The sequence below is a fragment of the Orcinus orca genome, chromosome 5 (genome assembly GCF_937001465.1).
Source record: "Orcinus orca chromosome 5, mOrcOrc1.1, whole genome shotgun sequence".
Lineage (NCBI taxonomy): Eukaryota > Metazoa > Chordata > Mammalia > Artiodactyla > Delphinidae > Orcinus > Orcinus orca.
The window spans coordinates 69,386,061-69,456,573 of record NC_064563.1 but is presented as its reverse complement, the minus strand read 5'-3'; the positions used below and the strand labels follow the sequence as shown (position 1 = coordinate 69,456,573).

General features: G+C 46.6%; 2 protein-coding genes and 1 long non-coding RNA gene across 5 annotated transcripts; 2 read left to right on the top strand and 1 right to left on the bottom strand.

Annotated features, from left to right (window-relative positions):
- Positions 1-10,304: 10,304 nt before the first annotated feature.
- On the bottom strand, positions 10,305-18,100 carry LOC117196066 (uncharacterized). 2 transcript variants are annotated; one of them, XR_004476067.2, is made up of 4 exons: positions 17,840-18,100; positions 14,493-14,710; positions 13,542-13,720; positions 10,305-11,819 (listed from the first exon to the last, which is right to left on the bottom strand). It is a non-coding gene; the product is annotated as an uncharacterized LOC117196066 (long non-coding RNA). The 2 variants fall into 2 exon arrangements; XR_004476066.2 differs by lacking the exon at positions 13,542-13,720 and having other exon boundaries at positions 10,639-11,819; positions 17,840-18,096.
- A 320-nt stretch (positions 18,101-18,420) lies between these two features.
- BCL6 (BCL6 transcription repressor) lies at positions 18,421-42,494 on the top strand. Of its 2 annotated transcripts, none has more exons than XM_012536267.3 (10): positions 18,421-18,505; positions 28,888-28,926; positions 29,746-29,918; positions 31,710-31,931; positions 33,562-34,533; positions 35,080-35,264; positions 36,683-36,850; positions 37,948-38,078; positions 38,193-38,330; positions 41,283-42,494. In XM_012536267.3, exons 3-10 carry the CDS (start codon positions 29,758-29,760, stop codon positions 41,424-41,426), a joined length of 2,121 nt encoding a protein of 706 aa, XP_012391721.1. In that variant the 5' UTR covers positions 18,421-18,505; positions 28,888-28,926; positions 29,746-29,757; the 3' UTR covers positions 41,427-42,494. The 2 variants fall into 2 exon arrangements, with proteins under 2 accessions (XP_012391721.1, XP_004278530.1); XM_004278482.4 differs by lacking the exon at positions 18,421-18,505 and adding an exon at positions 18,537-27,731.
- Positions 42,495-52,122: 9,628 nt separating this feature from the next.
- Positions 52,123-65,092, top strand: LOC101272125 (receptor-transporting protein 2). Its single transcript, XM_004278497.1, has 3 exons — positions 52,123-52,164; positions 52,599-52,714; positions 64,585-65,092. The coding sequence occupies exons 1-3, from the start codon at positions 52,123-52,125 to the stop codon at positions 65,090-65,092; spliced, it is 666 nt and encodes a 221-aa protein (XP_004278545.1).
- The last annotated feature ends 5,421 nt before the right edge of the window (positions 65,093-70,513 follow it).

The window sequence follows — 70,513 nt, the reverse complement described above, 5'->3', positions numbered from 1 at the left end:
ATATATACTAATATGTATAAAATAGATAACTAATAAGAACCTGCTGTATAGCACAGGGAACTCCACTTCGCTGTACAGTAGAAACTAGCACAACATTATAAAACAACTATACCCCAATTAAAAAAAAAATTTATGCACCTGAAATTGTATTAAGCACCTACTGGGTGCTAGTGGTAGGGAAAAGGAGATAATCTCTTTGCACTGGCCTCAGATAATCATAAGAAACATATACACACAATTTTAAAGAAGTGATTTTTATAGGTAAGAACTACTTGGATTTGGAGGCAAAGGAGAACCATTTTCTCTTTGGTGTGAAGCACCAATTAGAGTGTTAGGGGTGAAAGAGGCCTGGGGCATCTGGTGCATTTAGACATTTTAGACTATAAAACTGAGCTGCATAAAGCAGGGTTACACAGGGACTCATAGACAGACTTTTAAATAAATCAATCAATAAATAAAAACAACCTTCTCCCTAGCCGCCACTGCTTTCTGAAGGTGCTACGGAAACCTTGAAAAATTGGTCTTTGCAAGGAAGCAGAAAACCCGGCGAGACAGTGTACGGTCAAGAGCATGGGCTTTGGATTGAACTCAACCAGGCTTCAAACCCCCCTCATTGGCTCAGGAGCTCTTTGATCTCAGGGATGCTATTTCCATTTGGAACCTCTGGGTCTTGGCTTATGAAATGAAGACCCCTGCCTATGTCTCCTGTCAGTATGAAATTAGATTATGTCACAAGGGGCTCAGCAAAGCTCTCAGGATCTCACTCCTCCCCACATCCACAACCCCGCTCAGCCTCTCACTTCCTCGGCACCCTTGGGTGCCTTCTCCATTCTCATCTACCACACTCAGGTGTTGGATCAGATGATTTCTAAGTTTCTGTTAAATGAGTCTAACTGTCTAGTCCCATTGTTCACCGGATGGCTGGGATAGCTGGACAGGATATCAAACAGTCTATTTTCTACCCATTTATGTTAATGAGCCATTTACTGTGCTCTACCACATTTAATCCTCAAAAGAAGACCTGTGAGCTAGCGGTTGCTTTCCCCTTTTATAAATCAGCATACCAAGGCAAGAGGCAGAGAGAGAAATCATCTTAGACCTCTGGCTTGGCATCCGGCTTGCAAGGAGGCTCTTGAAAGGCTTGACAACAGCTTTCAAAACCAGGCCCTTCACTATATTGGTGGCCGTGAAAATCAAATGGAAACTTCCCAGTTTTCATTCCATGCATCCTTCCTCCTCTTTGCACTAAAAGCTTTAGTCATCTTATCTCTCGTTTTTGTTGTCTTTTTCCAATGCTGCCCTTCGGAGGCTGAGGTCGTGACCCTCCTAAGAGCCTTAATCAAATCCGGAAGGCAACAGGACTACCGAGTCTTCTCTACCTGATTCCCAGACTGAACATGCGCAAACAAAGCTGACGCTTGGGAATCCAGCCCTTGCTGCCTCAGGCCGTGTGGCTGGCTGCGAATTTGTACCAGCTCTTGCCTGATGGGCTTGCTTTGGCATTTGACATACATGTCACTGGATCCACGGTACAGCCAAGCTTTTCCTCTAGCCACTAATTTATATTTCTCCTGGAGGGCCTAGAACTCTGCCCTACACAGCGGGTACTCACTGAGTTGCAGATGGTACCGCCAACCAGTGCGGACCCAGGTTACATCAAGTGTTTCAGCAATTGCACCAAATTGCTGGCCAGCCTTGAGGGGTTTGGTCAGCCTCGTTCCCAGCCTTTCCCCTCAGAGAATCACAAAGCCCAGTTGCAACTAATTCTTAATAATGCAATTAAATTTTTGGAAACCAAGCCGGGTTTCATATTTAAATGTTGACTTTCACCACACTGCAGAGGTTGGCCAAATGCAGGAGTGACTGGAAGGATTTGGCCAAGAGATGAATCGGGATTTTCCATTTTTAGAGAAGCTGCCTGTGCTCAAGCACAGGTAATACTCCAGCCTCAGGGGTTCCCAGGAACCAAAGAGTGGACAAAGCATGAACCCGAAAATCAGCGTGCCTCGTAGGGAATCATTAGTATTCTCAAAAAAAGAGTAGAGGCAGAATTGAACTGTTTCCTCTTTGGAAATGCAACAACACCTACCTCTCAGGGCCATTGTGGAGATGAAATCAGAACATATATGAAAAGGCTAGCTTGGAGCCTTGCTCAGAACCGGGAGCAATGAATATATTTAGTTGCTAGCACTGCAACATGGGAAAAGGCACTGGTCTGAAGTGAAATGACTGGGTTTTGAATTTCACACTGCATCTCACTAGCCCAGGTGTGCCTTCCCAGCCTGGCTCCCAATTTCCTCATCTTTCTAATTGGAATAATAATCATGGCATACTTCACAGGGTCACAAGGAGGAGCACATTAAAGAATGACTGAGAAAGTTCTTTGCAAACTATACAGCTTTCTAGGCAAAATAAAGCATTATTAGGTGTATCCCTAACCTCTGTGCTTTTGTTTCAGCTCTTCGTTCTGTCTGAAATGCCCTCCTCCCCACACTCCCTCTTCTGAACCTGGCTGTTGAAGTTCTAACCTTCATTCATAAGGCAGGAGACATTAATGACAAAGAGCAAAGTATTACATCACTAGGGTTCAAATCCCCATCTCTGCTGTTTGCTAGCTGTTTGACCTTAATTACTTTCTGTGCTCCAGTTTCCCATCTGTAAAGTGAGGATAACAGGACCACCCATTCTATAAGATTGTTGTGAGGATAAAATAAGCTCACAAGTGTAAAGTACTTTAGAACAGTATGTACTAAGTCCCATATATGTGTTAGCTCTTATTATTTCAGAGATTTATTACTTTGATGTTTATTTCAAGGATACTTTCATTATTTTACATTATTTTATTATTATGTTCAAACTCCACCCCTCCAAGAAACGTTTTTAGATCTCTTAGTTTGAAGCAATCATGTTCCCATATTTAACCAAGTATATTGTTTGTAGCTCAGTGATGGCCCTTGTCATTGCTAGTATCCAGTATATCTCTCTCCTGCACTGACCTTATAGCCCTGAGTGACAGAGGCTTCCCTTCTTACCTCTATACACATGGCTGATGCACAATATTTGTTGAATTGGATGGAAGGTATGCAAAGTATACAGATGAATAAGCCTAAATATACTGGACGAGAGCTGATCGCAACTGTTATATGATACCTGTATTTTAAAGACTGAACATAACTGCAACTTTTAGCACCATACCTGACATATAGCATGTGCTCTGTAAACGTATTTACTTGGAAGGATGGAAAGATAACTAAAGGTACATTAAATCCAATGGAAAGTTTCAGTTTATTGGGTCCCCCTAATTCAAAACATGTATTAGATGACTAAGTTACTTATCACAGGTGCCAGGGCGAGATTAAGATACATACCAAGGAAAGTAAAAGTAGCTCCTGACTTTCCGGCACTCACATTCGGGAGGAGAGATGGTCCGGTTACTAAATAATTGCAGGGGCCACAGGTGCTAAACTGAGTAGGATGGAGCTGCACAGGAAAGTGCCTTCGGCAGCTCAGTCCCCACTGTAAGGCATGGACTCCCTCAATAGCAAATTGCCCAGGTATGTTCATGTGAGATGACTGCATCATCTTTTCAATAAGTAGGGAACCAGCAGTAAAGGTTCCAAGTTTCTGAAAGGAAGAGGGGAGCAAATTAGTTATGAGGACGTGGTGGTTTACATATAGCATATATAAAATAAGAGACATGACAACATGAGCCATACCTGTATAATTATGTCTCATATAGGCGATGTCTCAGTCTCCCCCATTTTGATGTCAAATGTTGACAAGACATTGCAAAACAAGAAAAGTGCTTTTCCAAAAGGGAGACCTAGTCTCCTATCAACTCCATTTCCACCAATGGCTTCACTTTAGCTCCCAATTTTGCTATCAGTTGAGAAACGAGTTTAGACTGGAGTATTTCTAAGATCCAGTCCACCTTTACCATTTTCTATTCTATTTTTCAATGCCTGGTCTGATATGGAAACCAATATTTTCTCCTAGCTTCAAATACTACCTCTATTCTGACGAATCCCAAATTGGTATCTCCAAACCAGACATCTCTTTTGAGAGCAGATCTTAAATATCTAACTGCCTACTTGGACACCTACTTCAGAGACATCTCAAACATACCATGTTCAAAACTGAGTTCTTGATTGCCAGTAATTACCCCCCTGCAAGTTCTTCCTTTGCAGTGTTTCTAACTCAGTAAATAGAAACACATCCACCCAATTGCATAAACTGGAAACTTGGGATTCATTCTTGATACCCTTCTCTCCTTTACCACCCACTCCTACTCAACCCAATCTCTTTTTCAATCTTGTCAATTCTACTACCAAAGTAGGTCTCAGACCTTCCATACCTCACCACCTGCACTGCTACCTCACCACCTGCACTGCTACCTCCCCAGGCCCAGCTACCTTCATCTCTCCCTGGGACTCCTACCACAGCCTCTTCAAGAATCTCCTCGTGCTTCTTTTTAATTCATCTTCCACACAATAGCTGGGGTGCTTTTCTTAAAATATAAATCAAATCATGGCATCACCCTGCCTAAAAACCTTAAATAACTTCTCAACACGCTTAGAATGATCTCTAAATTTCTGACCATGGTCTACAAAGACCTACACGGTCTAGCTCCTGATTGTCCCTCCAAATCCATCTTTACCACTCTCTCTGTGCCATGCTGGCCTCTTTCAGGTCTCTGAACATGCCATGGTTCTACCCCCTTTAGGATTGTTGACCCCTGTTCCCTCCACTCAGCAAACTTTCCTCCGCACTCTTGGCCTGGCTAACCCATCCTCCTTTTTCAGATCTCAGCTTAAAGTTTACTTTAATAGAGAGGCCATTAGGTAAATTCTGTCCTTCCCCTATCTCACAGCACCTTACTTATTTCCTGATTCTCAGTTATCATAATTATAATGCATACTCATCTGTGGATTTACTTGTGTAACGCTTGTCTCTTCCACTAGACTACAAGCTCCTCTGTATGTGCAAAGTCTAGCCTGGTACTTAGCAGAGGTGCTCAATTCATAACTTTTGTGCCTGCATATTGATAAGACCTGAAAATATCAACATATGTTTATTCCATGCTGAAAAAGTCCAACCAAACAGGTGATAAAATAAGGGAATAGAGTTGAATATTTTCTGTTTCTCCAACCTTTTCAGTTCCAAATCCCTAGAATCTTATAGCACTCCTCCATTTTCTTACTGAAACTTCCCAGCTTTCAGGGTTGAGAAGGGAAGTATCTTTATGTTCTTTTGCTTTGCTCCGCCATCCCCCTGCCTTCACTGACAGATTTAGCTTTGCGCAGGAATGTGGCTTCCACAGGTATGGTTGGATGAGACGTGTTGGGAACAGGAAGGGTAGAAAGGGGAAAAAAAAAAAAGGAACCATATAGGGGAGGCGGTTGCCCTTGTACATCATCCCAGCCCTCCCACGTTGGAGGGGTTTTTGTATTTTTTTTTAAATGCCATATACATCCAGTATTCTCTTCTTCCCACCTCTAGGAATCTAAAAATAAATAAGCCATTGATCATGGGTTTGGTGCTGGCAAAACTGGTAAGTATGGGCAGATATGGTCTCAATTGAAGGAACTTTTTCTTGACACATGCCCTGGCCCCTTTAGCTTCATCTTAACCATTGCCTTGTTCTGTTACTAGAGTGAAGCCCTTACCTTCTCTCCAGCACCCATGCTCATGTTTTCTTTCCTCCTCCCTATCAAGACCAACTTGCTCCTAATCCATTTTTATATTCACCGCAACATTCGTGAGATCTGTTGCGCATTTGTTGCAGAGGTAGGAAGGATAGAGAGCTGGAGGTAGGAAGGATAGAGAGCTGCACAGATTCTCGTAGGGGGCAGAGCTGGCCCAATGTTCTCCCTGTCATTTGGGTCAGGCCTTTGGTAGAAAGTTATCCTACCTCCGTATTTTAGTAACTCACCCATCAACTCAGGACTTAAAAAAGTTATAGAAATCCACCTTGTTGCTCCTAGAAAACAGCCCTGATAAATTTGTGCTTTGTTTATACCTTTTTCTAAGACTAAAGTTGGCTCAAAACAAATGATTTTTTCCAGCTGGGTGAAGGGGATGGGTAGGGAGGGGCTAAGGTAGAAAGAGGAGGAAGAGGAAGAAGGTACAAAAAAGGAGGATCTAATACTGGATTTCAGTTCCCACTACTGGGAGATGGTTCATTTCCAATTCTGCATTTCGAGGACATAAAGACTTTCTGATCTTTTTTATTCTCTTTGGATGAGTATGAATCCTCCCCAGTAATTTATGTCTTCCTGTACTGAAAGGGTTAAAATATTTCGGGAAGTGAAATAACCATTTTTAAGGATGGTTACAGAGTCAAGGCAGGACACTTCAAATACATTGTTCCTCAGATAAAACCTGAGTCACAAAATCAGTTATGGAATAACCTGATGGCTTTGCTTCTCTGTGATGATTCACTCATGAGTTTGTCCATTCGCTCCGCATTCAACGACCACTCTGAACTGTGCATTATAATTTCCAAAGTACTTTCCCCTCTATGGTACTTGATTCTCATGGGAATCCTGTGATGTAGTCCCTGTACAGAAATGACCATTTTAGAGAACAAGAAACTGAGACTCACAGAAGTTAGTCAGTTGTGCAGCTTTAACTGGAACCCAGATCATCAGATTGCACCCTGAATTCTCTTTCAGTTCTACCTACTTGAATTCAGTCGACATTTCCTAAGTGAGCACCATGTTTTGGATGCAAGTCCAATACAACAAAAATGAAGTTCTCTTGTCTTTGAGGAGCTTCTAGCCTACCAAAGGCAGCGACCAACACCTGGGTGTGGAGTGGAGGTAAGTGCCTGGGTTCTTGGAGAATGCTAAGAGTCTAGGATAGAAAACTTACAGGAGACGGGATTGGAAAGAAGTTTGAGGGTCTAAGGTGCTTGATTTATTGATTCACCATCACCATCGTCAAGTCTTTTCCATATACCTTCCCAAATTATGGCCTTTATGAATGATATTATTAATCTTTTTCTGTCCCATTTTCTTTTGAGCATTCTGCTGGCATTTCACCCTCCAAAGGGTGGGTGTTTCTTAGCAACCTTGATGTTGAGACATTGAAAGCTGCTAGACTTCCAGCTAATTGTAAGATTGCTGAAATTGTATCTGGTGGTTTTATGCACGTGTCATAGGAAGGAGATGGTTACAGCTCTTGGCACATGGGCCCAGCCCTCAGGCAGTCTGGGCCTTGGCAATAAGGTGCTGTGAAAAGTGGCAAGGGTGCGGGGCTAGCACCTGTTTATATCACCTGTTAGTTTATTATCCAAAGGTCTGGGATGCCCAGAGGGTTGGGGTAAACTTGGGTTTAGCTGAGTAAGCTTCAGGATCTATTAGGTGTCTAGATCCTGTTAGAGGTGGTGTTGGGAGCTAGAGTCCCAGCTGCGGATGCTACTTGAGGCTGTGTTCTTTGGAATAGCATGATGCTGGGTGATCTCTCTGTTCATGGTAGAACCTGTCAGGCCCTCAAAGTTGTAAAAATCACAGTCCAGCTCTGGCCTGCAGGCTGAGCCAACCTGGTGATGGTGGTGGTGAGGCTGTGTATGCTCCAGGCTCTTGTGGATTTTCTTTGCATTGGGTATTGGGTATTACTGGATGGTGCATGGAGGCAGCTGGGTTATATCCTGTTCTAATCAACACTGGATGAAAAACCCAGAGGCTGAACCTGCCCAGGGAGGGAGTCGGTGCCTCACACTGGTGCTGGAGCAGGAGGTAGGACACAGCCTCTGGGAGGAGGCCAGAGAGTTTGGCTCAGAATCAGGATGTTTGGCCTGGCAAGGGGGCTATCGTTCGCATGACTTAAAGCAAGCTTTTGCACCATTCTCCGCCTTTTTTTTTCTCAGTAGACTGTGTGTCCCCTGGGGTCAGAATCCCCTGTTGTATTTATATTCATTTCCCCAGTATTCAGGGAAAATAGTGTCTAACCCACAAAAGACTGCCAATGAACTGTGTATTGTGCGAACGAGTGAATGAATGAGCTGAGTATGAGGAATTAGATCAGTGGTTTAAGGGAAGAGGGCTTAACAGAACCATGGTCCTTACCTCAACTCACCTCCTAGATCCTGACGTCTATCCCCATGCCCTTTTCTAAGAACCAGAGATTCAAAGAATGGTAACCACCTACTCCCAGTTCCTAACAAGCTTGTGATTCTCTAAAGGAAACAACATTGATAGGGCTTATTTTTAAATTGTTTTCCTCAGAATTCACTAGTCAAACATGTTATAAGAATGAAAACCAGGCTTCCCTGGTGGCGCAGTGGTTGAGAGTCCGCCTGCCGATGCAGGGGACACGGGTTCGTGCCCCGGTCCGGGAAGATCCCACATGCTGCGGAGCAGCTGGGCCCGTGAGCCATGGCCGCTGAGCCTGCGCGTGCGGAGCCTGTGCTCCGCAACGGGAGACGCCGCAACAGTGAGAGGCCTGCGTACCGCAAAAACAAAAAAAAAAATAATGAAAACCAAATCTCCTGTAGCCCCAGAAGCATCTCAAAGACTGTCTTTTTACCAGGAGATCTCCTGGGTGGCCTCATGGAGACAGTAAAGTAACCAAGAAACCCTTTTTTTTTTAAATTAATTTAAAAAATTTTTGGCTGTGTTGGGTCTTTGTTGCTGTGCGCGGGCTTTCTCTAGTTGCGGCGAGCGGGGGCTACTCTTCGTTGTGGTGCGCGGGCTTCTCATTGCGGTGGCTTCTCTTGCTGTGGAGCATGGGCTCTAGGCGCATGGGCTTCAGTAGTTGTGGCACACGGCCTTCAGCAGTTGTGGCACATGGGCCTAGTTGCTCCGTGGCATGTGGGATTTTCCGGGACCAGGGCTCGAAACGGTGTCTCCTGCACTGGCAGGAGGATTCTTAAACATTGTGCCACCAGGGAAGCCCCAGGAAACTCTTTTAACATTTTCAAAAGCTGTGAAATAACCAACAAACAAGATAAGCACACTGAGACCCAGCAGGCAGAGACAGATCAAAGATTTACAGGATCTATTTAATCTCATTATGGTCAATGTGCTCAGAAAGAGTGAGGTTTTGTTGGTGTGGAGACAAGAGTCTCCCAGAGTGAAAGGTCTTCTCCAAGAATGAGTGGGCAGTTCTCACTTTTGCTCTAGGCCCTAAAGATGTGGGAGGCTTCAACTTTAGGTCAAACATTCAAAACTGTGAATTAGAGGACTAATTGCTTGCATTGAAAAGATTTCACTTAGGGCTTTTCAGTGTCTTGAGTGTGTGCTTGTGAGATAGATGGACATCAAACTAATATATAAACATTACACAGTTTGGAAGATAAAGAAAAGAATAAAAGGAGAAAAAGCATCCATAATCCTACTACTCTAAGACAGCCCATGTAAATAGTTTTTTGTTAATTGTGTGCTTTGGTTTATATCCAGTTTATTTTTTATGTATAGTAAATAAATATACTACATACATATGTGTAGTTATAAATACACTACATACATATATATATACTGCTTTTCACTTTACCTGTTACCATAAGTGTTTTCCAATTCTAATTTTTAAAAATTAGTTGTATTATATTTAACCATTCTCCATCCAATACCCTTCCCTCCAACCCAGTCATGATGGAACATGTAGGTTGTCCAACTTTTTTGTTGCTAGATATAATGCTTGAATGCATATATTCATTCAAAGATTTTTTTCCCCTATATGTTGAATTATGCCTTGAAGATAGATTCCTAGAAGTAGAATTACTGGGTCACAGGGCATGACTCCATTTATGATTCTTGAGATATGTAACCAAACAGATTGCTGACAGTAATGATAACCAAATTGGACTATGATAGTATTCAGTCCTACCTCATCTCACCAAGAAGAATTGAGATGTCAGCCTCCATAGTGAATATCAGTGTTGGTTCAAAGATCTATAACCACTTGGCAGAGAGGCTGATGCAAGTGGGAAAAGGTGAAGGGGAAGAAGGAAGAGACACTTAAGCTCACATTGGAACTGGACACCGCTGGTAACTGACAGGTGGTTAGAAATGAATGAGGCATTTCTGAAATAATGTATATCAATGCAATAGCAGTCCTTAGTTTACTAAAGGGAATACTACAGCAAAATAAATGATTCAGGGTGGACTGGTTGATGGGAAGCAACTCTACCACTAATTTGTGGGATGGTCTTGGCAAACCATTTCCCTCTCTGGATTTTTCTAGTTTAGGTAATGGGGTCATCTTCAGATAATGAAGACAAATTCATAGAGTTATAGGGTCCAGTTAGCGTTCTTCTCTAGACCCAGAGTTAAACTCTGATGAGATCCACAGTTCTTTTGGAGTTGTACAATGAGATACCAGACATTCTAGGAAGGTCTTGAGGCTCCCCCAACCTCAGTGATGAATCCCTAAGTATCATATGTCTATTATGGACTGATGGCTAGATCTTTCAGGGCCTTGTTTCCATGGAGGATTTTCGGAAAGAAATGTGGAGTAAGCAGATTGATGAGGTGCCTTGAGTCATCCACCACCATGACAACACTTGGCCTTTGGTGCTTCCTAAGTGTTCTCCTCACAGTTCTGTGTCCAGATGATGACATAGAGAAATTAGCAAAATTGCTTTCAATTTAGTAAACTAAAAGAATAAATGCAGGTTCCCTCATTTTCCTGACTCTATCTGGGGGGCATGGTTGACTGGGAAGAAAATCTCTCAGATTTCAAGAGACCTAGCTCATTTTTGGAGGATTCTGGTATTGAAAAATAAATAAATAAATAAGGATATGCCCTCCCCAAATATTTTTTAAACAGCAAAATTGAGAAGATAGTGCAGAGAAAAACCCTATACCCAGTTTCCCATTATTATTAACATTTTATATTACTATGGTACATTTGTAACAACTAATGAAACAACACTGATACAATATTATTAACTAAAGCTCCTCATTTATTCAGATTTGTCTGGGTTTACCTTATCTTTTTCTGTTTCATGATCCCATCCAGGATACTACATTACATTAAGTTGTCATATCTTCTGAGGTTACTCTCAGCTGCTGCAATTTCTCAGACTTTCCCTGATAGTTCTGTGGAATATTGGTGACGTCTTTTGTAGGATGCCCTTCTGTTGAAACTTGTCTGAGACTTTTCTCATAAATAGACTGGGGTGTGGGAGGAAGACCACAGAGGTAAAAAGCCATTTTCATCTCCTCAGATCAAAGGTACATAACAATCAACATGGCTTATCATTGCTGATGTTCACCTTGGTGAATTGGCTAGTGTATGTCAGGTTTCTCCATGTAAAATGATTCCCTCCCTCCTTTCCTCCCTTCCCATACTGCACTCTTTGGAAGGAAGTCACTGTGCATAGCTCACACCTGAGGAGTGGGGAGTTACCCACCGCCCCCTTCCCCCATCCTTGCTGCCAGTGTATCTACATAAATGATTTGGAATTTTTCTGCAAGGGAGATTTGTCTCTTTTCTCTGATTTATTAATTTATTTAATCATTTATATCCGTGGGGATTCATGGATATTTCTTTTATACTTTGGATTGTAATCTAATATGACTTGATTTCTTTTTTTTACTCCAAATCTTCCAGCTTTGCCCATTGGGAGCTCTTCAAGTGGCTCCAGTGTCTCTTTGAAATATGCCCCATCGATGTAGTTTTCGTTTGTTTTTCAGCAATTCTTTATTTATGATGCTATAAGATGTTCCATTCTAATTTTGAATACTTCTTGCCCCAGTCCTAGATCTAGAACCAGACGTTTCTCCAAGGAGCCTTGTTTTCCATTACTGCACAGAAGTATCAGAAATCAAGATCTGGTACCAGGTGGGCTCTTTGCTAGTGTAGCATCGTTGTTTCTAGGCCAAAAATATATTAAATTTTACATTTTCAACACCAGCGTACACACAATTACAATGCAATTGTACTATTCATAAGATAAGTATAGGTTTATTAACAGTATTAAATCACAGTACCGTAGGAGCCTGTGGCGGCTCTGACACTGGGTCCTACCCTGGGACACACACAGAGAACTTGTGTATGAGGGTCTGCTCCTTTCCATCCTGTGTACGGCTAAGACTGATGTAGAACCTCGGTGGAGATGATGTCAAAAGTCTAAATGTGAGGCCTTCTCTGAACGTAAGGACCCAGCAAATGGCTCTTTTGCAGGGCTGCCCACCCCACGTCCTCTTTTCATGATAAAACATGGACAAACATAGTGGATTTAGAACCAGGACATCAAAATTCTGGACCTGGCTCAGTCTGATCCAGTGTGTGTGGCAAATACATTCTGTGTGGGCCTCAATTTCCAATGATATAAATTCAGTCGTGTGGAATTGGACAATTGCTAAGGACCTTCCCAGTGCTAGCATATTGTAACTCTCAATAGTATTTCATTGAGAGAATGTAATTGGCTCCATCTCTCCTTGTACATGGGCATCAATATTCCAGAAGGTCTAAGAGGAGGGATGGTGGTAGGGGGGAGGTCACTGTCAATAAATAGGAACTACACTTTAAATTATGTCCTGAAGATGCTGAGGTCCGTTAAAGGCTTTGCTAGGCAATCAGGCCTGAGAAACATTAGACCTTTCTTTTTAAAGAATGGAGATAAAAGAAGCATAGGAAATATTGGTGGAGAGTTACCTTCAAGTTTGTTCTGGTAGAGTAAGGCTTTTTTTTTTTTTTGGTAAGGGCAAACTCCTCATCTGTTATTTCCTCTGACGTCAAATAATTACCTTTAATGCAGTGATGGTTGAACTACCTCTAAGTTTCTTACCAGGAATCTCTATCTAGTTTTTTCTTTTTTTTTCTCCTTCTTTTGTGTGTGTGTATGTATATGAATATTATGTCATATTTTTTTACATCCACATGGGGCCCAGCGGCTTAAGGTGTGCCCAGTTTACAAGTGTCATCTCCTTCCTATCACTGACTGGGACTGTTTCCAAAAACAGAAGAAGGAAAAAAAAAAAAAGAACTCTAGTGCAGAAAAGACACTTGGGAACTGTCACATCCGATTATGAATGCAGGAGATCAAAGGTACAAGGTCTTAGAATCGGCCCCTTCCAACTCTTAACATGTAAAATCTTCATTTGGCTTTTGGACCTACTCAGCAGAATCCCAGACTTTGGTCTACAACTGGTTAAAAATTGATAGAGGTGAAGATTCTGGGACTGCCTTCTTTACTTAGAAGTTTACATTTTAACTTCTTTTCCCACCCCAGGGACACATTCACTCAGCTCCTTTCCATCCCCCCCTCCACCTTAAAGTTACATAAATATATATTTAGACACAAGGTATCGAATTTAGAACAGATAGACTGTGCTGCAAACCATCTGGGTTATTCCTTCACACAGTTGAGGAAACTGAGTCCTGATAAGTGGTTTTGCTCCATGTCCCATAAGGAGTTCCAGGCAGAACGGTAATTAGAAACCAAGGTTTTCTGGCAACAAATCCATGTTTTTTCCCCCTACCTCACACTGTGCCCCCACGGAGTTACACGTTTGTGCGTGTGTCTCTGTATGTACATATGTTACATAGACACCGACATGTAGGAAACATGCACCAAGCATCTGTGGTCTGACCTCAGGGAACAGTTTAATGACTCGGATTTCAGGCAGCTGACAGGGTTCCGCTGGTGGAGGTTGAAATAAACAAGAAAAGCCACTGTGGAGATGTGAATGGAAAAGTACCGAGCACTCCCTTTCTCAGCACATTCTTCCGCTCTCCAGCTCTCCCTGCCGTCAAGCCGGCTTCAGATAGGCTTCAGCATGGTCAGGTGTACAGAGGGCGGTGTGGAGAAGGAAAAAAAAAAAAAAATGCAGGCACAACACGCAAATCAAGTTTTTCCACTTCTAGCCTTAGGTAGTAAAGACAGCTAAGTACAGCAGCCCGGTGGGCCAGCCACCCTGAGTTTACAAACACTCAAGTGCTTTCCTCCCTGCATCCCCTTCCTGGTCCAGCTGCTGCTTTCCCTCATGCTAAGGTTTCATAGGAAGTGAAAACCCTGTTATTCAAAACAGTGATAGAGTGCTGTAGACAAATGATCATGCACCCCCCCCATCACTTCTCTATTTTAAGCTCCCGAGATATTTATTTCCATTTTAAATAAGTGAGAAAAGTGTGGAAAAAATCCGTGTTTTGGGGGGAAACTCTGAGCTAGGCCAAAAAGGTTTCTAAACTAAAAAAAAAAAAAAAGGTCTCAGGATAATACAGGCCAAAAGCAGGCAGCATATGGACCAAAATTAAATGTTGACACTTGTTTTTCTCAAGGTAGTGGCTGGAAATCATCTTTTTTTTTTTTTTTAATGTCTCAAAACTTTCTGCTCAATTTCTCTAAATCATACCAAGAAAACACCTTTCTTTCTCCAAGGATAATGTAAGGAGCTTGTTTATAATGGCTCTAAGTGAAGGATTTGAAATAAAACTAATGGGTAAATAAGATCTCCCATACCCATCAAAAGTAGCTGTTGAGTACCATAGCACAGGTGACAAGCATAGCCAAGCCCAGATGACAATCAAAACTCAATACTCACTGTGACCTGGAGTCTGTTCTGAGAACCAGTTTACAATTTACACACAGCCCAAAGCAGCCTTGCTTTCCTCAATTCTGCCAGAAAACAAGATGCCCATCTCCAAACCCAGGTAGTCAGATCACCCCGATTTTCTAACACAGGACCATCAAACCACGAAGACCCGTTTTCAGTTGTGTCCTGGGGTCCCACATGCCTCCAGTGATGGCTATCCTGTCCTCCTGAAAGAAAGAAGTCTTGAGTGATCATCTTCACGGTTCCTTCCAGTTCTAAAATCTGTAATTCTGCGATGTGATAGTTTAAAGATCTACCAAGGTGCCAGAAGTTCCTGACAGGTGAAACCAATTTCCTGTTTGGAGTCCCCTTAGAAAGAGGACAGGACAGTGCTTATTCCAAGGATAGTTTCCTTTTCAGCTATGATTGAATGGTGGGGAAGATTCTCTGGGGGGAACTGGATGCAAAATCTGTTCCTTTCCTTAAATAGATGTAATATTAAGACCAAGCTATTTTATTTTGTAACAAAGCTTTTATTTACCCAGAACCTGTGATTAGTAACCTATTACTATGCCCAGAACACCAGGCAAAGGGGCTGGCCTGGTCCTCTACTCTGAGTATTAATAGCCAGAAACCATTAACTCATAGGACTGGTTGATACACAGCCCCTCCAAGCCCACAGGAATCACACATAAGACCCCAGACATGGAATCTCTCTTTAGAGCTTCTTAAGGATGATTTAAAAGAATTTGAATATATTCAATTCAATCCTTTCTTTAATCCTAGCACTGCTGGAATGAGGGAGGTCCACAAAGTGACACCAACTGGTTACTACTGGGGAGAGATCAAGAATGAGAGAAGGCATTCTGGAAGAAATTCAACTGGTATAAAATTTGATAAAGTTACTTTCCTAGGAATTGAAAAGAGATTGAGAGGTGGGTACACGATTTTCCTCACCATTCATCTCGTAGAGAAAAGGGGACCTACCTAAAAGTAAACCTTCATCTTTAAAATAGCTTCAATAATTTTTTTTTTTTTTTCATTTAACCGTCTCCTGTTCTGGTTAATTTCTTTCGGTGTAAACACTTCAATTTGGAAAAAAAAAAAAAGTAGAAATGTGGGACCCTGGCACTGGGTCCCGGAAATAACGTCCTGAGAAGGTTTGCGGTCCCTGGCGGTAGGATTAATTATCTACAAACCACGCCTGGTGGGGTCTTCCTCCAAGGGCTCTCCGCAGAGAATTAAAGAAGGGTGAATTTATTCCCAGCCCCCGCTCTGGTTTGTTCTGCTGTCTGAGGGAGATTTCCCTTTGCTCTGCAGCGCCCCCATGGGGCTAAGATTGGCGTGGCAAAGAGAACGAGGGAGCGGCAAGCTATGTATTTAAGGGGGAGGGGGGAGCCAATGAGGCAGGATGGCAACTTTGACAAGAAAAGTGACCCCAAATCACAAAAGTAATCTCATTGTAGGATCAGTAATAGGGCAGAGCCATACAATTCACATTCCAAACCACACAGACACCTGAGAAACCCTAAAGTTCTTATTACTCATAAAAGATAGAAAAATCATCACCCATACAAATACACAAAGACCATCACTTCAGCAAAATCGGGGTGTCATTTTGAATCCAGTGGGATTCCTTTAAAACGCTTTGAAAATGAGGGGGAAGGGGACAATCAGAAAAACAGATAGTCTCCCTTCTGGCCAAATGGATCTGCACTGGATGACATCATGTGTCTTTGGGGGTAAAATGTTCATTTTGACAACAGTGACAGCATTAGGCCTGTGTATATTTTTCAAAAATCCTTCACAAGACAGGCTTTTCTGCAGAGACTGCAGTAATTCATCTGTCAATAAGTATTAAAATATTCAGATTTCACAGGGACAGACACTTACGCATATTTCCTAAGCTCCAGCCCTTGTGAAAATAGCCGACCCCTTTGGATCTCTCCTGGTTTTAAAAACCCCAACACAGCCTTTTCCAAAAGGGGGCTGCATTGACAACCACATTTTCAGCGATAGATCTGAACTTCTTATGGCATTCTGGGAAAGAGACCCCAAATATCCCAGGCAACAGCCAGCAGTCTTTCATAGCTCTGCTCAGTTCTATAAACCCAAACTGGGGTTGGGAGAGGTAGATTATTTTGGGAGATATCTTTATTGGAAATTAACATGTGCAGAAATTTTGCAGAACCTTTAAGAACTCGTCTGTAATTTAATGAGTTGCCTGAAGGACTCTCATAGCCAAGGCTCAGAACAGCCTGACCTTTGAAAGCTGCTTCTGGTCCAAACATTTGGGGTTAATACTTGAGGAATCTGAAATATTATTTTCCCCTCACACCGTTCTTTTAAGAGAGAGACATAAAAGAAACAAGAGTCTCCCTCATTCAGGGATGAGTAGGAGGGGAAAAAACCCCAACCAATATTTAAATAGGGAAACTGGCAGTTCTGAATAAACAAACCAAGGCCCACAGTGGAATGATTCTGCACTGCATTTGCCTTTAAAAAGAAAGGAAGTAAGGAAGAAAGAAAGATTTCCCCCTTTTCCTCCTCCTCCTCCTCGAAACTCAGCTCTAAAGCTAAGAGGACTGTGCTGCGTGCAGCGCGTTGTAGTTGTAGCACAGTCTGTTCTAAACACACGCAGTATCTGTGATACTGGCACGGTAGGCCTTTAGAATTCCCTCCGGCTGATCTCTTTAAACACAGACAGGAGAGATTTTTTACAACGACCTTGAAGCGAGCTGGGCCGGGGGGAGGGGGGGCGGAATCAAGACCTTAAGAAAAAGCAAAGCACAAACATGTATTTGGCTCACGGAATTTTGTAGAACACACGCATACACACACCCACATAATACACACGTTTCTCGCAGCAAGAAATTTCCTAAGAGTCAACAATAACAGAAAGAGTAAACCCACCACTTGCTGTCCTGGAAAGAAACAAACCAAAACAAATCCTTTGAACATGTCTCTCAAGTGCAGGGGAGCGTCCTCTCAGTAAAAGTCCATGGGGAGAAAGAAAATTGCACCCTCCCCACCCCCCAAAAAATGGGGGTTGGGATGTAACATATACGACAAAAAATTCAAGCTTCTTTCAATAGTATCAGTATTAAAAAATAACACATCTTCCTTAAAGCGCTTGAGAGATGAGATTGGGGCAAAAACACTCAAAACAAAATCCAACCGATGCGGGATCCTATGATTTACGTAACATCACAAAGTTGCAAAAGGCAAAAATCAGAAGCAAAAATCCGAAACCCATCAAAATACAATAACCCCAAATCCCGAGCCACCACACCAACAAGGAAAAAAAAAACAAAAAACAAAACTGTCCCAAATAAAAATAAAGCAAATGAACCCACCGAAAACTGCTTGGCAAATATTTTTCTCGTGGTGCCTAATATTCTAGCTGGAAAGAGCTGTGGTGTTTATTGTTTTTTTCTCTTACTCGCCTCGAAACCTACTATATATAACAGACTTTTCCCAAAGGTTCGAACCTCTCGCTCCCTTTTGTGTGTTGAGCTCGAGGAGCTGAGTTTACGGGGAAGAGAGGAGGAATTAGCCCCAGACCCCGGGAAAGCAAAGCGCACTCCCCCTCTTATGTCACCGAATAGCAAATTAGTTCTCAGAATTCCAGAGGCCGAGCTTTGCTACAGCAAAGACGCCGACGTCACAGAGGGGGCGCCCACGTGACGGTGGCGGAGCAGGCTGTACCATCGTCCGGGGGCCGGGGAGGGAGAGCCACCGTCTGGCCCCTCGAGCCTCACACCGAAACCTCCAAACCCGAGACGCCCAGCCTGTGAGGAACCCGAAATATGCCGGACAGTGGGAAAATATTGTGGCTTTGAGGGTTTTTTATGGGCCAAAGCAGGCAAAAGTCGCGGAGAGCTGACACCGAGTCCTCCCCTGCCACGTAGCAGTGGTAAGGCCCGCAGCTCAAATTCCGAGAATTGAGCTCTGTTGATTCTTAGAACTGGGGTTCTTAGAAGTGGTGATGCAAGAAGTTTCTAGGAAAGGCCGGACACCAGGTGATTATTGCTGTTGCTGCCGCCGCTGCTGCTGCTGCTGCCGCCGCCGCCGCCGCTGTTGCCGCTGGTGCCGCTGCCGCCGCCGCTGCTCATGATCATTATTTTACCTTTTAATTCTTTTTTTTCCGCTCTTGCCAAATGCTTTGGCTACAAGTTTCCTATGTGTATCTATTGATGTAAATGTATATATTTATTTATTGTAGCTGTCAGGTGTTAAAATAAATGCCGAAGATTAGTCCCACGTCTCTCCCACTCTAGGATATAGATTTTTATATATTTACTATTTTATTCTTGTTGTCTTTGAGTGAATTGGCCGGTTTGGGGAGGCTTTTGCCACCCTCCCTTGTGTTGTTTTGGTTTTTGAAAAGGAGGTGGAGGAGAGGAAGGAGGGGAATTAGGGGGCGGCCGGAGCAGAAAGGACGAGACAGTGCTTGGGGGGGTGGTGTTTCGGGCAAGTCTGGGGGCTGTCTGGCCCCAGACGGCGGAGAGGACGCGCGCTAGCGCTCTCGCTCTTTCTGCTGCTGCTTGCGTACGGCTTGTGATCTCGCTGGATTCGTGCGGCTGTGTTTTTTCCCTCTTTTCTCGCTTGCAAACTGCCTTCCTTGCTCCCTCGCTCCAGCTTCGCCTTCCCTCCCTCCCTCCTCCTTTCCCTCGCCTCTCCTTCCTTCCCCTCTCACGTCCTTCTTGGTCACTCCGGGAGGCGAGGAGGGAGGCTGCCCGCTCGCTCGCCCCGCTGGCTCCCTTCCACCGGCCTTGGTCCTCTAGGTTCCCTACCTCCGAGCCGAGATTTGGGAGGAAAAATGCAAGCGAACTCCTCGTTTTGTTTTTATTTTTTGTTTTTCATAAACCCAGTTGAAGTATGGGGTTCTCCTCTTTCTTTTCAGAGCCGTGATCTTCCTAACGAGATCCGAGTGTTTTGGTGTCCCCTTCCCCTGCGTTTTGGGGGAGGTTTAGCTTGCCTGGGGGCGGGGATGTTGAATACTTTGAAAATTATTCTTTCTTGGTTGCAGTCTAGAGAGTCGGGAAGCCCCGCGCGCTCCCTCACCCCATCGTGGGGAGGGAAGCTTGTGGCGGGACGGGGATTTGGGGGGTGGGTGGGAAAGGGGTGCGCGTTTGCACCTGCGGTGCTGTTCAGCGTGCGGGGACTCCGGGAACCTTCGCAGGACGGCCCAGCCAAGCGGGAAGGTGGCGGGATTTCTGGCGGTCGCGGTGTTTGTATTTTGGGCGCTTCGTGACTCGGTGTCAGCTCCCAATGGCTGTTCCCCCGCTTTCCTAAATTTTATTTTTCCCATGGTGCAGGCTTTGTAAAAACAAACAAACAAACAAGAACTGCGGGCCGGAGAGTAGCCGGCGTCAAGGCTTCAGATTCCCGAGGTCCTTGCGCTGGGCGAGGGGAAAAACAAACAGCCCCAGCCCGCGGTCCTACGTGCGAGACCCGGGAGGAGAGAAGGGCACTTTGTGGCCCCGGCTGGGGGATCTGGCGCGGGAGAAGGGGGCGCGGGCGCGAACGGGAGATCTTTGTGAGTGATTTTGCAAAAACGGATTGCGAGGTTGGTTGGATTTGCAACCTGTGGCTCTCCTTGAGGGAGTAAGAATGCGGGAAGGCGGCGGCGGCGGCGGCCCGGGGAGGGAGTGGGTGGGGAGTTGGAGCCTCGGAAATCGGCTGCGCTGGGGAGCAGCGGGAGCGAGGGGCCACCCCGCTGCCGGATGCAGTGACCGTGGTAAACGTCTTGAGAATTGTGGATTGCGTTGCCTTTATGATGCCGTATTATCTTGGAACTCTGGCCAAAAATGGAACTAGTGTGGCAATAATGAGTTTTAAAAGCTATCCTATGGAAAACAAATACACAAACCTACAAATTAAAAAAAAAAGCATGAAAAAGACCCTTTTTATGTTGTGCACTTTCTCGAAATGTTTGACTTGGTGGTGGGGGTCCTGACAGCTGAGCCGAAGGAATGACCCCAAAGTGGGTGCTCAAAGTCCAGAGCTGTTACTGGGTCCCTGACCTCTTCTGTGAGCTGGTCATCCCCCCCCCCCCCCAGGAAACTGATTTAATCCTTTATGGATTTTTTGTTCAGTTTATAGTTTCCAGGAGGTAAATCTTGTAATGCTTTAGTCTTTTTCTTTTTTTTTTTAAAGTAAAATGTCAGTAGATGCATTTTTTTACTTAAAAAAAAAGTAAAAAGAAAAAAAGTGGGGCAGGAGAGAAGGAACCAGGGAAAGGGCTGTTTAGAAATACAGTTTGTGGCTCTGAGCGATGCCACCGGCTTCCTCTACAGAGACTGCCAGTTTCCCTTTTTCTTTGCAAGGTGTGTGTGGTTTTAATAAATAACTTTAAAAAAAAGTAAGAGGGGGGCCCACAGGATCTGTCAGGAGACAGGTATCTATTTTGCTCATTATTTACTACTAAGAGCCTTTGGCACAGGAACAGAGCCTCGTAAATCTGCAACCCAAGTTGAAGTTCATCTGGCCCTAGTCCACCCGCTATTCCTGGAGGTAGCAAACATGAGCTCAGAGGAACGAGGTGAAATCACATTCTTGCTTTAAAATATATGTGTGTTTTCTTTTAAAAGGAGAAAAGATATTTGTCTCTGGGGGAGGAGGAAATGGAAAGGGAGTACCAGGAGATGGGCATTCCCTTGCTAAAATGACTGTAGTTGAGTCTTCAGGCCAAAATAGAAACCTGAAGATGGGAAATAGTCCTCCCTCCCCCCACTTATAAATAGAAGGTTCCAATATCCTATTTGGAAGATTTCCAATACTGCAGGCCCAAGCACTGACTGGTTTTAAGGGTCTGTTGATAGTGACAATAAGGCTAGTAGCTGTTTGTAAAAACCGGGCAACTTGAAGAAGGCAGCTAGAAGTGGGAATTCTCCAATTGGCCATTTCCTCTGTGCTCAGTTTTGAAGGGTTCTACCCCTTGCTTTCTTGAAAAGCCTGTCCCATTTTTATTGTGGGTTTGGTTGACAGGAATGGGACTCCAAACTCTTAAGCTGTCGTTTGGTGAGCCTTAAAGAGTTCCAGTTATTGGTTGAGTAAATGGTAGCCATGGCTAGATGTCAAAATTCTTCCTTCCCTCTCTCCTTTGCCGGGTAGCCACACTCACAACCCACTTTGTTGTGAAAAATTTAGCGATTCAGAGGAGGTGGTGCGGCAGCGCCACCCCTCGGTGGGTGAAACTATTTATTTGCAAAAGTCAAATATTTGAAAAATGTTGTGAAATGACCTTTTGAGGATTTTTTTTTTCTTTAGGAAGGGGAGATAAAAGTAGCTTTTTAAACAAGGACTTTGTAGTTGATCTCTCAAAAGGAGGGAGAAAAGCTAGGATGGTGTCATAATAGGCGAAGTAGTTCGAGTGTGTGTGTGTGCGCGCGCGCGCGCGCTCTCTCGGGGAGGCTTGCCTGGTTGGCTTTAAGTAGGGGAGTTCTCCTGGCGGAGGTAGCCCCCCTTCCCTCTTGGACTTGACCTCTCAGGGCACCCGAATTCTACTGTCTGTCTGATATTGAGACAAGGAGGAATGTTTTGGTGTAAAAAACCATAGCGACTGGAAGTCCTGTAGTTTTGCTGGCGGTTGAAGATGGTGTATGCGGGGGTGGGTCGGGGAGGGAGGTTTGTGGATGGACTGGGGCAATGGTAGGCTGATCCGTAGCCGGGTTTGGAGTCTTCTGGGAGTCAAAGTAGTGTGGCGCGTGCCAGTTGCCTGCACTGCGCAACAAGTGGGAAAGCCACCGCAGTGATCCGAGCGAGGGTGCTGTGTTGTGGGAAAGCTAGCCGGTTTCTCTTCGCCCCACTGGAAGCCAGGAACGGCTCCTCCCAACCCTCCCCGCCTCCCACTCTGAGACGAGAGCCCCACCAAAAGACCAACTCATCCCCACTCCCCCATCCCCGGCTTAGCCGAGCGCTGTTAAGCCTGCCCTTGGCCTCCAGGACCCCTTTTCTACGTGGGAATCAGTTTATTCCCGACTGTTTTGCTGGTCGACCAGTGTTTGGTAGAAAGCTCTGGTAATGCCGTTGACTGCCTTCTGCTTTTTGAAGACATGTGCACCCTTTCTTTCTCTTCCCAATACATTCAGCCTTTCGGGCTGGAAGAATCAAGGTATACTACATGAACGCAGCTCCAGATACCGCGTTTTGGTTGCTAGAGGCCTGAGCATCGGGAAGAAGGAATTACATCTAGTAAATTCAGTGTTTTCCAGCTTTGCCCTATGGAGGCACCCCCCCCCCTTCCCTTAAGAGACAACAACAGCAAAAAGGTGGGGGGCAGTCGGGTGTGGAAGGCTGTGGTCGCGCGGCGATTTTCGCACGGACTGAGTCCGCCACCTAGTGGTGGGTCCTGGCTGAGTTCCCCGCCTAGGGCAGTGGACCGACCGCGTCACCTACGGGTCCCCAAGTATCCCAACCAGGTGCTAGGACTGACAGAGGGGAGGGTACCCTCCAATGAGGATGACACCCAACCTCCAAAGTTTTGGTACGATGGATGAAAATTAGAAAGCCTGCGGATGCTTGCTCCATTCACAGCCACTCAGCGACGGGCATCTGTCTCCGCTAAGAGAACCGAAAAGTACCCGATTCTGAAAACACGATTTCCCAGTCTCTGCGGCCTCTCCCCCGGAAAAGTCAATACTGGAGGGATGCCACAGGGGCTCTAGGACATATATCGCTTTACAGTTGAGGAAACAGGCCTGATGAGAGGGTTAATGGCGAGTTAGTGACCTAACCGGAACCAGATTTTAAGCTTCTGAATTCCAGGTCAGTGACTTAAAGTCAAAGGCGAGTTTATCTCCGCCCCTTTGAGTTATCTAAGAGAAAGGAGCAGAAGTCAGAGGGAGCCATGATTTTAACCTCTTAGGTAACCATTGTTGGAAAGGGTTCCCCAGCTGTCCCCGAGGAATTTGTTTAGAAAGCATGGCCCAAGATTTTCAGTCACAGACATGAAAAGCCTACGGTAGTGCTCAGGGGTGGGAGTCTTATTTCTTGGGAGGGGGCTGTGCGTTGTGTTAGGGCGTGATTAAAGCCCAGTCCCTAGACTTGCAGAGATGCACCTCGCTGCTCCCGAGGCTCACATTTGGATCCTGAAATAGCTCTCTTCCCCTTCTTTCCAAACTTTGTTTAGTGGCTTGGCGAGAAATCAGTTGTGTGTGTGTGGGTCCTATGGACCGGCAGAGTGAAATCCACAACAGCTTCTCAGCAAAGTTTTCTTTCTCGGAGCTCAAATTTTAAGATGGCAAACGCGCGACCGAGTGCTGGCGGCCCCTAGCGACCGCAGGCGCGCACACCCGCGGGAGAAGCCGTTGTTTCCACCGCCCTAGTCCGCCGGAATCGAGTTCCGCCTCTCCCGCTGCGGGAGCTGTTGGAGGCCGCGTCGGAGAAACGCGCCTCTGTTCGGGTTGGAAACGAATCTGGGGACGGGTTTGAAGAGCGGTCAAGTTTGACTCATCGCTTTCCAAGGACAGTTTGTGCCTTCCATCTTCATTAACGTGAATAAAGACCTTGGCTGACTTCTGTCCAGATCGGATTTTTAAAGGCATTGTTTGTCTGGGGAGATCATGCCTCCCCCCTCTCCCGCCAGACTTTTTGCAAAGGCCGAGCCCGGTCCAGCCAGGATGGCCAAAATATCTTTGCTCGTGGTCGGCTGGCATCGACTGCCGGCCCTTTCTGGAAGGCTGTCACGAGCTGGGCGCCTGGGGAGCGTCCTTTCTGCAGCTCCTCTTCAGATCTTGATGATAAAACACATCCCTCTATTTTATTGCATTTCCTAGAAGCTTGCAGGCTTGCAAGAGCGCTGTTGGCAGGAAGTGTGATAGAAATGAAAGTCAGGACATAACGTCCCTGAACACCTCCTCGGTCACCCAAAGCGACTGCCAAGGCCACCGCGTTATCAAATTCACTTTCATCTACTGTCTTCCTACCCTCCCGCCCCCCAGCCAAGAGCGCGAGGAGTGTTTCTCCCCCAAAACAAAAACAACTCGGCGGTTTGACCCTACCCCGCCACCTCCAGATCACCATGGCTAGACCCGAGCAGCTCATTAGCTGAGACGCTGCGGAGAAAGGGAGCGCTCCGAAAGGAGCCCTGATGCTGGTTCCACTGCGGCAGCTCCAACCTTATTAAGATCCCCCGTCCGTGCCCCTAAAGAGTGCTCCGCACTTCCAGATTCTCCTTTGGATTTCTCAACGAGTTATTGGAGTTATTAGATGACCAATAATCCAAAACCCGAACGGGATATTGAAGGGGGAAGGGCGGAAGGCATTCTCCAAATCGGGAGACTGTGTCTAAACTAGGTCAATGGGAAGGAGGGGCGGGGCGACAAGGAGTTGTCGGTTTTAAGCCTTGATGGAGGGCTCCCTCTAGTGTTAGGCAGCGGTAAAACATGATTAGGTTTGAGCTAGTCCTGGAACCACTGGCCTCCTAATTTCCAATAAATGCATTTACTTAATTTTAGCTTCCCTTCCTAGATTCTCATCCCATCCCATATTAAATTTCAGCCTTCGCTTTCACCTTTATCCCACCGGGCGAAGGGATGAGAAAGTGGGATTTTATGAAGCCAGAGAGACCCAGTCTTTACTGACCCCGCCTCCGCTGCTAATGTGATGCGCGGCGCACTGTGACGCTACCCGCCAGTTTTAGGAGTGGACTGCGGCCTTACAGGTTGCATCTTTCGCGCCCCCTACTCCCCACCTCCCGGCCCCCAAAAGTGCCCCTCGGAGCCCGATACTGAGACCGATTAGGCGATGGCGCCCAGGGATTATAATTCCGAGAAAGGCCACGGGAAGGCGAGGCAACCTTGGAGCGCGCCCATGAACGCGATAGGGTTTGCGCCCAGGGCCCTGCCGAATCCCGACCTTTTCTCTATGGTTTCGGAGAAATCGGATTCGGAAATTCCGAAATCTGGCCAGGTTCGGCCTGACAGCTCCTATTCTAAAGATCTTAGGCGGAAACCGAGCCGAGCTGGGTTCGCCTTCTTGCCAACGTAGGCGGAAGGGGCTTTCGGTTTAGTTTTCCTCCAACTCGGCTGGGGAGCGCTGGATGGAGACCCTCAGTCCTCGGGATTCCATCTTTTATACCTTGAGGCCTCGCCTAACCACTCCCTTTAAAACAGGGGGAGGGGCGGGGGGGCAAGCAAAATGAGAGAAAGAAAGATAAAAAAAGACACACCAGGCAAACAAACACCGGAATTCGGCAACTTGAAGTCATGAAATAAGCCGGGGATTGGACGCGAAATCCTGGGTTCTAGACCAGCTGTGCCTGACTTTCCCTATTTATAAACTTGTTATGGGGAAAGGGTTGAACTAGGTGAACTGTAGGAGTTCTGGACCGGGAGCGGACGAGGTATTTAGGGGAAAGTGTGCCGTATTCCTCGCGAGCCTCCTCCCCGGGCGCCCACCCCCTCCGCCAACCTCGCCGGGTGAATCCCCGGCGGCCCGCGCGGCGCAGGCTGCGATCCTGGCGGCCGTCCGGGCCGGCAGCTTCCTGGAAAGTTACTTCTCGTTGGAGCCGGCGATAGGCAGAGAGTGTTCTTTGAAATCTGCTGAGTTGAGATCGACTACGTTCCGGGAATGAGAGGGTTGTGCCATTCCCCTCACTGCCCCCTGCCTTGACGGCGTAACAGGAAAAAAAAAGAGAAAGAAAAAAGGCACACATAATGTTCGTTACCGAGGTGCACGAAAAGTTTTTTTTGAATGTAACTAAATTAAGGGCTGCCACCGGGGTACCGCCGGGCCTCCGCCGCGCCTGCGGGGGCTTCGAGGTGGACGGGCCGCGGTGCGGGCAGCACGCCCGGGGGTGGGCGGTCCCTGGCAGACAGGTACGGTGTGATGGGGGTGGGCGAATCTGCGGATCTGCGCGGGCTTGCCCTGGCCGCACGGCTCGATTTTGTGCCCTTGTGTGTGAGCAAGAGACGGGGGCTGCCTCTGGAGGCGGGAGGGAAAGGCTGGGGTCTTTCATATTGGATGGCTTTGCTCTCCTCACCTCTTGTCTCTCTCCCTCTCCTTTATGCTGTCTTCTTTCTCTCTGACTTTTTGGAGGGGGAGTTCCCTCTTCTTTTCTTCTTCAGACCCTTTAAAGGATCTGCCTTCTCAAGGTGCCTCATTGAAAATACACAGGGAAAGCGCCAAAGGGAAAGTGTGTGGGGTGAAAAAGACCATGTTTAGCTCTCACTTGGTGGTTTCCGCGACTGGGGCTGGCTGGGGTGGGGAGAGCCCACGTCTGGGCCCTTGCAGATGTCAGTTTCTCCCTGACAGCTCTGCTCTCTTGGTTGTTTCTGTGGAATGAGTCTTGCGTTTGGCATTGGTGGGATGGCCGAAGCTAGGAGACGGCGTTCGTCCTGGGCTTTGCTTGGAATTAGTTCTGAGATCTTGGGCGAGACATCCCCTGGAGCCTCGGTGGCCTCCGAGCAAATGGGGGCTGGTATTGTTATCAGCCACAATCATGGATGGGAAGGAGCTGAGTGGTCCCCAAAACCAAACCAGATGCTGTAGTGCTCCCACACCTGCAGCATCTAGAGGGCGGCAGCGTTGCCCACGCCCACTGTAACCCACATACTCACTAGTTGTGGGGCTCCGAAGACAAAGCTAGCTGAGAAAGGAGTGGACTTAATAAGGACAGGGGCCTTAGTGTATGTGCCTTGTTTTTGGTCAAGCCAGGCCGAGAGGTTTACAGTGGAAAGTGCCCAGCCTAGGGCCTGGCTGACAGTGGAGCCAGGGGAATTGTTTTGTTTGTTTGTTTCATTCCGCATCTGGAGTGAGTCATTGCCACTTGTCAAGGTGAAATGGCAAATCTGGGCTTCCTGTGGTTCCAAAAGTCTGTGACTGGAAATCCACAGGCAAGATGGTGTTTGAAGCTTGTTCCAGGGCAGCCTTAGGTATTCCAGAAGGGTTGAGGGATCTCTTCCACGGGGGAAGAGGGGAAGGTTTATAAATAAACCTCACATGTGTCTTCCGCATTCGTTTTCCAAGGAGACCATCCTTGGACTTTGGTTAGGACCCATTCAGTGTATCTCTCTTTGCCCATCTTGAGTTAGAATGGGGAGAGGAGGAAATAAATAGGTTCTTTTGTCTTTTTCTATCCTCTCCCTTCCCCCATTTCCTTCCCCCATCCCCACTCACTCACATGCACACATTAACCTTGAAGCTGATGAGACTGAGTGACTGGCACTTGGGACCACAGAGAAATGTCAGAGTGTTTGGTTACAGACTCAAGGAAACCTCTCATTTTAGAGTGCTCATTTGGTAAGACTCAGCAGCCTGGAATGGGGGCAAAGTGCTTGTGTGAGGGAAGGAACTTAAAAATGAGATTCACCCACATCAGGGTGCTGTCTTGCATGTTCTACAGCACGTAGGCTGATTTGGAAAGGGAACAGGAATTTAAGCCAGAAGACCTAGGGCCAGGTCACTCACCATTTATGTGGCCCAATATGACCTCCCTGGCCTCAGGCCCCTTTACCCGGAAGATAACTCTAAAGGGCTACACTTTAAAAAAAGTCGGGCAAGGGGGGGGTGTGTGGTTTCAAATATTGTTCTGTTTTGCAGCCCACATGTGATCATAAATGATAGTCTTTCACCTATGCTTTAAATTATTTTGTTTTAGAGAAACCAGTTTGGAGAGAGTCCATATTTCCTAAGCGCTTCCTGGCCGGTTCTCAGCTAAACCTCACAGTTAAATCTTTCACCAGCAGAGGGAAGCACAAACTCGGAAGTTTGTAACCCTGTATCTGGTCTTAGGCCCAAGAGGGATGGGAGGGGAAATTTCAAAAAAGGAGAGAAGAGTAGATATACCATCTCAGGCTGTATTCTGCAGATTCCTTATTCTGTCTTAAGTGTTTCAGCTAGTCAGGAAATACTGCCTAGCTGTTTGTCCTGAGCAAGCCACTTGAACCCAAGTTTCAGTTTTGTCATCAGTGAAATAGGGATAAAGATGTTGACCCTGTTGGCCTTGTGGAGTCATTCTAGGCCTTGAAAGAGAATATTTTAGCAGGTTTTGAAACGCATCCAGAGTTTTTAGGCCCCTGAAGGATCATTCTCATTAGTATTGAAAGCATCACTTTTATTATTTTTTTCTTTCCCATAAACTCAAGGGCCTTTGGATGGCATACAGTTTTTACTCTGAGAGAGGAAATAAATGTGTCTACGTATATGTAATTAATGTATGAAATTGTATTCCCAGTACTCAGGGTAAAAACATTATTATCGCATGGCTTTGGATGCCCGTTGTTTCCATAAGAGCCGAGCTGGGAAAAATGTTTGCTAGCTTGTGGTAAAACCGCACCAGCTGGCAGGCTGCAGCTATCAAAGTAAAACTAAATATGTGTGTCCTAAAATAAGACTATAGTGGACAATCTTACATTCATGAAATCAATTTCTGTTTGCTTTTTTATCTTCCCTGCAGGTTTTAAGCAAAATTTTGGACTGTGAATCAAGGCATTGGGTAAGTAAATTGAATTATGTGCTTTACAATTTTGTGGACAAACTTTTCTTTTAATTTGCCAATGTATGTGTCTCTGTGAATGGTGCCACTCTTCATTAGATGAGATAAAGGAGAGCCGATTGCCTGTCCGTCACACCCAGCCCCCACCCCTTTGCCCCTGCGTTCGACTGTCTTAACACTGTTGTGCGATCACTCGTTCCCTTACTCGTTTCTCGGTTCCCATTAATTTAGCCACCTACTATGCACCAGCAAGGCGCTAGGTGCTCAGGATACAGTCAGACAATCCTGAAGCCTAGCAGGGGAGAGACAGATGGTGGCTGGGATAATGAAATGAGATGCCGATGAGAATAGCTACGATTTTTGAGAATCTACTGTGGACCAGGCACGTATCTCTAAGTTTTACAACCGCCTAGGAATTACTACTCCCATTTTGGGAAACTGAAGCCCAGAAACCGTAAAACAGCTTGCTCCAAGTCACACAGCCTGCAAAAGGTATGGCCCATGCGCTAACCTTCAAAGCATGCTTTCTCTCCCCTGTCACACACTCACTGCCTCTCAATGCTGGCAGCGTGTTTGGTATGTGGAGAAAACATTCAACAAATATTCATTCCCTCCTCTTTCCCCAATAGGGTTTTCTGTTAACAAGTTGGTTAAAGATTATTAGCTCATTGTACAGACATGAAGAGTAATGCCCAGAGATGGGCCATGAGTTGTTCAAAAGCAAACACAAGGGAGCAGGCTAAGCCACCTGCTCTCACACTCCTGGTAAGAAGGAAACAGGTTCTGGAGGACTAACAAGATTCTGACCTTTTCTTTCAGGTGAAGAAAAAAATGGCCTCGCCGGCTGACAGCTGTATCCAGTTCACCCGCCACGCCAGTGACGTTCTTCTCAACCTTAATCGCCTCCGGAGCCGTGACATCTTGACGGATGTTGTCATAGTGGTGAGCCGGGAGCAGTTCCGAGCCCATAAGACGGTCCTCATGGCCTGCAGGTGAGGGGTCTGGAAGCGGAAGGTGGATGATGGATATAAGGGGAGCGATGGTGCCGGCTGCCAGTGTGGAGCATGGAGGCCTCTGGCTGTGTTTGGGATCACATCTCATTTTTCTCCAGATCTCCAGCACGTGGCCTGGCCGAGTGGGTTCTCAGGAAGCAAACGAATGAACATACTTTTAGAAAAGAAAGAGTTTCCATTCTGTGGGGATAGAGGGAGAAGAAATCATATACTGTCTCCGGAAGCGATGTGTTTTGGGCAAACATGGAGACTAACTTCAGTGAACCAGTGAAAAAATGAAAAGTGAAAGCGAGTTTTAAAATATTTTAAGCAAGTTAATTTGAGATCTTTTGCTCTTTTTTTTCTATGACTGTATTTATTTATACCATGACTATATTTCTATGGGTGTTTCCGAGCATATGTAAGTTGGTGAAAGTGAGCTGGCTAATTCTTCATACTTGACAAGTATTTCAAGTGTTCAGAGCAATTTATGTTGCAGCACCTCCCTGGATCTCCATAGTGGCCTGTGTTACGGATGGCACGATTAGCTCCATTTCATAGATGATAAAATGAAGACATTCACAGGCAAACTGATGTAGAGCCAGGGATCTTGATTGCTTGTAGAGGACTTATTCAACATCTACAACAAGCACCTTTGTTTTAAATAGTGGAGAGGTTTATATAGAGAGAAAAAGAATAGGTAACGCTAACCGAATGCTTACTACGTGCCAGGCATCAATCTGTCCCCTTCACATTCTCATTCTTGCCATAGGCCTGTAAGGGAGACACTCTTGTTTCTGCTTTGCAGAGAAGGAAACCAAGGTGCAGGGAAGTGAAGTCTCTTACCCAAGGTTGCCTAGCTAACTACTGGGTGAAGTCTAGCTCACTTCTGGCAACACGCTCAGAAAGAGTAGAATCCAGATGACAGTCCGGAATTTTGGCCTCTCACTGAGTGCTCTTTCCTCTACCAGACACCATGGTACCTGGAGGCTTGGCTTGACACTGACTTGGCTCTCCTAGGAGTATTGACCTTGTGATAGTCTATGAACTTGGAGAAAATCAGTAAACTGTAGATGTAGGCATCATTTTATTTGTCATCAATACCCAATTTGCTTCTAAAAAAATACAATAAGATTTAAAAACTAAGGATAATGTGATGGAACAAGAAAAGAAATGCTTATCCCAAAGATATAGACTCAAAATAGTTACTGCAAATGAGTGCTAAATTTAGCTCTGGTAAGCTGTGCAGTTAAGACCAAAAGAATACAGGTTCTGTGACTTTGTGAAAATCACTTGACCTCTTTTTTTTTTTTTTTTTTTTTTTTTGGCGGTACGCAGGCCTCTCACTGTTGTGGCCTCTCCCGTTGCGGAGCACAGGCTCCAGACGCGCAGGCCCAGCAGCCATGGCTCACGGGCCCAGCCGCTCCGCGGCATGTGGGATCTTCCCGGACCGGGGCACGAACCCGCGTCCCCTGCATCGGCAGGCGGACTCTCAACCACTGCGCCACCAGGGAAGCCCTCACTTGACCTCTTTGATCTTAGTTCCCCCGTTTGTAAAGGGAGAGAAGGATAGAATCTACCTTGCAAGGTTATGAGGAGCACGGGATAGTGTATGTAAGTGTGTAATGACTCTCTGGGATTTAGTAAATTCTCCATAAATGGCAACTATTATTAATTGCCATGGAAGCTCTGGAGCTAGGTCCAGGGGAGAGGGGCTGAGCGTCCGTGGTGACTGTAACTGATAACAGTTTCTATGTGTCTGTTATAGTGAGACATTTCTTTGTCTTACAGTGGCCTGTTCTACAGCATCTTCACAGACCAGCTGAAATGCAACCTCAGTGTGATCAACCTGGATCCTGAGATCAACCCGGAGGGGTTCTGCATCCTCCTGGACTTCATGTACACATCTCGGCTCAATCTGCGGGAGGGCAACATCATGGCTGTGATGGCCACAGCTATGTACCTGCAGATGGAGCATGTTGTGGACACTTGCCGGAAGTTCATCAAGGCCAGGTGAGCTGCTGCCTAGATGGAAGCCTCGGAGATGGAAGGGATCAGACAGGGTCGGAAACAATTGATAATGCTTGCACACAGAAGAAATAATCCTCTGTGATACGCCACAACCTACCTTTCCACTGCTTTTGCACACTCCTGCTACCTAGATATGCCGTGTGCCTCCCCACTTCTTGCTTCCTTCCATTCACTTGATAGACCCTTTCCTCCCACCCATCCTGCAAGACCACGCCTGGATGCCAGCTTCTTCATAGATATTTGTGCACTTATCACTTTGCTCTTTCCTCAGCTCTTCAGCTGTGTCTGAAAGCCTTTTGCCTGTCTTTTAGACTTTGCCTCTGTTTTCACTATTTGCATACACGTTTTAGTTCTCCTTTAGGCTTCCACTGTAACTATTTACATATGCCCCTTAGTTCCCCCACCAGACCGTGGGCTGCTTTACTCATCTTTTATGTCACCCTGCTGCTACTAGAGAGAACATTTATTGAATTAAATAGGGTTCACTGGGTCTAGCCCCCTACCTGAGGGCTGGTAAGATATGACTATCACGGAAAGATGAGGAACCTGAGAGCCAAAGAAGGGAAGAGCTTTGCTAAGTGGAACAGAGACTTGGGCCTTGACTTCTATAGAACCGTTTGATTCAGCTACTCCAGGATAATTGCATCCCTTCTCAGACAGAAAGGTTTGCGGCCTCTGTTTGAACATCTCCAGGAGCCAGGAACTCAGTGTTCCCAGAGCCATGCAGTTCTCCCTTGGATAGTTTGAAAGCTCTTCTTTACAGCGGGTTGAAATCTGGCTCCCTTCACCTTCACTCCTTGGTTCTAGCTCTGTTAAAACTGTGATCAGACTGAGCTGGCCTATTTTTCACCCACATAATGTCCCTTCAAGTATACGCAGCTTGGGCTCTTTGTCTCCTGTGGGTGATAATGGTGGCAAGATCATCATTATGAATGCTTTCTCTGGGTCAGGCCTTGCGCTTGGAGCGTTCGGTAACTTGCTCCAGGTCACAGAGCTGCTAAGTGGCACAGCAGGGACTGGAAACCAGGTCTGGCTGCTGCAGAGCCAGGGCTTCCTACGCTGGCACGTGCTGCCTGTTCTCCAAAGTAAACTCGCCCACGGCTCCAGGCAGTATATAGAGCGAGTCCCTTCTTCACAGGGCACCAGTATAACAAAGACCCTCCAAACGTGTAGCACCAACATCGTATAAGTTCTTCCCTCCCTGAAGCTCAGTTTCCAGGTGTGTAAAATGGAGACAGTAATTCCTGATCTACATCCCTTCTGTAAGGATGAAATGAGATAAGGACTCTGATAGCTTTATATTCTGTAACATTTGAATAATTATAGATTCATGCATATGTATACGTATGGGACTTAAACATACAAAATCACGTCTAAACAGGCACTGATTGTGTGGGTAACTCACTTCCCTTCTCTGGGCTTTGTTTCCCCAGCTGTGGGCTAGATTGCTAGACTTTTAGCAGAACTGCCTTGTAACTGCAAGTGTTTCCCTACTCCAGAGCCACATCGCCCAGGTCTGACTGACTCAAGTGCAAATGTGGTTTCATAGACCAGTGTCACTTGGAAGGTTCTGATTTGGAGGCCGGGGTCTTCTCTCTTTTTGCTCCTGCAGTGAAGCAGAGATGGTCCCTGCCATTAAGCCTCCCCGTGAAGACTTCCTGAACAGCCGGATGCTGATGCCCCAGGACCTCATGGCCTATCGGGGCCGGGAGGTGGTGGAGAACAGCCTGCCCCTGAGGAACGCCCCTGGGTGTGAGAGCAGAGCCTTCGCGCCCAGCCTGTACAATGGCCTGTCCACGCCGCCAGCCTCGTACCCCATGTATGGCCACCTTCCGGTCAGCAGCTTCCTCTTCTCCGACGAGGAGCTGCGGGATGCCCGGATGCCTGTGGCCAACTCCTTCCCCAAGGAGCGGACCCTCCCCTGCGACAGTGCCAGGCCAGTCCCCAGTGAGTACAGTCGGCCGGCCATGGAGCTCTCCCCCACTGTGGGCCACAACAACGTGTACTCACCCAAGGAGGCAGCCCTGGAGGAGGCACGGAGTGATATGCACTACAGTGTGGCCGAGGGCCCCAAGCCTGCTGCCCCCTCGGCCCGGAGCGCCCCGTACTTCGCCTGTGACAAGGCCGGCAAAGAGGAAGAGAGGCCCTCGTCGGAGGATGAGATTGCCCTGCATTTCGAGCCGCCCAATGCACCCCTGAACCGGAAGGGTCTGGTGAGCCCGCAGAGCCCCCAGAAGTCCGACTGCCAACCCAACTCACCCACGGAGTCCTGCAGCAGCAAGAACGCCTGCATCCTCCAGACCTCCGGGTCCCCTCCGGCCAAAAGCCCCACTGACCCCAAAGCCTGCAACTGGAAGAAGTACAAGTTCATCGTGCTCAACAGCCTCAACCAGAATGCCAAACCAGAGGGGCCCGAGCAGGCCGAGCTGGGCCGCCTTTCCCCTCGAGCCTACACTGCCCCAGCGGCCTGCCAGCCGCCCATGGAGCCCGAGACCCTTGACCTCCAGTCCCCAACCAAGCTCAGCACCAGTGGGGAGGACTCCACCATCCCACAGGCCAGCAGGCTCAATAACATCGTCAACAGGTGATTTCACAGGCAGTCCGGACCTGGGGTCGGAGCTCACCGGGGCAGGGTTCTGGGGTCCCTTCTGATGGGTGCAGGGCGCTGTGTTCTGCTCTTGCCTGAAATGCTGAGCACATTGGAGGTATGGGCCAAGGCCTATTGATTGAATTGGCCTAAGTGAGGAAGGACCTTGAGCTTCGGTATATTTTCACAGAGAGAGAGAATTCCCCTCCATGGTAGGTGAGCATTCCAAGAATCCCAAGCTCCTGCAATCTCTGTGGCAGGGGGGAGTCCTCTTACTTGCCTTGGACCGAGGGAGGCTGTGGACTGTAGCACTGAGGGGAGGAAACTGGGCCCGGGAGTGGAGTCTGGGCTCAGTGTGGCCCCCATCAGTGATCTCGATGTGTCTGCTATTTGGAGGTAGGCTAGGGGATAAATAACTCTGTGGCGTCAGATTCCAACTGGCCTCTGGGCTGCCCTGAGCACAGGGAAGAGGGGATGCAAAAATGCCAGGCAGAGCGCTCTGCCCTGCTCCAGCTGCTGAGGCCCTTTCCTCCCCGCCCACAGGTCACTGACCGGCTCCCCACGCAGCAGCAGTGAGAGCCACTCTCCACTCTACCTGCACGCCCCCAAGTGCACGTCCTGTGGCTCTCAGTCCCCGCAGCACGCAGAGATGTGCCTCCACGCCACTGGTCCCACGTTCCCCGAGGAGCTGGGAGAGACCCAGTCTGAGTACTCAGATTCCAGCTGTGGTGAGTTCCTTCCCCTCCCTCCCCTGGCCTCTGCCTCTGCTCCACAGGCCTTGTGTTTCCATTTTATTTACGCTGTTGTCATTGATTGGGAGAAGCCCCTGGTTGGAAGTCCAATGGCATTTAAATCAGCAACCCATAGTCCCACTCTTGACCTCGTAGGGAACTAGTCGACCAAAGCAAGGGTTGGGGAATTTGAGTTAATCTGGGGGACTACAGAAGGACCACACAGCCTTTTCAGCTTCCTTCCAGCAAAGTTGGCTGTGGGGCTGGCTATAACTAGCTCCCGGAGCCTTCTCAGGCCCACTGGACCCCAACCGATTGGTGTCCATGTTGGTTCACCCTGCTAGGAGAAGCATCCGGCCTCATTCATGCCTGCATTTCCCATCGGGCCAAGTGAGTCTAGCACAGAGTAGGCGCTCAGTTATTGTCAGCTGAATTCGATTAGTCGAACTGATTATTAATTGACGTTTCTGGATAGTGTGTGACTGGCAATTAGTTGAACTGATTATTAGTTGACGTTTCTGGATAGTGTGTGACTGGCCTCCCCAGTTTTTACCTCTTCCTCCAGCTCTGTCTGTAACAGGATAGCCCAGTGATGCCTCTTCAGGGGTAAACCACCATGATGTGTCATTTCCAAATTGTTAAAACAAAAGAAAAAATTAGTTATTTACACTCAGAGGCTTGGCACAGGGTCATGGACCGATAGTTGGGAGAGCAGGGACTGTCCCCTCCTGGCCCCGTGGCCATTTGCCTTTGCTCTACACTCCAGTTCCTTCTCTCTGGGCCTGTGTTTCTACTTCCACCATCATCTTTGGTCTCCCTATCTCAAACTGTTCGGGAGACATGAAGTCCAGATAGGTGCAAGGGTGACCATGGTCATCATTAATTCCTCCTTTGATGACCTCAGAGTATCTTTGACTTTGATTCATATCTTACATTCCTATGATGCTTTATGTTATACAACGTGATCCTGCGAGGTAGGCAGGACAGGGGTTTATTATCCTGATTTTGGAGATAGAGACACAGACAGAGGCTGTCTTACCCGAGGGCTTCTGTGTATGAATGTAAGTAGAACTATGACCTGATAAGGAAAGTCAGTTCTCAGAGCTCTCGAGAGAAGGAGGTGCCAAGCTTTCCTCAAGCTGGCGCAGGCCATGTGGGTACCTGTGGGTTTGAGTTTCCCTCCTATACCCTAATCTTCAAATCTGTCTCCTTTCGCCTCCACGATCGAGACTCTAAATGCTAAGAAAAAGAGAATCCGCACAGGCCCTTTGCTCTGGGCTCCCGTGAACCCTGGGCAGACAGGGCGCTGGGGGCTCAGTTTGGCCCTCAGGGGAGCTCCAGAGTGGGGAGGCCTCGGAGCCCTACCTCCCTTCCTTGTGGTGCTGACGCTGGTGCCCCCTCCCACCCTCTGACAGAGAACGGGGCCTTCTTCTGCAATGAGTGTGACTGCCGCTTTTCTGAGGAGGCCTCCCTCAAGAGGCATACGCTGCAGACCCACAGTGACAAACCCTACAAGTGTGACCGCTGCCAGGCCTCCTTTCGCTACAAGGGCAACCTCGCCAGCCACAAGACCGTCCACACGGGTATGGCCCTGTACACCCTGCCCCCACCCCCCGAGCTCACCAGGGTTCCCCAGGGGCAGGACGGGGAGAGCATTCTCGAGAAAGCAGTGTAGGGCCTCGGTGCCCTGTGGGGTGAGGCAGGGGGCAGGTGCTGCCCTGGCCTGAGTGCGGGCCTAGCCCCGCCACGTCTTTGCTTAGTGACCCAGCCACTCCCCACATCCTTTGTCTTTCCTCTGACAGGCTCTGTCTTGCTTCTCCACCTTTGCTGGGGTCAGAAGTGTTAATCCCACTGCACAGGGGAAGAAACTTTGGCTGAGAGGGGCAAAGTCGATTCGGTTTTTATAAATCAGAAAAACGCTGAAGGCCTCTTGATTCCCTCTAAGGGCTTGTTCCTTATCAACTCACATTCCTTTCCCAGGTAGCGTCTAATAACCTGATTGTTGTCCAAAGTTGACTCTCTCCTGGTATTTTAAATGGGTCTATTATCCCAGAAACTTTCCATGAAGGAAGGCTCGGCCCTTCTCTTGGTTTCCTCTGTCTGAGCAACTACTCCAACTCGGGCCCCAGCTCTCGTGCAAATGGAATCCAGCTGTAGTTGCCACAAGCGGAAAAGCGTGTTTGTTCTCAAGGAGAGAAACTAGAGCGGCCTGATTGTGTCTCTCTGGGGAGTGGGTTGATGACTGAATCAGTCTCACCCGAGGGAAGAGCTAGAAGAGCCTTCCCAGGTCATCTAAACTCACCCCTCGGGTTCCAGAGAGGGAAACTGAGGCCCAGAGAAGGAGAGTGACATGTCCACGTCCCACAATTAGATAATCCCCATGAAAAGGCTGGTTCTTGGAACCTCGCTCCCTCCTTGTCCCACGCCCTGCGTCCTTTCCCTCCCTCCACGTCACCACCTGCTTCTTGAGCCTGGCCGTGGGCGAGGTGTGCTGGTGCATGTGTAAGAGAGGGCTGGCAGGCAGGGGTGGCCAACCCCTGACGCCTCTCTCTGACATCTTCCAAGGGAAGGAAAGCCAAAGTGGCCCCAGGAAGGGCAGCTTGCTTTGAAATCCAGGGCCCGGGGACTGTGGAGACCTCTGCTGAGTGTGGCTTGCCTTTTCCCCTTCTCTCGGTAACAGGTGAGAAGCCCTATCGCTGTAACATCTGCGGGGCCCAGTTCAACCGGCCAGCCAACCTGAAAACCCACACCCGAATTCACTCCGGAGAGAAGCCCTACAAGTGCGAAACGTGCGGAGCCAGATTTGTCCAGGTGAGCAGAGGGCGTGGGGAAGGACCCTAGCCCCGGGTGCCGCTGAGAGGCTGCGGCGTGTCTGTAGCCCACCCCGGCAGAGCCTCTCACCTCACTCTTTGCTCTCCTGCGCAGGTGGCCCACCTCCGTGCCCACGTGCTCATCCACACTGGCGAGAAGCCCTATCCCTGTGAAATCTGTGGCACCCGTTTCCGGCACCTTCAGACTCTGAAGAGCCACCTGCGAATCCACACGGGAGAGAAACCTTACCATGTACGTTAGCCTCTCGTGGCTGCTGGCTGGCCTGGGATGGGTGCGGAGGGAGGGCTGGGGCCGCAGGACTGTTCACTCTAATCTCAGGCGCGCAGTGGGATGACCACTGAACTCTAGTGGTCCTAAGACAACCAGCTTGACCTTGGCCTGAGTCTTAGTTTGCTCATCTTTAAAGTGGAGGTGTTGGGCTAGGTGATCCGGGCCTTAGGAAAGAGGTCTGGATTGTGAATACATAGATATCAGAGTCATTCATTCATTCCACAATCGCTTATTGAGTGCTTCCAGCACGGCCCTAAACTGGGCTAGATGTCTACCTCAGAGGAGCTAAGGTGTTTGAGAAGGGGCAGTCAATAGGGTAGGAGGAGAACCAGAAGAATGTGGTGACACAAGGGAAAAAAACAGAGAAAAGGCAACTGCAGGTGACCAGCAGCGAAAGGCCATGATCGGGCCATTGGAATCACAGTGTTCTAGGGCAGGGTCTCAGCCAACTGTGGCTTGTGGGCTAATTTTTGAAATTCCATGATTTAAGAATGGTTTTTATACTTTCAAATGGCTAAAAAGAAATCAAAAGAATAATATTCTGTGACATACAAATTATATAAAATTTAAATTTCAATGTCCACAAATAAGGTTTTGTTGGCACACAGCCAGGCTCACTTGTTTACGTATGTCTCTGGCCTCTTTCACACTACAATGCAGAGCTGAGTAGTTGTGTCAGAGAATATCAGGCCCACAAAGTGTAAAATATTTACTCTCTGGCTCTTTACAGAAACAGTTTGCCGATCTCTGCTGTAAAGGGGAAAGATACTGGCCAGGTAGCTGAGATATCTGGGTTCTTATTCCAGCTTTGACAATGACCCTTTTTAGGGCTGTGGGCAAACCCTGACCCTCTCACTGGGCCACAGTTTTCTTTCTCTATGAAATAGTGAGGATGCTGTAGATGAGCAGTTTTCAAACTGTGCTCTTTCAATCACTGAGGTTCTGCAACCCCCCAGGACAGGACGGGAATGAGAGAGTAGCAGTCTCTTTCCCTTTCCAGTTTCCATTTAATTTGAAAAAAGAGTCCCATGGTTTACAGATATGGAAACTACTGTTATAGATGAGGCTGGCTTTGCTGAGTTTATGGCATCGCTCTAGGTCGTGATGGGCACAAGGACGAGTGAATGAATCGTTAACCCATATCGCAAATGTTAACCTGAAAAGGTGGTTACTTTCATTCAGTTGTTTATCAATCCTTGAGTGAATATCTTCTTACTTGCTTTTGTTCTTGGGCAAATTAATTATCCTCTCTGTACCTTAACCTCCTCATCTGTAAAATTAGCCTGATAATAACACCTACCTCATGGAGCCATATTAAATTAATGGATTCCCTGAAGTGTTCAGAACAGTGCTTGGCCCATAGTGAGAGTCCAGTACATATTTGCTGTTTCAATTATTTTGTGGGTGTTTAGATGCACAGGAATGTCAGAATTAAGAGTGACCTTCAGAGTGTATTGACTCAGTCCCTTACAGAAGGAAAAGCCAAGGCTCAGACAGAAATGCCGCACTCAGGACGCACAGCGGTGGGTGCCATTGATATGAGGGGCCCTTGTCTCCCAAGACCGGGGCTCTTTCTACTCACTGCCTGCCCATTTAATTTTTTAATTTTTCTAAATATATTTCCTTTTTTTTAATATATATTTCCATTTTTATTTTAAAACATATTCTCTATATGAACATATTTTATTACACTTTTATTAAGGGATAGTTTTTTGTGCTTTTTTTTTTTTTTTTTGCGGTACGCGGGCCTCTCACTGTTGCGGCCTCTCCCGTTGCGGAGCACAGGCTCCGGACGCGCAGGCTCAGCGGCCATGGCTCACAGGTCCAGCCGCTCCGCGGCATGTGGGATCCTCCCAGACCGGGGCACGAACCCATGTGCCCTGCATCGGCAGGCGGACTCTCAACCACTGCTCCACCAGGGAAGCCCCTAGGGGATAGTTTTAGATCTATAGAAAAGTTGCAAAGATAGTATGGAGAGTTCCCGTATGTACCCAGTTTTCCCCTGTTGCTAACATCTTACTACTAGGGTACATTTATCACAACTAATGAACCCATTCCGGTATGTTATGATTAACTGAAGTCCATACTTTATTTGGGTTTTCTTAGCTTTTACCTGAAATGTTTTTCTGTTCCAGGATTGCATCAGGTTACCCCATTAAATTTAGTCATCCATTTTATTTTTAAAGAACTTTCCCACTAAAACCATTATCATCCATTCATTGAATCAAAGCAAGAAACAGCTCTACTTGCTAATGCCTTTTTAGCTGATCTGAGGTGTACACACTCACTTAAAGGAATATAACTGTATTTTTTAAGCATATCCTAGATTCCAGAATTTTTATGAATTCAGACTGTTCTAATCCATTTATCCAAATATGTTCAGATTTATTGCATAATTGTCTAAGGTATATTCTATTAGGAACAGGGAAGATTATAAAGTTTAGTAAGAAGTGCTCACCACCATCAAAGGATTCCCTACCTGAGAAGGATGCTAATGCGTGGGTTGGCAAGGCTATCTGGCATTACATGGCAAGGCTAGAAATCTTACAGAAGTCAAAGGAAAGAGGGATTATTTTCATCCTTGAGGGATTCAGGAAAGCCTTAAAAGTTTGGGGAGTCTGCATCGGAACTGCATTTTTGGTTTAGACTTGAACTTGTGGAGCTGAAGCAGGGAAATTCATCTCAAGTGGGGTAAAAGCATGACCAACACTTTGGAAAGCAAGGAAGGGACATTTGTACACAGCTTACTTGTCCCTTAGCAGAAGCCAGAATTCATGTGGGTTCTCAAACTGGCCTTCCAGAGGGAAGAGCTGCCCCATCCCTTGAAGGGAGAATCTCTCCTTCTCAAGGTCCTTGAGTAATGACATGTTTCTTGAGTTGATGACTAACAGTTTGCCTCTGGTTCTCTTCCAGTGTGAGAAATGTAACCTGCATTTCCGTCACAAAAGCCAGCTGCGTCTTCACTTGCGCCAGAAGCACGGTGCCATTACCAACACCAAGGTGCAATACCGTGTGTCCGCCACTGACCTGCCCCCGGAGCTCCCCAAAGCCTGCTGAAGCATGGAGTGTTGATGCTTTCCATTCGAGCCCCTTCTCAGAATCTACCCAAAGGATACTGTAACACTTTACCATGTTCATCCCATGATGTAGTGCCTCTTTCATCCACTAGTGCAAATCATAGCTGGGGGAGTGGGGGGGTGGGGGAGGGGCGGGGGGAGGGGGAGCCAAGGCCGCTCCCCTCCCCCACTGCCGTAAAACATTAAGAAAATAATACTGCTTCTTCTCCTATGTGTAAGGCGAACCATGTCAGCAAAAAGCAAAATCATTTTATATATCGAAGCTGGGGGAGTATGCAAAAGTTCTGACTTGACTCAGTCTGCAAAATGAGGAATGTATATGTTTTGTGGGATCAGATGTTTCTTTTGTATGTAAATGTGCATTCTTTTAAAAGAAGAGACTTCGGTATGTTATCAAAGAGAGGGCTTTAATTTTTTTAACCAAAGGTGAAGGAATATATGGCAGAGTTGTAAATATATAAATATATATATATATATAAAATAAATATATATAAACCTAAAAAAGATATATTAAAAATATAAAACCGCGTTAAAGGCTCGATTTTGTATCTGCAGGCAGACACGGATCTGAGAATCTTTATGAGAAAGAGCACTTAAGAGAATATTTTAAGTATTGCATCTGTATAAGTAAGAAAATATTTTGTCTAAAATGCCTCAGTGTATTTGTATTTTTTTGCAAGTGAAGGTTTACAATTTACAAAGTGTGTATTAAAAAAAAAAGAACAAAAAAAGCTGCGGAAGGAAAAATGTGTAGTTTTGTTCTAGTTTTCGGTTTGTATATACCTGTACAACGTGTCCTACGGTGCCTTTTTTTCATGGAAGTTTTCAGTGGGCAACGACCGCACCATCCCTTTTGGAAGTGTAGGCAGACACAGGGACTTGGAGTTATCACTAACTAAGCTCTCTTTGGGAATGTTTGTCTCATCCCATTCTGCGTCATGCTTGTGTTATAACTACTCCGGAGACAGGGTTTGGCTGTGTCTAAACTGCATTACTGAGTTGTAAAATATAGCTGTACAAATACAAGAATAAAATGTTGAAAAGTCAAGTCGGTTTGTTCTGGGATTTTTTTCCTTGTGCCGGAATTGAGACTTGGATGAGTCTGTTTCCCCAGCTCTTCACCTGGTGGGAGGTGCTCGCGGAGGGCAGCCGCCACTGGCCACGGGGGCTCAGAACGGCAGAGGCTGGGGGTTGCTCCTGCCGGCCGGGCAGGGACCTACACCTGTGGCCCCTGGCAACAGGCTGGACCAGAGACTGCAGATTCTGGTCATGAAGCACTCAGGTGGGGGGTTTTGGATGGACCTCGCCTCTATCTCTGGCCAGTTCCCTCCTCTTTCTGTTTGTTTTTTCTGGTTGTTGTTTTAACCAGCTTCATTCACTTTATTTCTCACTCAGAGCTCTAGGCTGAGCTTCAGATAAATGACCTCAGTTATAGCCCTTCTGACACCAATGTATGTGTCCTTTCCTCCCCTGGGCCTTGGAGATTCTGCCCTTTCTGTGAAGTGAGAAGGCTCATCTCCTCCTGGCTTCCTAAACAGTTTCTCTCTGCTGGGGTCCAAGGACAGTACGGAGGCATCTGCCTCAACTCACGCATGCCTCAGCCTTGGTGTCTTTGGAGACGTTTTGCTGTCTGCTGTGTGATGGACAGACATCTATAGACCCAGAAACTTCATGCGTTGATACGAGCCAAGCCAATCTCCACCCCTGCAGAAGTGTTCTGTGTCCCGAGAACTCTGTGCTGGAAGTCAGCCACCTCCTCCTGGGACTTGGGACAACCATTCCCTCTCTGGGTCCCCTTCCCAACCACCCCTGAGGGGATTGGATTCACTAGATTGTTTATGATTCCATCATTCAGACATAAGTTCACCCTGGCTTACTTTGACACCCCGTTTTATTTTACCTCCAAAAACCTCAAGAACCAAGTTTGATGGATGAGAAGTAAGACTGGTGAGGACACATGTGGTCCTGGCCACCGGTGCAGAGGAGAAAGTCCTCACTCCCCTCTTCCGTTCCTGGGTGGCGGTGGCGGTGGGGTGGGGACGTGAAGCAGAGCCTTTGCTGTGCCCTGGGGCCTCTGGCTAGACAGTGGTGTCCCTTGGCAGTGTCTCTGCAGCAGGCTCCGAGCACGTGCTGGGAAGGCTGCGGGAGCTGACCACCCAAAGCCCCAGAGAGAGCCTCAGAAAGTCACGCCGCCCTCTGCCAGCCACATGGCCTTGCAACTCAGGTTTCCTTTGAAAATGACTTTAAAGGACTTGCCAGCTCGAGGCCTCAGCTCACCCTGCTCTTTGAAAAGGGAGAAAATGATCCCTCTGCTCCCACAGAAACTTGGCAGAAGAACTTACAAAACAGACAGCTTCAGGAATGACGATTCACAGGCCGGAGGGAGGCTGGCCCCGGGCCGGTTTGCTCCCCAAGGGCCTCTGAGATTGTTTACGTATCATTACTGTTTAATAGAGGGGCTGGGGCAGACAGTGTGGGTGGCATTCAAGTTCAAACAAAAGGGAAGATCAAAGAGTAACTGCAGCCAATTGACAATCAATAGTAAGTAAAAGGCAAACATCTCTAAGCAGATAAGCTAGGGCAAAGGGAATATAAAATTTTTACTACAAAAGCGTGACATGAACGCAACTTTTCACAAATGCATAACTTACAAAACAGGGTGATGTTTTTCTCTATGTTGTGGGGTTTCTAGAGGAAAGGTTTCTAAGGACCAGAGTGGTGGTTGGAGGGTGGACCTGGAGAGGGGGGTTGGTTAGAATCAATTTAGGAGCTGGAAGGGATGGGGGATGGTAAGGATTACCTAGTTCAAATCTGTCCTCAACCCATGAAGGGACTGAGATAAAGAAACTAGGGTGCCCTGGGGCAGAGAGTGGAGGGCAGTCTCCTGCCCCTGGCCCCACCCTGAGGGAAGGAAGCACAGTCACAAATGTTCCCATTTTAGAAACAAGAAAACTGAGGCAGGGACTTGTCCAAGGTCACACAGCTAAGAAGTGGCCAACTAATCTGAGTTCACACAACTGCTTGTTGGTAGAACTTCAATCATTTCCTTTTCTTGAGGAAAATGAGCTATTTCCTTTGGAATCTGGGTTCCCATTCCTCTGTCTGTCACTCATAGTAGTATATTTATTAAATGTGGTAATAACATCTTGCATTTGTGAGGTGCTTATGATGTTCAAAACACCTTGGTATCAACGATCACATTCAATCTCACAGCCACTCCTCAGAGTAGAGGTGACAGAAGGATGGAAACCTCAGAAACTCCGGAACAGCAGCAGTGCCACAGGAGTTACAATGGAACCAGGGGCCCATAATAACACATCAAACTACACCTGTACACAGAATTTTCCAAAAGAAACTGTCTTGTCCCCAGCCCTGGAGGAAGAGTCAGACCACGGGCAGCCACATTTCATACCATACCTCCCTGACCCCTGACTTGTCTAAGGATGGACACTGGATCCCACAGGCAGGCCTGTAGCCTATCACAGCAGGTCAAGTGCTGCCTGAGAGGGGGCGCTGATGAGTTGGGCCATAAGATCCTGTGTCCTGGGGATTTGTAGTGAAATATGAAGAAGACCAGCCAGTCCAGTGTTTCTCTAATTTCAGTCCTTTGTGATCCACCTTCATGATTTTGCTGTAACATCATACCTTGAATATTTATGCACTATTTTTCTGTAAATCGACTCACTTTTAAGATATGGTTCCCCCCATATAAATAAAAATAGAGTTAGTATTCAAAATAAAAATGTTCACTCATATGCCTTCTAGAAATTGTCTCACATTCTACCAGAGACATGCTTTGCAAAACACTAAGAGAGATGGAATAAGGAAGAGAAGGAAAATGATGCAGAGAGAAGCTGACCCTCTGGAGAGAAGCTGGGTTTCATTAATGGTACCACAGTGAGGTCCCTGGAGAAGGCTTGCAACTAGAATGTCCTTCCAGTACCAGGTCCTAGGAAGCTTGCCATTGATTGGGGGATTCTGGTTTCAGATTTCTAGAAGAGTCCATCCCTTTTATAACCGCTTCATAGTAAGGTCTCTACCTCTACTCCTATATCACCCACCATACTTGGTCTGGTCTGTGTGAGTCCCTGTTTCCTGGAACTGAAAGAGCACAATTTACACAGGTATCCAGTTGAGGTGTCAGCCATCAGGAAGGCCCTTCAACACTCTTAGATTGGGTTCAGGCTGAGGCATGCTGTGATCCCTCCCAGGGAAGACACAAAGAGCGGTCCATCCAACATACTGCAACCACATGGAAAGACCGTGTTCCTCCTAGCCTTCAAAGCAGTGGCAGGAGGCTTCTAAAAGGCACGCAGCAGCCCAGCCCTGGGTGGGTACACGGGACGTAGTACCCAGGGCCACGCACCTTCATTGAAGGAGGAGAAAGCCTCAGCATCACTAAGGAAGTGGATTCTAGAGAGGCAGGCACTGAAGCAGGAGGGTCTTGGAGTCTAGGAAGGGCACTCAGTGGGGCTTGGAGCTCTTGGAAAACTCTTACCCCTAAGCCCCTGGGGTCTTGCCCTTTTATTAAATGATTCTGACCCATGTAACCCCAAGGGACTGGCTTCTCAGTACATTTAAGAGATGAGTTTCCTGGGTCTCTCCTCCCTTTTGTACTTTGAACAGGCAGGTTGGTTAAATATCAAGCATGCTTAGAATCAGAATCACAGAATAGCATGACTGCAGGGGCCTTTGTGATTACGATCCTAGTCTACAGGTGCAGAAGCCATGGGAAAGGCGACATGCCTAAGGTCACACCCAGAATTTTCATCAAAGAGGTCTTGACTCCCAGGTGGTTTGTAACATGGCCCTAGCCTCCAAGGAGTGTGCGGTCACTCTGGGAAGACGAAACATGGACAAATATGGAAGTGAAATCACAAAGAGACACAAAGAGACATACCATTGTGGCTAAAAGATGCAAACTGCTCTTTCAGGGCAGCACAGGGGTAGCTGGCCTGCGGAGTTGGGGGCTGGGCGGAAGCACTCCCGGGGCTGGCAAGCATCTCCCTCCTTTCTGTGGGACCGCAGTGCCTCCTTCTGTCTGAAAAGAGCTCTCCTCCTCAATGCCACCAATAGGATCCCCCTCTGGAGGTGGATAAGCGTGCGAGGGCTGCCTTAGCAAAGTACTGCAAGCTGAGTGGCCAGGACAACAGGAGGGTGTCCCACCGTCCTGGAGGTTAGGAGTCTGAGATCAAGGTGTCGGCAGGGTTGGTTTCTTTTGAGGGCTGTGAGGCAGCATCTTATTCCAGTCCTCTCCTTCAGCTTCCGGTGGTTTCCTGGTCATCCTTGGGACTCCTTGGCTTGCAGAGTGTCACCTTGATCTCTGTCTTCATCTTTACCCAGTGTTCTCCCTATGTGTGTGTCTCTGTGGCCACATTTCCCCTTTTTATATGGATACCAATCAAATGGGAGTAGGCCCCACCCCAATAACCTCATCTTAACTAATTATATCTGCACAACCCTATTTCCAGATCAGGTCACATTCTGAGGTCCTGGGGGTTAGGATCTTAACATAAGAATCGCAGGGAGAGGGACGTATTTCAGCCCATGACAAGAATTGTCTGTGGGATGGGGGTTGGTGAGATGCTCTCAGGAGTGGCACCACGCCCACCTCTTCTTTGGGCCTTCTCCCGGCTGTCTAAGGTGAAGGGAACTGAGATTTGGAGGGACTTCTTGACTCCGGGCACTGGACTTTATACCGTGGTCTCAGTCACATCACAAAAAACCACTGGTGGGCCTCCCTGGTGGCGCAGTGGTTGAGAGTCCGCCTGCCGATGCAGGGGACATGGGTTCGTGCCCCGGTCCGGGAAGATCCCACATGCCGCAGAGCGGCTGGGCCCGTGAGCCGTGGCCGCTGAGCCTGCGCGTCCGGAGCCTGTGCTCCGCAACGGGGGAGGCCACGGCAGTGAGAGGCCCGCGTACCACACACAAAAAAAAAAAAAACCACTGGTGGCGGGGGGCTAACTTGACCTCTTTAAGATGAGAGACCAAGTCACCTGGCTGAGGTTGGGCAGAGCCTCTTCTGTTTTCCCTCTAACCAGCTGTGTCTCTCTTATCAATGCGAGGTGGTGGTGGGGAGGTCTCACCTCAGAAGAGCTAGGGGACCAACTAACTGTGCTCAGTGAGCAGCCACACTTCCGTTATGGAGAAGGGAGAAAAATCTAGATCCATGGTCTCTATGGCGTAGGGATCACCAAGAATGTGTATACAGACCATTACAGGTTTGATAAAAGCCCCTTAACAGGCACAGGAGGCTATTATAGTTAATGGTATTTTGAAACATCCTTGAGTGTTCGCACTGACCCTGGTGGTGACCTAATCCGGCTCTCTGCCATAGGCAACGTGTAATCGTACTGCTGTCCACTCCCCAGCAACACTCATGCAGCCAGAGGGGAGAATCTCCACTCTAATCCAGCCCCTTCGTCATATATAAAAGGAAGCCAAGTGACATTAAGCAAAGATTCTAGAAGGACTTGGACACGGCTCTCCCAATACCCAAGTCAGTGTTCTTTCCACTAAAATCACTGCCATGATTTTCTATTTCCAGACCTGAGCACAGCCCCTAAATGATTGCCTGCTTCATATATCTTCCTATATCAAATCACTTATTCAGTGTGACCCTTGGAGAGTGAAACTTGGGCCAAGAATCATAAAAAGGAGGAACTCAGCGGCATAGGATGAAGGATTTTCGCAGAGTTGTCTAAGGACGGAATGGGCTCTGGGCAGGCGCCTGGGCTCATCCCTGAGGTGATTAAGCAGAAGCTGCATGACGAGTTGCAGTGATGTTGACTTGGAGGGAGAGTTGGCCTAAATGACTCCAAGGTCCCTTTCAAGCTTGCGATTTTTCTAAGGTCCTATCCCATTTAGAAACTGGTTTTGATCATGGGAAGAGTCAGGAGTACGGGTCTGCTATGAATCTCAAGAGAGAAGGGCATGACCCCATGAGCCTGGGGTCATTTTGTGTAGGTTGGACAGCTCCTGTACCCCTGAACTTATTCCAGGGGCAGCTTATGTCCATTTTGGTTTTCTTGGGGGTTCACACACATCATTTGCTGAGAGTGGGACTACACCTCATCTCCCTCTATTCCTACCTGGTGCTCCCTATCTTTCAGGCTCATAGATAAATGCATCATTTCACAAACATACCTGGCTTCAGTATCTTTGTATACACCACGCCTTCTGCTTAGCATGTCATTTTTCTCCTTCTACTCTCCCCCACCCTGGGAACTCTTTAAAGGCCATCCATGCATGAATTTCCTCAGCCTGGTTCACTGTGAGCATCTGTATAGGTTTGCTGAATGGTGGACTGAGAGAGTGAGTGTGTGATTAAGGGTTCCAGCTGGGTTTATAGCTCTTCTGGCACCCAGATTGTTTGAGGCAGTTCTATTAGTGCAGTCTAGCAAACAACCACAAGGTGGCAGGGTAGACCAAGTCATTAAGGCCGCAGGTGCCACTGTTTCCCGGAAAGTAGGAAGGTGTAAATGGGGTCAGGGCTATTTCTTCTAATCGGCCTCTTATGCCTTTGTGCCTGTTTCCTTCCTAGAGCTCTCCTTCACCTCAGCAAAGCCATCCAACAGAATTGGCTGGGGGTCTGTGGGATGTGATTGGAGGTCCTCTGGCCCCCAAGTCTCTCCTTCCGAGACCTACTTGAGTGTGTAAATTTCCACTCAGAAAGGAATTCCTTTGAATTTTGTGTTTGCAGTTCTCCTTGGAAAGGAGAGGGTCATTTACCGATTCTCCGGCAAAAGAGACCCATCCCTAGTAGAACCTGGCAGGAGGCAGGGGCTAAGGAGATGACATGAATAAGAACAATTAAGTTTAGAGATCGCCAGGAGCTTTCATTTCCAAGAGCTCTCTTAATCCTCTGTCATCTTGCCAGTCAAGAAAGAAAGAATCCCATTTGGCAGATGAAGAATCTGAGGATCAGAAAGAACATGTGACGAGTCAGCGGTGGCCTGGAAAGGGAACCTTTGCCTTCTGACTGCGTTTGGGGGCTCAGCTCACGCAGGCAATGCCTTTGTGCGCCGGCGGGTGGGTTAAAGATTAATTCTGCGTCATTGTGCTATCTGCATGCACCCTAGTGCATAGCTTTTCCGACTGCACAACACAGGCTGAGAAGAGAGCTCAGGATCTCAGAACTGGAATTCTCTTTGTGTTAAAATCACAAACTTAATGTTAGCAGAGAAGCCGCTAGGCATGGCCTGGAGCTCACCCCCTACGTCAGAGCGTTGTCCTGGACTCTGGGTGCCTGGTACCAGGTGTGGACTGGCTGCCTTGTCGCTCACTTTCAATGCCAAGGGCCTGGTGGCGGGGGGGGGGGGGGCCTAAGATGTGCTCCCCTGGTCATCCTCAGTGACCCTGGGAAGTTATGGGTGGAGGACATCAGCCAATCCCTGCTGACCTGGGCTGACTCAGTGAGATCCAGGGCAAACTGCTGTGGCTGACTCAAGGTCATTGGCCTTGGTCAGGAAGCTTCTCCCTGGCCCTCAATTTCTGGCTCTAAATGAAAAGACTGTCTTTTCAGTCAGTCTCCCAGGCCCCTTCTGGAAACCATGACTCTGGCTTTTCCAGCCTATGTAGCTGGGAGACAGAGATGGGTGATTGCTCCACTGGGGGTGTCCTGGGAATAGAATTCAGGCATCCAGACCACGGAGTTCTAATTGCTGTAGGCCGGCCCTTTCTCATCTGTTGTTCTCAGTGTTTCCTGCAGCCAGTAGACCAACATTCACACACCCAAGCTCTGGGGCTTCCCTCCTCATGCCTCCTAATATTTTCACAGTTCAAGAGGGGCTAACAAACATTTCAACTCTAACCTACTTAACAGTTCACAAGGGGCTCAGAGTTTCTATATATTTAACAATTTGTAACTTTGCTGAAGCACAGTCTTTTAAAAATAACATTTATTGCTGTGTATTTAATTTTGAAATTAATACATGTTTGAATGCAGAAAAACTTGAAAAACAGCTATGACAAAATAATAATACTAAATAACATTTATTGAATAGTCACAATATTCTAGGATCTTTTTTTTTTTTTTTTTTTTTTTTTTTGCGGTACGCGGGCCTCTCACCGTTGTGGCCTCTGCCTTTGCAGAGCACAGGCTCCGGACGCGCAGGCTCAGCAGCCATGGCTCACGGGCCTAGCTGCTCCACGGCATATGGAATCTTCCCGGACCGGGGCACGAACCTGTGTCCCCTGCATCAGCAGGCGGACTCTCAACCACTGCACCACCAGGGAAGCCCTCTAGGATCTTTTTTAAAGAAACTTTTTACTTTTAAGTAGTTGTAGATTCACAGGAAGTCACAAAAGTAGTACATAGAAGTTCATGTACCCTTCTCCAGCTTCCCCCAGTGGTAACATATTATTCAACTATAGCACAATATCAAAGCCAGGAAGGTGATGCAATTGGTATAACCCACAGATCTTACTCAGATTTCACCAGTTTTACATGTACTCGTGTGTGCGTGTGTGTGTGTATGTGTATGCGTGTATAGCCCTATGCAATTCTATCTCCTGTATAGATTTATGGCCACCACAACCAAGATACACAACTGTTCCATCACCACAAAAATCCCTCATGCTACCCCTTCATAGTTATCCTCTTCCTCCCTTCATCCCTAACCCCTGGCAAAATTATACAGTCTCCATCTGTATAATTTTGTCATTTTGAGAATGTTCTATAAATGGAATAGACTAATAGCAATATAATATAGTGAAATAATAATAATAAATAACATTTATTGAGCATTCACTATGTGCCAGGAATTGCTTTTAGCTCTGTACAGGTATGAGCTCATTGATCCTCTCAATAACCAATTGGAGTGGTCTCTATTACTATCCCTACTTTATAAACATGAAGACAGATAATCACCCAATTTTACGCAACCATTAACTGGCAGAGCTGGGATTAAAATCCAGATCTGGTGCTGGAGTCTGAGGTTTTAATTTTAATATTATACTGTCTCTCTAAATATATTTAATACAAATTGTTAAAAATTAAATACATAAAAGTATAATAAAGAAAGGAGGGCTTCCCTGGTGGCGCAGTGGTTGAGAATCTGCCTGCCGATGCAGGGGACACGGGTTCGTGCCCCGGTGCGGGAAGATACCACATGCCGCGGAGCGGCTGGGCCCGTGAGCCATGGCCGCTGGGCCTGCGCGTCCAGCGGGAGGGGCTGCGGCGGTCAGAGGCCCGCGTACCGCAAAAAAAAAAAAGAAAGGACAACAGTAGCCTCAGAATGTGTCAAAGATTTGGTATCATATAGACATTCTCTCAAAACAATGCAATTAAGCTAAAAATCAATAATAATAAAAAAAAAAGAACTGGAAAAATTCCATTTGTCTGTAAATTAAAAAAAAAAAAAAAACCCTTAAAACAATTCACCGGTCAAAGAAGGAGAGAGCAGGAGTTTATTCTAACAAGAGAGCTAAAGGTTCACGGATAGAATGTCACAGCAGTGAAAGTGCGATTGTTTCATGGCCACAAAGGCAACACTGTGCTGCCCCAGATGGAATCCAGAAGGGCAGGGACTGTGTTTTGTTCATCTCAATAGCCTCAGAGCCTCACTCTGCACTAATAGGAGTCCATAACTGTTTACTCATGGATTAAAAAATATATCTCACTATGGATAATACCTAGATTCCCTTAAATCTGTAAGACAAAGCTGGAGGAAGCTATGGGTCTCCAGAAGCAAAAGCACACCGAAACAGGGAAAAAGGTACGTAGAAACAGTAGAGTTAGGGGATGGACATCTGTATTGGGCTTGGTGAGACCACTTTGCTTTTCATGGTGCCTCTAGACACCAAAATCTCAGCAGCGAACAGGGCTGGGGTGGTGAGGACTTTTGACATTTGGAAATAGAAAATCAATGCTGAGGAGTGAAAGTGATTGATCCTAGGTTACTACAAATTTGAGATAAGTACGCAGGTCTCTGGCTCTCCATAGAGACCTTTATGCTAAAAGCAGACAGAGACTATTTTTACCTGAACTTCCAAGAATCCCCAAGTTGAAAACTGAGAAATGTTTACAAAAGCTTTCTGGCTTTTACTGGAATCACAGTCAGGGAGAATCGTGGGTGGCCAAAGCATGACCTCACATCACAAATTAACCAGTTTTTCACCTTTTAATAAAATTTCCTCCTTCTTTTGATAGTCGTTTTTCACACAGAGGCAGTATTGTAATGACGTCACAAGGTACTGCATGTGCAGCAGCACGTGCAAGGCCCAAGGAGATGCTGCAGCTGAGGTGCTGATGCTGGTGTCAGATGGGTTGAACACAGGCTCACGAACAAGGCCCCATATCTCATGAGTCATTATGTACCGAACTGGAAACATATCAGTGCTGTACAACACTTAAAAATGTTATGATTCTGTTTTTAATCAAACACATTCTGTTATCAAAAATTCTAAATTTTTACCAATAATAACTGGACAAAAAAATGAAGGGCAGGGAGAGGTAAGGTGAAGAGAATGTTGAACTTTTGTTTATTCTTTAATATATTGTTGTATTGCTCAACATTTTATAATGAGTTTATTACTTTCTTTTTTTTTTTTTTTGTGGTACGCGGGCCTCTCACTGTTGTGGCTTCTCCCGTTGCGGAGCACAGGCTCCGGACGCGCAGGCTCAGCGGCTGTGGCTCACGGGCCCAGCCGCTCCGCGGCATGTGGGATCTTCCCGGACCGGGGCACGAACCCGTGTCCCCTGCATCGGCAGGCGGACTCTCAACCACTGTGTCACCAGGGAAGCCCGAATTTATTACTTTTAAAACTGGGCCTAGGGAAAAGCTTAGTGGATAAAATGCACGTAGTTGGTGAGCCAGACTGTTTGGGTCCAAATCTTGGAACTGTCACTTATTAACTATGTGACTGCCAGTAAATTACTTAGCTTTTCGATGCCTCAGTTTCCTCATATGTGAAATAGGGATAATAATTATAGTACTGACCTCATAGGGTTCTTGTGTGCTTAAATAAATTAACATGTAAAGTACTAGGAAAACCTCATAATGTAAAGTAAGCACTCTGTCACTATTAACTTTTATTATAATTGAGATTCATCAGGATTTTCCTCCCAACTAGATTTTAAGGTGAAGAAATAATCTGTTGTTTCCTTGGCCGGTTCCTGATGTCTCAAGAACTGGTTTGTGGCTTCTGCTGTCTCTTGCATCATATAAAATCTCTCAGAAGAATGACCTGGATTCCCACGTGGAAACTGCAGCTACCCATGAGTTTGGTGTTGTACTCTGACTGGTTTCCATCAACAGGCCCCCTTGGACATTGAAACCATTCTGGACTGGACCTTCGAGTCCCCTCACCCTCTTGGACTTTGCTTAATTGTGCAGGGAGCGACGCAAATTAAGTAATTGTAATGCCTTTTGCACCTGCAGCGTCTACCTTATCATCACAGAATTTACTCTCCAGCGTAAGTTATTTTCAAACTCTCCCTGTCCCATGCTTACTGGCATAAATTCACATTAAGATTTTCCTGTCCTCCTATATCATGTTTTAAAAACTAGGTAGGAGAGGCCTCTCGCCTTCTGAGATATCCCACACTCTGTCTGTGGAGTGCGTTTCTCTTTAAATAAATCCACTTCTTACCTATCACTTTGTCTCTCGCTGAATTCTTTCCACCATGAGATATGAAGAACCGGAGCTTCATTAAGTCCTGAGACCACACATCCTAACACTGTACACAAAAATAAACTCAAAATGGATTAAGGACCTAAAGGTAAGCCTGGACACTATCAAACTCTTAGAGGAAAACATAGGCAGAACACTCTGGCATAAATCGCAGCAAGAGCTTTTTCGATCCACCTCCTAGAAAATGAAAATAAAAACAAAAATAAACAAATGGGATAAGAGGGAAGAGATATGGGAACATATGTATATGTATAACTGATTCACTTTGTTATAAAGCAGAAACTAACACACCATTGTAAAGCAATTATACCCCAATAAAGATGTTAAAAGAAAAAAAATGGGACCAATTAGACTTAAAAGCTTTTGCACAGCAAAGGAAACCATAAACAAAATGAAAAGACAACCCTCAGAATGGGAGAAAATATTTGTAAATGAAGCAGCTGACAAGGGATTAATCTCTCAGATATACAAACAGCACATGCAGCTCAATTTCAAAAAAACAAACAACCCAATCAAAAAATGGACAGAAGATCTAATTAGACATTTCTCCAAAGAAGACATACAGATGGTTAAAAAGCACATGAAAAGATGCTCAACATCATTAATTATTAGAGAAATGCAAATCAATAAACTACAACAAGGTATCACCTCACACTGGTCAGAATGGCCATCAGCAAAAAATCTACAAACAGTAAATGCTAGAGAGGGTGTGGAGAAAAGGGAACCCTCCTACACCGTTGGTGGGAATGTAAACTGGTATAGCCACTATGGAGAATGGTACTGAGGTTCCTTAAAAAACTAAAAATAGTGCTACCATATGATCCAGCAATCCCACTCCTGGGCATATGTCTGGAGCAAACCATAATTTGAAAAGATACGTGCATCCCAATGTTCACTGAAACACTATTTACAATAGCCAGGACATGGAAGCAGCCTAGATGTCCATTGGCAGAGAAATGGATAAAGAAGATGTGGTACCTATATACAATGGCATATTATTCATCCATAAAGAAGAATAAAATGATGCCATTTGCAGCAATATGGATGGTCCTAGAGATTGTCATACTAAGTGAAATAAGTCAGAGAAAGACAAATGTCATATGATGTCGCTTATATGTGGAATCTAAAATATGTCTACAAATGAACTTACCTACAAAACACAAATAGAGTTACAGATGTAGAAGATAAACTTAAGGTTACCGGGGGTAAGGGCAGGGGAAGGGATAAATTGGAAGATTGGGATTGACACATACACACCACTATATACAAAATAGATAACTAATAAGGACCTACTGTATAGCACAGGGAACTCTACTCAGTGCTCTGTAATGGCCTATATGGGAACAGAATCTTAAAAAGAGTGGAGATATATATATGTGTATATGTATAACAGATTCACTTTGCTATACACCTGAAATTAACACATTGTAAATTATTAAATTTACAATAAAATTAAAATATTAAGAATAAAATAAAAAACTATAAAAAATAAAATAAAACAAAGATTGTCTCAAAAAAAAAATTGGTAGGAGATATTAGGCAACTTGATGGCTATGTATGTCTTGGGGGTGTCTGTGTTCATTTGACAAATACTGATGTACTAATGCAAACTTACAAGCATCAGTGTATCTATTTCTTATTCACCTGGATCTCCATTGTTGGAAAACAATCCATAGAAGCTTTATTGACAATATAAACTGATTAAAACGTTTAATGTTCAAATTCTGAGTATTAATTGCTTTCCAGCATAAACATTGTAAACTATTTATTTCTCTATTTTCTCATGACACTGAATCCAGTAGGTCTGAACTGGCAGGGCAAAACTCTCTAGAGTTTTTTTTTGTATGACAGAGTGAAAGTTCTCCCCATCCCTCCTGCAGAGGGGTGTGGCTTGCAAGAAGTTAGACAGATCAGAGCCCAGGGCTACAGTGTCATGGGAGCAGCACTTCGAAGCACCAGCCATTCCTGGGGAATGGGGGAGAGATCAATGCCCTTTACTGGCCCACTATTGGTGTGCAAATCTGATCAGGTAGTTCAGGCTTAAAATGATTCCCGTGATTCCACGTTCCCTTTAAGACAAAGTCTTAATGCTTTGCATGACATTGAAAACTCCTTTATAATCCAGGTCCCACATATCTCTCGTTGGAGTTTCAAGAACGATTCTAGATTATTTCATCCTTGAAGTCTTTGCCAATGGTTTCCTCTACTTTGAATACATTTATCCCCCTTCTTTGTTTAGCTGTCAGTTGCTCATTCTTCAAGGGTTTGCATCACCCCTTCTGGAGGTCTCTTTTAAATATGTGTGGTACACATATTTATCCAAATATACTGTGTGCTCAGAGGAAAAACTTGTAGTGTTGCAAAGGAGGAAAGACAAATGTAAAGACTTTAATATTAAGAAAAGATGAGAAAGGATTTAGTGAACTTGAGGCTGAGTTGGATACATGTAAAAAACGGTGTTTTAAGAACCACGTCTTGGACTTCCCTGATAGCGCAGTGGTTAAGGATCCGCCTGCCAATGCAGAGAACCCGGGTTGGATCCCTAGTCTGGGAAGATCCCACATGCCTCGGAGCAACTAAGCCCGTGCGCCACAACTACTCAGCCTGTGCTCTAGAGCCTGTGAGCCACAACAACTGAAGCCTGGGAGCCTAAAGCCCGTGCTCCGCAGCAAGAGAAACCACCGCAATAAGAAGCCCACGCACCACAACGAAGAGTAGGCCCCGCTCACCGCAACTAGAGAAAGCCCGCGCGCAGCAACGAAGACCCAACATAGCCAAAAATAAATTAATTAATTAATTTTAAAAAATTTATTTGAAGTAAAGATCTTTAAAAAAAAGAACACCTGTGTTGCATTCTCTTTGGCCTATAACACTGAGGTCAATGGCAGTTTGCCCCAAATTTAAAACCCAGAGTTCTGAGTGCTGCATCAGAAAAATTCTTAATAATAATACTAGAAATTTTATGTCCATTATATACATAGTGGCTGACGAGTCTGATATGTCTGAGTGAAATAAAAATTCTATTTAAAAATTATATATCCTCTTTGAGGGTAGTTTTCGGTAGGTTCAGGGCTTTCCCCCTTTCTGATAACTGGCATTGTGTTAAGCTTACAGTGCCTGGAAGAATAATCTTCCAGACCTGTGCATCGTAAACCTAATTCCAAGAAGCTACAGGTGTTAGAGTGCCCCTTCAATCCCACCATTTGAGGGCTGTTTCCTGCCCATGTGGGCAGATCATGTAATTATGTGTCCCCCGTGGCACTTCGTTTCCATCCTAGCACGTCATGGATGTTAAAAGAATCTTTGTTGCTGTGAAGTGAATGGAATTCACAACACCTATTGTACTTCTATAATATGCAATTCCATATGCTATGGGATCTGTAGGGACATATTTTTATGGTTCCTGTGTTAGTAAAATTTACATTCAATCTAAATTGTAAAGGTTATATACAGTTAAGTGTCACCACTATTCATTCATTAAACAAATTTTACTGAGCACCTACTATGTAAGGTTTTATGAGTCATTGGAGAAAACAAAGAATAATTGGACTTGTGGAGGAATGCAATGATAGTATGGCAGGTGCTGTGGAAGAAGAACCTGGAATATTCACTAAGAGCTTGCTATTTGCCAGGCACTGTCTCATTATTTCCTTCTTTGAATTTCCTTTGCTCACCTGCCCAAGCTTTTCTCAGAGTAGGGGGATGATGGTTTTTCTAGTCCTCTTTCAGTTTTAAAATCTATGACCACCTTAATGAAAATATTCAGAAGGGCCATTGCTAGATGCTGGTACTTTGGGGCCATCTGAGCAACGGGAAAGGGGATGTCTCCCAGAAAGGGGGTGGTATCCACTTTGTTGTAAATTGTGAAATATATCCTATATACAGAAGAATACTTAAGACATACACATAAAATTTAAGGAATAACTATACACTGAAAACTTACATAACAAACACCTAGGTCAGAAAGACTTTGCCAGCCCCCTGAAAACTCTTTCATTCACAATATGTAATAATCCCCTAACACAAGCACCCCTCTCCCTTCCCACAGAGAAAACTTATAGTTACTTTAATCACTATAAATACTTCTATTCATATATTTAAATATTTTAACATATACACATTTAATATATCAATTCATTAAATCACAGATTAATTACTTCTACTCACATCAACATGATAGAAGTGGAGAAAAAGGAGTAAGATGAAATTTTATCATGTTGATGTGAGTAGAAGTAACTTATTTTTATTGCTCCATAATGTTCCAGTGTGTGTGTGTCCATCCTTTGGTTGATGGACATTTGTAAAGGGAAATGGAAAAGAATAAAATGGACTGGGGAGGAATAGAATTGAATGTAGAGGAATGGAATAGGGTAGAGAGAAGTGGAATGAAATGCATTGGAATGTGATTTGCATCCTTCCAAACATGATGTACGAACATTATCATAGATGTAATCTAGTGAAAATGTGAAAGAGTTTCTCTAGGATATGCACCCAGGAGTATAATGGCTAGATCATAGGGTTCTTGAATGTTCAGCCTTGCAAGGCAGTGACAACTTCCCCAAAAGGGTTATGTAAATTTCCACCAACCGCACATTGCAGTTCATGTTACTTGTTAACATCACCAGTTCTTAGCTTGATCACGCATTTTCATTTTTGCCTGTCAGGTGGGTGTCTAACAATATTCTGTTGGGATTGTCATTGGATGTTGTTTTTTAATTCAGTCAGACAATCTTTGCCTTATAACTGGACATTCAGTTTATTTATACTTAATGTATTTGCTAATCTATTCACTATTATCTGATTTTTTGTTATCTATGCCTCACTGTATTTTGTTTAAAGATCCTTCTTCTTTTTCTTCTCCTACACTTTTTTTGGCCGCGCTGTGCGGCACGCGGGATGTTAGTTCCCCAACCAGGGGTTGAACCTGTGTCCCCTGCAGTGGAAGCGCAGAGTCCTAACCACTGAGACTGCCAGGGAATTCATGTCTCACTGTATTTTGATTCTCCCTCTCTTCTTTCTTGTTTTCTTTTGGATTATATGTTTTCTAATAATTATATTATTTTCTCTCTATTAGGATGAAAGTTTAGATATATTCTGTTCCTATTCGTTTAGTAATTATCCCCATATCATTATAAGTGTTTATCCAATTCTGAAGCTAAACAATACGTTTTCCTCCTCATGGTCAAGGCAATTATCCTTGCAGTCTTCCGGGAGTGGCTGGGGCTGATGCTTCCCATTCATTGCTACACTGGAGGTGTTGCCCTTCCTGGTTCCAGCCCTCTGGGCAGAGGGTCTCTTATTATGCTCCCTGCCTTAGGTGGACCCTAGACTGTGTCTCCTGTTGTCCTGGGTCCTCTGAAGGGATAAATACAGCGGCTCTATTTCATCTGATTTGACAAGTGTCTTCAGAGTAAAAGCAGCTTTAGCGCTCTGCTCGTCTTTCTGGCTTCCTGCCTCATGTACATTTTGCCCTAATGGTGCAAAAGGATCTTGTTATATAATTAATGCTTTTATAAACAATATTTTAAGCAGCATATTTTAGTTGTGGTCAGCAGAAAGGTTGATTTTTATAATCCTGTCCTCCAAGAACTGGAACTAGACAGAGTAGCATCCTTGCTGCCAACCTCAGGTATGATTGCCTCTGGAACAGTCTTGGTGGTGGTTAGAATCTGTGGTGCTGAAGTGCATGCTTTTATTTTGTTAATTACCATTTTTACAAATATGTCTTTCTGTCCAACTATGCAAGGGAATTTAGTAAAGCCATTTTTCTAGGACTTTGGGGCTGGATTCTCAAGGTTCTGGAGTACGGTTCAACAACTTATACTGACCGCAGTTCCCCATGGTCTGCTAAGTACGTATTCTCCTGGGAAACATCGCAGTGGCCTTGAAATGAAGATCCTTCTGGAGAACTCAGGACATGTGGTCTCCATCCTCTACAGGTGTCCCTTTCACTGAGGTCACAAAGAAGGTCTAAGAGAAGTTAGAGATTAGAATTCAGGATTTCTGACTACACTGCACCATAAAACCTGTTTAGCTCCATTGTTCCAGGAGGGTGCCCATCATTCAGGTGGATGCTGTGATGAATTTTATTTTTATTTTACTGAGTCCAAAGTGCTCGGTACCACTCCCTAAGGTGCCCCCCTCCCTCCTTTGGCAAAATATATTTCCCTGCCCAATTGCAGCCTTGGCTACATGACTTGATTTGGCCAATGGAATGTGAGGAGAAGTGGAAAATGTCATTTCAGAATGGGAGTTTTAAGAGCCAGCATAAGCTTTCCCAAGCTTCCTTTTTGCTCTGCCATCACTGTCCCAGGGCGGAGTCATGGTTCTTTGTGTGTGTTGAGCCTCAGCTCATCAGAAACTGACAGGTTCTCAGTATAGTTAGGGGACTCTGACGGAGGCCCTCTACTTATTGGACAGAAGTCAGCACTGGCTGCACCTGCTGAAAGTATCTCCAGATCTTCTGAGTCCGACTGTCTCTTTTCAGCAGAGAATTCTATAGTCTTCCCTCCTGAACCACTAACTCACTTCTTCAAACACCATCCTCTTTTTTTTTCCTTGTGTAGAGCGCCCCCTGCTCCCACCTCCCTCTTTTTATTTATGTTCTTCCCATAGATAGTGTGACAATTCCTCACCGAATCTCTGCCTAACATTAAAAGGCCCTGAAAAAAAGTGACAGCAGGTATGGCCACCCTTAAAACAGACTTTGGGCTGCCTAGGAAGCATGGCCCATAGAATTTGGACTTTTGAAAACCAGCAGGAATAGAATCTTGCCTGACTGCTCTTGTCCTGTCTGCTGCCAACTGATAACAGAGAGGCGTGAAATCTTCCCCAGAGGGTGTTTCGCTACACACACTGTTTGAGAGCTGTGGGCTGGTCTGACCATGTGAATGCCCTGACACTCAGAGGTCACCTCTCGCCCAGAGTGGAGCTTGGACCATGCTGCCTGAGCACTGCGTCTTGGGGATGAGAGGCCATCCTAACCGCTACTGGGAAGATTCCCCCTGGGACCTTTGCTTTGCCCTGTAGCACCTTCCTTGGTTCCTTGAATTGTGGAGAAAGAGAAGACAGGACTCAGCTTGCATTTCCCCTGGATTTGTTTCTAAGTAAAGAAATATCCTGAACCACTATCTCAGTTTTACCCAACCTTCATTTTTCTTTCTCTTTTTTGGCACCAAGATGCCTGTGGGACAACATATTCCCATCAGTAACAATGGCTGTCAATGAGGGTGTCTTTCCAGAACCTGAATGGGTGGAGGGGGTATATCCCCCTCAAGACCATGTACTGAAATCTCTGGGGTCAGGGTACATAGAGTTTTCAAAAGCCCCCAGGGATATCTGTTCACCTCCCTCACTCTTCATTACTTTTATTTTTAGGTTCCCCATTGACATTCCTTATTATTCTAAGAAGTAACATATAAATAATGATTATTTTACAAAGGTATTTATTGACCCACTTTCCAAATTGGAGAGGGGGAATGGTTCTTTCATCCCCCACCCCTTTGCCAATTTTGTTTGCAGAATACAGGCACACAGTGTTTAATTTTATAAAGGAATACAAATTCCTTTATGTTTTGAAGTATTATCTGGATTAAAAAATATGGCAGCAATGCATAGTGAAACTGCCAGTGTGTGATGTGGCCACAGCTACACACATGTATACATTAGTGAGCTCTTACACTGGGATTCCTGGAGCAACCCATGTGTAGAAAAGTGAGGCTGTAATTGTGCTCACTGATTGTATAGCAAGCGTTTCTTCTTGAGAGAAAACAGGGCGGTGGTACAGAAAGATGACATACTGGTCTCTGCTGAGACGGCTCCCACTCAAATTTAAGTCTGATTCTAGGCCTAAGGGGGTGGCATCATTTGAGTAAAAGCAAACAGGTAAACCCTGACAATTCCACCCTCTATCTTTTTGGGTTTTTTTCATTGTCATTTGTTCTGGGAACAATGACACAATGTCTCCCAGAGATTCACTCCTGACTGGGCCATAAGCTCCTCAGTTGGTTCGGTTCCCAGGAACTCACAGGAACCCCCATCTCTCCTGGCTGGAAGCTGACTGCTGAGAGGGAGTGATCAAGGAGTAAGCAGCCCGGTCCTGAGGCCAGTAATTTCCTTGGCCGACTAATTTCCCATTTGTGGGCCTGAGCTGTCTTAATTCAGTGTCAGGAGGTTTCAGGTAAGAGATGAGGAGTACAATGAGGAAATCAGATTTTTAAAAATAGGGGCTTCCCTGGTGGCGCAGTGGTTGAGAGTCCGCCTGCCGATGCAGGGGACGCGGGTTCGTGCCCTGGTCTGGGAAGATCCCATATGCCGCGGAGCGGCTGGGCCCGTGAGCCATGGCCGCTGAGCCTGCGGGTCCGGAGCCTGTGCTCCGCAACGGGAGAGGCCACAACAGTGAGAGGCCCGCGTACCGCAAAAAAAAAAAAAAAAAAAAAAAAAAAAAGGGCACACACTGTATGGGCCTCTTCCCTGGGTCCATTGAATCAAGGACAGACAGTAGCCCTAGGCCCCTGGGGAGGGCAACAGGGGGCTGTGTCCTGGGGGTGTGGATACACAGACTGGGCTGTTCACACATGCTTGCATGCTAAGCTCCTTGGGCTGGCGGTGGGAACAGAAGGAGGCAGGCGGTGGGTGAGGAGCTTACACCTGTACTCCTGCCCCAAGAGCTGCAAATATTAGAGTGAACTTGCCTTTGGGACAAAAGTCAGAGAGGCAGAGGTTGGTTGGTTCATTTCAATTCAAATCCATTCAAGAGACATCTTTTGGGCACCTGTTACAGGCTGGGTCTCGGCTCTGTCTCTGACTAGCTGTGTGTGCAGACGGCTCTCTTTCTCTCACTGAAATAAAAGTTTGACTAGATGATCCTAACGTCCCCTCCTACTAGGTCTGATGCTTTGAGATTTAAGATCTGAGGTGTGGCTTGAGGGAGGGGAAACATCTCTGGATTGGCTTGATTTAAAGAGGTGCAGAAGGAGGGGACTGAAGATGTGAAGCTCCGGGCTGGCTGGTGGGAGGGGTGCAAAGGGTTGGAAACTCAGGTGCAGGGGTCCAGGGGTTTGGGCTGAGCTCCGTAGGCTCGTGGCTCCTCTTGCCTCAGGGATCAGCTGGTCCTATTCCTGGCTGGTGATCTGTGGCTCCCAGCTGGCCTCAGGCAGGGCTGGAGAGGCATCACCCTTGTGCATATTCTGTGCAGAGGCTCACCCTACCTGTAAGCATTGTATCCCTGGTGCCCTGCAGCTCTGGCCTAGCACAGGGAGGCAGGATGGAGGGGGACACTCCCCTTCTGGCTCAGGACCAGTCAGGATGCTCTGGCCTGCCAATCCTGCCTTGGGCTGCGCTGGGTACTGTGCTGCGCTTACGTTGTCTGTGGGCCCCAGGGCTCAGGGCCAGGCTTGGCTTCATCTCCACCCCGCTGCGCTGCGTGGTGCTTGGCATACAGTAGGTGCTGCGTGGTGTCTGTTGGACTGAACTGAGTTCCTCATCAGAGGTCCTTCAGGGCCATCAACAGGGATCCCATAGAGGGTTAGCAGTGAGGGCAGACTCAACCCAGTGGACTCTGGACTGCCTGTAAAGCCTTGGTAACAGGGGCCTGGAAGAGCTTTATCTCAGGGACGGAAAGAACTGCCACTGGACGTCATGAGTTCTCTGCCACTGAAGGGGTGCCAGCACTGGGTGGGGGCTGAGATGAAGCCTAGGCCATATGCGTCCCAGGCCACTTCCCTCCATGTTTCCTGAGGCTGGAACTCGAAGGGGCCCAGGGTAGACAAAGTGGCCTCTGTGTACGTAAGTGTACATGTGTGTATGTGTGTGGAGGGGGATGCAGACCAGGATACACCTTTCCAGTCTCTTCTTTGGGCCTGCAGTGGGATCTAGGGATGATTTGTCAAGGGACAGGACAGTGTTCTTTGTGAAGGTGCAGGGACCAAACTCTGTAGTCCTCCCCCTGCTGGTGCGCCACCCATCCACCTGGCCATCCGGTGGATTCTTGGTGATCTGTGCTTGGGACAGCTAGAGGCATCTCTTTGCCCCAGAACAGACAGGATGCATGAGTGAGACGTGTGGTCATCCCCCTTATCAGAGTCATGGGAGGTCTGAGCAGAAGGATGCTTATTGGACACAATTATCCTGCATTTCACAGATGAGAAATAAGGCCCAGATTGGGGGGAGTGAGTCCGCAGCGTCCAGACCCATGTCCTGAGTGCATTAGGCTTGGGGGGACCAAGGCCACGGGAGGGCCCGCAGGAGGCAGGCGGAGAGCACTGCTGGAAGCCAGATGGCTCCAGCATCTGGCTCCTGAGGATGCTGCTCCAGGCCGAGGGCAGCTCACCAGGAGGAGGCTGAGACGCCGGCTCAGGCACTAATGTACCCCCGGGGCGGTAAACACTCCGCCTCAACTTCCAGGTATAGGTGCACAGGGCTCCTCCTTTCCAGGCTCCTCCAGGCCGGCTGTGGCTGGGAGGGAGGCCCACCTTCTCCATCCCTGCCTCCCTCCCCCGCAGGTTCCACTGCTCCTGGTGCTGGCACACCTGGCAGTCGCCCCACGTGGTCATCCTCTTCCACATGTACCTGGACCGCGCGCAGCGGGCGGGCTCGGTGCGCATGCGCGTCTTCAAGCAGCTGTGCTACGAGTGCGGCACGGCGCGGCTGGACGAGTCGAGCATGCTGGAGGAGAACATTGAGAGCCTGGTGGACAACCTCATCACCAGCCTGCGCGAGCATCGCTACGGGGAGAGCGGCGGCCAGTACCGCATCCACGTGGCCAGCCGCCAAGACAACCGGCGGCACCGCGGAGAGTTCTGCGAGGCCTGCCAGGAGGGCATCGTGCATTGGAAGCCCAGCGAGAAGCTGCTGGAGGAGGACGTGACCTTCTCCGGTGCCTCCAAGCCACGGGCCCAGGAGGCATCGGGCTACACCTTCTTCTCCCTTCGCTGGGGCCTCTTCTGGGCCTCACTGGGCCTGCTCATTGTCTACCTGCAGTTCTCCTTCCAAAGCTCGACCTTCCTGTAGTGGAGCTGGTTGAGGGTGGGAGGAGGGTGCGTGGGGGTGTGAGTGGCGATGCGGTTGTGGTCCTGATTCTGCTACAGATTCAATATATAACGCTGGACAGCCCAGTCACCTCTTTGGACCTCAGTTTATTACTCTGCAGAATGTGAGTTGCTCTAGGAGATATTTAATGATCCTTCCATTAAAATTTACAGTGGTGGGGGCACGGGGAGAAGGGACTAAGGTGGAGTTAGAACTCTCCAGGCCTGATGTTAGTAGTCTCACAGGGAGGTATCTCGTCCCTGCACCTCCTCCACCTCCATCTCTACACCTCCTTTTGCTTCATTTCCATATCCCATACCCCATTAGGACCCCATTAGGACCCGTCTTGTCCCTGCCTGATTCTCAAGCTCATCTTCAGCTGCTTCTGAGCATCCTACCATGGTTCCCCTTGGGGCGGGCAGTGGCCCACCCAGAGCAGCTTCAATCAATACTCAGTGCGTCCTGACCCGTCCCTCTCCTTGAGAGCCAGCTCCCACCATTCTGAAAACCTTCATTTTTTTACTCTGGTATTAGAATCTGTTTGTCTGGAATTATTTAGAGCTGCACTGTCCAATATGTTAGCCATGAGCCATGTGTGGCTAAATTTAAAGTAATTAAAATAAAATGAAAAATTCTGTTCCTCAATGGTACCAGCCATATATCAGGTAGCATATATCAAGCCATATATCTAGTAGTGCCTACTGGTAGCCATATTGTACTGTGCAGATATAGAACATATTCACAGAAATTTCTATTGAATAGCACTGGTCTAGAACTTGAAATTCCCACTTCAATGTATTTTGTCTCATAAAATAAGAGGTGGGTACAGGTTTAAAGGCACAGCCTGAAGCCTCCTGGGGGCAGGGACAGTTGGGGTGGGGTATAGATACACAAATAAATATGCAGCCTCTGTGCTCTGTCAGTTGATTAGAATCTATGAGTCCCAGTGTTGCCTAAATTTATTTCCTGGGAAGGAAGAGCTGTAGAAATTCACCACAAGAGGATGGCTGTGTGTGTGTGTGTGTGTGTGTGTGTGTGTCTTGGTTTGGGGCCTGGAGAATATATTCCTGTGCTCTGCAGAAATGTGTGAGCTGTGGTACCACTACTTACACATGATGCAGTATCAGGTGTGATATTGCCCTCCTATATGAAACTACCTTGTAGAAGATTCTATAGCTGCCCTAGATCCTGGGGATGTTGAGGGAAAGGGCAGATGAGGCAGATGGATCCTCCAGGTGACAGAGGGTGTGTGTGTCTCCATTCAGGGGGCGCGATGATCAAGCGGAAGCATGAGCAGTGGAGACAGCGCCTGTCTCCCAGCCCCTCCCCCTTGCCCAGTCCATGAGACTGCCCCATGAGGGGGAACGTATTTGCTGTTCAGCACTACGTATTTGCTGTTCAGAACGTATTTGCCTGTTCCCTCAGGCATAGCTGTGACTTGGGCAATTTGATTCATGGACTGACATCAGATGACCCTGTGCTTATTATTATCTGGAATAGGAAAAGAAACTGTCCCATTCACACCCCTGATTGTTCTCTGACATTCACACCTTTCTATAGCTCATCTTTAGAGTTTCTGCCCCAAGTGAGACCTGAAAACTGAAGATGAAGTTCAAGGTGGTGCGTTTGTCTGGTGGTGTGTTTGCCTGGATGTGTTTCCAGAGACGGACTGCTTTGGACACTGTGTCCCACCTGTCCGCTTATGTGCAGGCTGGCTTTACTCCTCTCTGGCTTTGGCAGGGAGCTTCTGGTGACTTGTCCAGATTCCTCTAGGGACTGAGAGCTAGGCATCTGGAAGAATCTACCTTTCTTCGACTGGGTGCAGTAGAGGCGCAGGAAGAGCATCAGCCTGGTGTGTTTGTGAACCAGTGGGCGTGTGGGGTTGTGTTCACCTCCACCAGCTACAGAGGATACTCAGCTGGGCCTGTGTAGAGCGTGTGCCTCACAGGGTGTTGTTCAACTGCAGACATATGGTGGCTCCTGGCAAGAGGAATGTCAGCAGGCCAGGTATCAGGAGGTTTCCAGAGGTCTCCAACTGCTCCCAGCTTGATGAAGCAGTAGCAGCAGCACCTCTTACTGAAATGGTGGGGTATAAGGCTAGGGGTAGACTGCTCAGATTGTGTCAGGGGGAGGGTCAGGCCTCAGGTGGGTCAGCAAAGGTGAGGCCTCTGCGGTGGGCCTGGGGGTTGAGGGGTGAAGAGCCACTGAAAATAGAGTGGGGGGGGGGATAGAGTAGGTGAAATGAGATGGGATCTGAGAAAAATTCCAGAAGATGAACATCTCCTTCAACAGCCACTTCTTTTCAGTATATAAATATACCTGTGTCTTCTTCATATTTAACTCCAACGACTCCCTCACTGCCTTCACTTCCCTTTTGACTATTGCCCGGTATTTTTTAATTCCTTCAAAGCCCTGTTTCTCAAAGAGTAGATTATATTTATCTCTACTTCTTATTTACTCCTTAGTTCGTGGAAGTCTCATTTCCATGTCCCTAAAACTGTCACCCCGCCCCCCCATTGCCAAATCATCTCTATCTCACCTGGTCTCGCTGCTGCCTTTTGCACTCCCTCCTTGAAGGTTCCGGGTCAAGGGGGGAGCACGCCCTCTTCGGTCTCCCACTTCTGTTTCCTCTCTACTGTGATGATATTCATTCTCTCAGCATCCCTTACGTGCTGGTGTTCCCTGAGATTCTCTCCCCTTGCTGGTTTGCTCTCTGTTACATACACCCGCCATGACTTGGGTTTCTACTGCATATGAACTCCCAGTCCTTATAGCTCCTCTAAGTATTTCTACTGAACTCCAGACCCACAGACCAATTGACCTGTCCGCTGGGAGATCCCTCAGCATGACCAAAGCTGATCTCATCATTTTGCCCTCCTGTTTGCTGCTCTTACTTCAGAAATCTGGGAGGTGTCTCCTGACCTCTCTCACCACCCTACCCTATCCCGCACGAATCGGTCACCATGCCCTGTTGAATGCTCTTCCCAAATACCTCTGAGGTTGATCTTCTTTCTTTCCTTCCCATTTACTGCTGCCCAAACTCATCATTTGTGTCCCTTGCCTCTGCAGCCTCCTTCATGATTGTCATGCCTTTAGCCTCCCCTGCTACAGCACGCTCTCCACACTACCACTATCCTGGGGTGATTTTCTAATAATCGGATATGATCGGCTTTCTCCCCTGCTTTTGCTCTTTCCTGCTAGTGGATAAAATTTAGTCCCATTAGCCAGGCACACCTCATTTCCAGATACTAACAATACATACCATTTCTTGAGAAGGACTCAAGAAACACTTTGCCAGAGGGCAGAGGCCCCCACTAACATCTGGATGACAGCTGGACTTCAGGCCAGCATCTGAAGACAGGGGGGGAAACTGGACTTCTAGAAACCTGGAAACAGAAATGTCTGAAAGATGTGCAAAAACTGTCTGCCAGGATGGCTGACAAGAGGTTGAGGAGAGAACTTTTGCCGATACTTGGTGTGAGATTAACCCCGTGGGCATGGACGTTTGTCGCTGTGATGCGGAGTGAATATTTGTTCCTCGTCTCTCATGAGGCCTATGTGAGCTGTCAAGAGAGGCCCTGTCTTACTATTCTTATTCTTTTGTTTCTGTGTATATCCTGTAACTGCATCTGAGTTATAGGTATTACAAGAAGGCGGTGCCCTATAACCCTTGTGCATGTCTTTGTGCTGATTTTATACCACTGAGTAAGCGTATATGGCTTGTGCCGACTGCTGGTTGGCAGCTGCTAGCAGAGTACCTGATGAAGTGGACAGTGACGCATGGAAAGGAATTTGTGCTGAGACTCAGGATATCTGGGCACCAGTCCAAGCTCTTTGTTTCTATTACCAATTCAGGAAAACCTGCATGGAGGATATCCTATGGTTATACAGCTGTTATCCTTCCATTTTCATCCAAAAGTCAACATCTATCTACTCTGATCTATTTTATTCCTGGTCTGTCCTAAGTTCTAGGATTCCAGAGATAATTAGACATAGTCCCTGACTTGGAGGGCTCACAGTTATGCTAGTCAATGCTAGGAAAGGGAACAACTTTGTCATACCTGGGGATGAAGGGTCAGAGATGGTTTCTTAGACCAGTCATGCAGGGGTATGTTTTGTAGAAATGGTCAGGGGGTCGAGGATGGGGCTGATAGGGAGCCAAGGGCATCCCAGGCTGAGAGAAGAAAAAGGAAGACCCAGAGACATAGCTTATTTCATGCTCAGGAAGAGTCAGCAACCAGGTACCAGAAGAGAGCAGGCTGGAGCCCAAGAGGAGTCTGGCAGCACCAGCGAAAGAGGGCAGAAAAGCAAGGTGGGCTGGAGTTAGGTAAAGTAAGGAGTGAGGAGGGAGCATGAGAGACATTTTATTATCATTTTTAGAACTTGTCTTTAAAAGCAAAAAAACAAAACAAAACAAGGTAGTGCTGAACAGCAATCCTACCCTTGTGTTTTCTACAAACACTTGAATGCCTACATATTTTATACTAGGCACTATGTACGTATTAAAGGAAGCATTCAGTCTCCCCCTCTTTCTGATCATTCTCCATCCATCTTTCTTTCACACTCAAGGAGCTAGAACAGTCTCAGTTCTCGTCTTTAGCTATAGCAATGAATGAGCTCTTCAGGCGTGCTGTGGGTAAGGAGAATTTGGGCTGCAAGTCCCCAAACTAATAACTGTGGTCAAACAACACAGAAAGATTTGTTTATTTAATGCTGAAAATCAAGTCAATTAACTAATTGAATAATTAGTGAAAATAGACAATTTATTTCTGGTCCTAATTGTTCATGTATGCTGAATTCAGTTGAGAACAGAGTACCGCCGATTTTCCGTTTTGCTTTTTTATTCCTTTTTGTTTGTTTCTATAATAAAAGTGAATTATCTTCTTATGATTTAAATATGTATTTATCCACATTCATTATATACATATTGTAGTTCTTTAGACAAGAGTAAATGTCCCTAATAAAATAAAATATATAAAACTTTTGATTATGTATGCTTATGTGTGTGTGTGTTCTTTTGTTTTGTTTTGATCTTTTGCGGTACGCGGGCTTCTCACCGTTGTGGCCACTCCCGTTGCGGAGCAACAGGCTCCGGACGCGCAGGCTCAGCGGCCATGGCTCACGGGCCCAGCCGCTCCGCGGCATGTGGGATCTTCCCAGACCGGGGCACGAACCCGCGTCCCCTGCATCAGCAGGCGGACTCTCAACCACTGCGCCACCAGGGAAGCCACTGTATGTGTGTTCATATATCAAAGTGTTTATATGAAAGATGAGAAAGAGAAAAGCAGCCTTGAGAGCCGGCCTGGCACTCCCAGCTATGCCATGGTGCTCTCCTGTTGAACTGGTACTCCACTGAGCAGCAACCTCAGACCAGACCACTCTGGGATGATACTAGATCAAGGC

Bases quoted from the DNA above. Each gene is read 5' to 3' on its own strand.
- BCL6 (XM_012536267.3), top strand. From the start codon at position 29,758: ATGGCCTCGCCGGCTGACAGCTGTATCCAGTTCACCCGCCACGCCAGT. The intron at 31,932-33,561 runs GTGAGCTGCTGC...TTGCTCCTGCAG, and splicing joins CGGAAGTTCATCAAGGCCAG to TGAAGCAGAGATGGTCCCTG. The intron at 34,534-35,079 runs GTGATTTCACAG...CCCCGCCCACAG, and splicing joins CTCAATAACATCGTCAACAG to GTCACTGACCGGCTCCCCAC.
- LOC101272125 (XM_004278497.1), top strand. From the start codon at position 52,123: ATGGGTCTCCAGAAGCAAAAGCACACCGAAACAGGGAAAAAG. The intron at 52,165-52,598 runs GTACGTAGAAAC...TTCTTTTGATAG, and splicing joins ACACCGAAACAGGGAAAAAG to TCGTTTTTCACACAGAGGCA. The intron at 52,715-64,584 runs GTTGAACACAGG...CCTCCCCCGCAG, and splicing joins CTGATGCTGGTGTCAGATGG to GTTCCACTGCTCCTGGTGCT.